The 72,089-nt window shown below is 36.1% G+C and overlaps 3 protein-coding genes across 6 annotated transcripts in view; 1 reads left to right on the top strand and 2 right to left on the bottom strand.

The window, feature by feature from the left end:
* The window catches only part of GLYATL3 (glycine-N-acyltransferase like 3), a 17,954-nt gene extending 16,326 nt beyond the window's left edge, over positions 1-1,628 (bottom strand). The window contains exon 1 of the mRNA XM_009205341.4: positions 1-1,628. This exon is cut by the window's left edge and continues 203 nt beyond it. The gene's annotated coding sequence lies outside the window, so the exon portion shown is untranslated.
* A 10,231-nt stretch (positions 1,629-11,859) lies between these two features.
* Positions 11,860-35,184, bottom strand: CENPQ (centromere protein Q). Of its 3 annotated transcripts, none has more exons than XM_009205339.4 (10): positions 35,081-35,184; positions 34,684-34,807; positions 27,887-28,026; positions 27,088-27,142; positions 25,943-26,063; positions 25,265-25,333; positions 21,246-21,375; positions 16,480-16,599; positions 16,267-16,344; positions 11,860-12,838 (listed from the first exon to the last, which is right to left on the bottom strand). In XM_009205339.4, exons 3-10 carry the CDS (start codon positions 27,986-27,988, stop codon positions 12,707-12,709), a joined length of 807 nt encoding a protein of 268 aa, XP_009203603.1. In that variant the 5' UTR covers positions 27,989-28,026; positions 34,684-34,807; positions 35,081-35,184; the 3' UTR covers positions 11,860-12,706. The 3 variants fall into 3 exon arrangements, with proteins under 3 accessions (XP_009203603.1, XP_009203602.1, XP_031522977.1); XM_009205338.4 differs by having other exon boundaries at positions 27,887-28,006; positions 35,081-35,183; XM_031667117.1 differs by having other exon boundaries at positions 27,887-28,006; positions 35,084-35,167.
* Positions 35,185-35,209: 25 nt separating this feature from the next.
* On the top strand, positions 35,210-70,392 carry MMUT (methylmalonyl-CoA mutase). Of its 2 annotated transcripts, none has more exons than XM_003897709.4 (13): positions 35,210-35,430; positions 39,293-39,716; positions 40,736-41,103; positions 42,555-42,712; positions 45,625-45,796; positions 47,738-47,986; positions 50,512-50,623; positions 51,632-51,747; positions 55,022-55,137; positions 57,941-58,072; positions 60,466-60,613; positions 65,110-65,277; positions 68,911-69,477. In XM_003897709.4, the coding sequence occupies exons 2-13, from the start codon at positions 39,332-39,334 to the stop codon at positions 69,037-69,039; spliced, it is 2,253 nt and encodes a 750-aa protein (XP_003897758.2). In that variant the 5' UTR covers positions 35,210-35,430; positions 39,293-39,331; the 3' UTR covers positions 69,040-69,477. The 2 variants fall into 2 exon arrangements, with proteins under 2 accessions (XP_003897758.2, XP_009203601.2); XM_009205337.3 differs by having other exon boundaries at positions 35,236-35,311; positions 68,911-70,392.
* Positions 70,393-72,089: the final 1,697 nt, after the last annotated feature.

The following is a 72,089-nucleotide window of genomic DNA, read 5'->3' as shown; positions in this document are numbered from 1 at the left end:
TCTGACTGCCGTTGCTCCCTCTAAAGAGGGAAAAAGGAAGATGGGGAGGCACTGGGATGAGTAAACCGGAGAATACATGGGAAGTGTTAATGACTTAATCTCGAATAGATGTGAGTATCTATCCTGGGTTAAATCTATTATATACATTGATTGTACTCTAAACTCTGTCTTCAGAGCATGTATAATAGTTGTAATTTTACATTTATTTGTGTTTTATTTGGTCTAAGTCCATCCCAAGTAACCTATAAGCTGTATGAAGGTAGGACCAATGCCTTCTTTGTGCTCCACTGTATCCACAGCACCTGCCAAAGGGACTGGCACACAGTAGGGACATTCTAAATTGTTGTTGAATGGAAACTATGAAGCTCAGGGTAAGAACCTCGAGCTAAGTTGGAAAACATCTTTTTCACAATGTGGGGCAAAGACTAGAGAAAATTTGAGTGGGTCAGGTCGTTATGAGGAACAACTGGAGAGAAATACCTAGATTGAAGATGAAGAATCAGAAGTGATCAAAGGCTGAGACTCATTTTAGCCTGATAAAATTAAAGAAAGAAGAAGGGCCTAAATATAATGTATGCAAAGTCATCAGTTCTCATGCAATTACATTTTTTTTTTTAGATTTGGGGACTTCACCTCCCCTGCTTTGTTCCCAAGAAAACTTTTTCTGGCATCATTCCAATCAGGGATGGACTGAATTAAAGAAAAAGAGTATTTCCTACGTTCAGTGTAGCAGAGCTTAGCAACTTACATGTGGCAGACAGGCACTAGGATGGCAAAAAGAACTCAGCTAGACAGGAGAACGTGGTGCCTCTGGGGTTGTGGTGGAGAGCTGGGATCATTCCTTTACAACATGTTTTCCAGGTAGAGAAAATTCTACTCAATTTCCCTATGTGGCATAACCCTGTGATTACAAGGTACCCTGAATATTCAATTGTAATCTACCTAAAAACTGCTGTAAAATTCTATCATGAAGTTTATGTGAGCCTGAACTTCTGGAAAGCATATGATCAATCCCTGTGGGCTCTAGTTCACTGACTGGTTACACTTAAGGTGTCTGTGCTCTCTGCAGGAGTCAGAAGAGATTGCAGGGGCCAGGGCAGCACCCGAACATCAAGAGGCTTTCGAATCCCAGTCTGGACCAATATTAGAAACTTTGAAAAGATCTAGTTTCCATACTTCAGGATGGCAAAGAAAGAAGTACAGCCATCATCTCTTCACTTTTTCATCTGCTTAACTTTTCATTCGTTTGTGTCATCTCTAAATACATTTTTTAACTTTGTAGTAGATACTTATTTGAAATACATTTATTTGTTCTAATTCAATATATCCTGATAGAAAATGAAACAAAATTATTTCAAAGAGCAGTGGAACATGAACCTCTTAATTAGGTTTGATGTCTAGAGATCTTTTTATGCCTGAATACTTATCAAAGTAGCTAATGAAAAGAGTAGGAATTAGAATATTTGTTGATAATTTGCTCCTTTATTACCTGATTTGTTCCCTGAAGGATCTAAAGCCATTTATGAAAATATGTAGGACGGGTGCAGTGAGTGGCTCATGCCTGTAATCCCAGCACTTTGGGAGGCGAAGGCGGGCAGATCACTTGAGGCCAGGAGTTCGAGACCAGTCTGACCAATATGGAGAAACCCTGTCTCTACTAAAAATACAAAATTAGCTGGGCATGGTGGCACTTGCCTGTAATCCCAGCTACTAGGGAGGCTGAGGCAGGATAATCGTTTGAACCTGGGAGGTGGAGGTTGCTAGGTTGTGGTGAGCCAAGATCGCGCCACTGCACTACAGCCTGGGCAACAAGAGCAAAACTCTGTAAAAAGAAAGAAGAAAGAAAGAGAGAGAGAGAGACAGTGAGAGAGAGAAGAAGGAAGATATGTAAAATATATCAAGAAAAATAATTAAATTAAAATTCGGCAAAGGAGAAGTAGAGGGACAAAGTAATATGGAGTCAAAAGTGAGGTTAATATGCAAAGTATGGAGCATGGGACATAATCCTATGTATACAATTGATCATCCTTAATCATGAATTTCATATTTGAAAATTTACCTGCTCACTAGCATTTATTTGTAATTCCCAATTCAATACTTGTGGCACTTTTACAGTCATTTGCAGTCATGCATAGAGCAACAAAAAGAACTGGGTTTCCTAACTCACATGTTTCCAGCTAAGGCTGAACAGAGTGCTCTGTCTTCTTGTTTGTTCTCATACTGTAAACAAGTGCCCTTTTCATGGTCTGTTTAGTGCTAAGTTTTTCAAGTTTTTGTGCTTTGTGTTGATTTTGCTGTTTAAAAATGGACCAAAAGCATAGCACGTTTTGGCTGTGTTGGTGTTTCAAAGTGCAAAAAGGCTGTGATGTGAATAATGGAGGAAATACATGTGTTGGGTAAGTTTCGTTTGGACATGAGTTACAATGCTTTTGAATCAACAATGTATATTAATGTGTCTTTCAACAAAAACACATATAAAACAAGGTTACTACTGATCTGCTGATGAAAATACGGTAACCAGAGGCTGACAGGAACCTAGCTGTATTTCTACTTGGAACAATGTCTCAGTATTGACTAAGTCAGTGTCTAGTATCATTTTATTGAAAATAACTACCACAATGAGAATCAACTGTACTTGCAGCAGGTGAGAGGCCACTTTTGACACTAAACTTTCTAACATAAAGTGAAACAAATATGATCAGTTTCATGATGCAGTTTGCCCAGAAAATTATCCTCCTTACACTCTTTCCTCTTAACATATACTTGTTTTTTCACTTATGCCATCTCTAAAGTCCATTACTCTAGCTTATTATTTATTATTTATTTATTCTTATTATTTCTTTTGACACAGTCTTGCTCTGTTGCCCAGGCTAGAGTGCAGTGGCATGATCTTGGCTCACTGCAACCTCCACCTCCCAGGTTCAAGTGATTCTCCTGTCTCAGCCTCCTGAGTAGCTGGGATTACAAGCACACACCTGTAGGGAGACACCATTAAACTACTGCTACGGAATAAAATATGAAATGCTTCTGATTATTGTAAATACAAACTTGCATGCAGGATTGTGTAAAGACAATGCTAGGTCGGACTGCCAGAATGAGCCAACAGCGTGTGATGTGCTTCCTCCTGCAGAGAGCCTATGAATGGACGTGCAGTCAGGGAGGTTTCACATCACCAAGATTCCTATCCCAGAAAAGCAGATGTTCATAGCCCTGGGAATGGAATGTGACCCTTGTGGAGAGCCTATAAATGGATGCTTGAGGGGCCCCTGTCCATATGGATAAGATAGGGCTATAAACACCCTCATCTGGCCACGGCTCTTCTAGGCCTCTTTAGGGTTAAAGCATACTCCCTTCGGAGGATTTCTGGTCTAAGCAGTTGTCTAGCTTCACATCATGTTTCTATGGATTGTTTGTAACCAGCTTTTGCTGCAACTGTTACTGCTGATTAATATCTTGCTAATCATAGATTATGGAAAGACTGCGTTTCTGTTTTAAGGCTCTGTTAGAAATTACTGATGCACACATTATTTTGTAAATTCTTATCTCCATATACTGTAAATTGCATACAGATGTTATGTTAAAGAATTACTTCATCCCCATGTGACCATCTCACCTCATAATCAAATGACCCTAAATCCCTCACTAACCTACCCCCGTCCTCACTAAATTTAATAATAAATGCTGGTATATTCAGTGCATTGGCGCCACCGCGGGACCAGAAGGCAGTGACCCCCACTGGACCCAGCTTTCACTATCTTGTGTTTGTCTGTTATTTCTAGACCTGCTGATCTGCCTGGGAACAAAGAGAGAGCTCCGTTGCATTGCGGGCTGCTGGCCAGATCCTGCAATACACACCACCATGCCTGGCTATTTTTAAAATATTTTTAGTAGAGATGGGGGTTTCACCATGTTGGCCAGGCTGATCTCAAACTCCTGACCTCATGTGATCCACCTGCCTTGACCTCCCAAAGTGCTGGGATTACAGGCGTGAGCCACCCCACCCGGCCTCTAATTTCTTAGTAGTAAAACTTCTCCTTAATCAGGTTTTAACCTACCCTTCTAGACTATACTCTTGCAACTCACAAATGACTCAGGGTGACAAACTAAAATCAGAGACATTCCCCCATGGATTGATGCAGAGAGGACACTATAATTAATCTACATTTGACAATATCCTTTCAGGAAACAGTGATTCCTTTCATAAGGATCTTTTATTAAATAGAATTTTTTTTAATGCCACAAAATAGAGCAGAAATTCTCATTGATGCAGAAAATATTTTCTACACATTTTTGTAACATGTTAGAGAGTCATAATGACGATTAACTCTGAAAGCTACAAGAGCAGAATGTCATATCCTTACCACTCAATTACTACTCTCCACAATCAGTATGTTCTGGAATTGGAAGGTAAAGGTTAGTGACTCCTTTAACCAAATTATAGCCAATAGACTCACTGTTTGAAAGTATTTGTCCAGAAAAAGAATTATGCTCATATAAGTTTTAGAAACTGAAGTTTCTTTGAGGGCATTTGAGTGTTTATAAGCACAGAGAAAGCATCTAAAATATTTTATTGATTAATATTTATCATAACAATGAAAGCATGAAACTCCCCTGAGAGACTTTTAAGTCTTGTAAACAATAAAACATAAGATCTCCGTTTTTATAATGTAATACACTATTTACCATAAAATGGTGGGCATTTGTTAACGAGGAAATACATTTTTTTTGTAGTTGCAATCCGATGCTAATAATTATTTTTGATATGTTAGGATTTTTGTTCAGAGAGGTTGTTCTAGTTGTACCCATATCACAATGCAGACAGATTTATACTTGGTAATACTTATTGTCCTCACATCAAAATTTAAGGGTAAAAATTTTCCTCATATCAAAATTTAAGAGTTTAAAAAACCCCAAACAAAAACACGCCGAGAAACAAAACAAAATATATCTTTCCTTGAAACCTAATTGCAATGTATTCTTTCTGTGTAAGGTTGGATTTCATCTCTTTATTTTTCCCATCCCTTTCTGCAATTATAAACTATGACTTGAAATGTATTATATTAATGAATAAATGTTTACCTGCTGGGAGTTCAGTCCAAAACTGAGGGTTTTCAGCTGTGTATCAGTCCAGTAGCTCCTTTTATATCAATGGTAAGTTTATTCTTCAAGGCTACCTCCTTAATTAGCCCTTAGTGGAAAGAGGAGGGAGAGGAAAAAAAAAGTGCCCACACCTGTAGAAGGGGAGGAGTTTATGATGTTGGTCAGGTGAAAATCATCTCACATACAGCACAGGCATTTCAACTCCATCCCTTCCTTTTTATCACATTTGGCCTTATGGTGTAAAAGGCAGTGAATACTAATCTTGATTTAGAGATAGGTATTTTCTAGACATAAAGCCTGTCTATTAATCAGTATCTCATGAATGAGAATAAAAAGGAACCCAGGTGAATAGTAGTACGATAAGAAAATAATATAAAGGTATTGACCCCTTAGTTATTTTTTATATATTCTGAAGAAAACGATTTTGCTGCCCTAAATTTACAAGGCTGAAAGGGGGTAATCTCTACAGAGGATACATAAGAACATGAGAGTAATTTAAAGAACTTTAATTACTTCAGCCTATTCTTTTAAATGAAAAGTCATTCAGAGTTTACCCACTTCTTTGAAAAGACTGAAATTTCAACAACCATGTAAGTATTTACTTGGACATCTCAGCACTCAATACCTGAATCTTAAAATAATATGCAACACAAATGTCTCAATGGCATATGCAGAGTGCTTCAGTTTGAATGCGGTCACATGGGAGGATTCTGTTTACCATCTTTATGTCTCATAAAATGGTAAATTAAGGCATTCTTCACTAGAGGGCACTGAGCTTTGTAATACAATGGGCAGCTAGTAGTTGACAACGAATGGAGAAATTGTTTTAGGTGTCAATTACTGAATGTCAAAATAAGAGCTTTTGATCTGGCTGTATATACTGATAACTTCTTTTTTAAAAGATGTGACTGAGAACAAAGTATACCTACTTTTGGCCCTAAGGAGCCTATATAAATATAGTTTTCTAAATATTAACTGAGTAAAATAGATTTTTTTAAAAGTTAAGCTAAGGCTTTTATTTGCAAAACAGAAACTCCTTTAGATAGTAAGTGCAATATCCTGGGGGGAACTTTTAAAAATTTGGGGTCTGGTTATTTATAAACTCTGAGACATGTAAAAGTCTCCCCAAATTTAGATTACATCTTGTTTCCAAGTGCATTTAAAACAGAAACTTGAGCTCTTTGTTCTTTATAAAACATCAGAACTAATTGGATCTAACTTTTGCCTGAATAAATAAATGATAAGACAAAACATTACTTTTCCAGGACAGTATGGTTGAAGGTAATTAAATTTGAGATATTTATATATATCAGGCTAAGGCAAACTTTTAATTCTGAGATTAAAGGAAAAGGGAAGAAAAAAGGAGATTCCCACTGTAAGATTAAAGAAATTGTCTTCTGAAGACCCAGGTGAACAAATCCGCAATACATATCATCACTTTACTGAGAAAAATACATCAGATTGTACTTTGCTGTAATAGGGGTTATTCATTAGATTCAGTAGCCCCTTCTACTTGTAGTTTATCAGAAGACTCCTAAGAAGAGGTTCAGTTATTTTTTCACTTCCTTGTTCTATCATTTACTATCTGTGTGATCTTAAGTGATTTAGCCTCCCGGTGCCACAGTTTCTTCACCTGCAGGATGGAGGTAATAATGAATGTTAAGAGGTTTAATTCCCATAGGGTTGTCATTTAGCTTAAACACTGGCATAAATATATGTATATATGTAATGGGATTAGACTAGTACCTGGCATGTAGCAAGCACTCAATAAACGTCAGCCATTTTTCTCATTGTTATTACTGTCTTATATCCCTGTTGTACCATTTGAAAACTTAAAGTAATTTTAAGGACCCCTCTAGGGGGTAGAAATGGGTCAAAATTGGCTAAGGCACATTTATTTCTAAAATTGGCTTAAGGCTCTGTTGTAGTTCTATTGAATTTAGAAAATGTCCCTCTTTTATATTCTTCTTTGTCCAGTTTTAACAGCTATTATGTCCAATTTTGGATACGGTTGCTAAAGCAACTTCACAGCCCTGAGAAGAACAGAGGCTACTTTAATAAGACAGCAAACCCCTAAGCCAAGAAAAATTGGTTCTATGGTGGCTTAGTTGTGAAGAAACACATTTAGTAACAACTCTAAACCAAAAATGCAAATTAGAAAACAAAAATAGCTCTTTTGACATAATAAAGCCCAACTGAGAAATTAAAATTTCTCTCTGCTTTTACGTTCCTTCTTTCCTTTCTCTCTCTCAAAGCTAAATATTTCTTAACAATGAATGAAACATGAGAGGATTTAGACTTATGTTTAGAAACTAAGCCAATCCGTATACTTCAAATACTAATTTTGACAGGTGCAACTGCATATTTTTGGTAAACACAGAATGCCAAGAAATTCTATCCAACCAAATAAACAAAAGTAAATCCCTTAATTTTTAGGTTCCAGTGCAGGTGGCTCATATTTAAACAAAGCCTGTTTGTTGAACATATGCCAACCGAGAGTTGGTGAAAATCAAAGGGCTCATATAAAGTAAGAATTTTAAGTGGCTGACATTACACTAGGGTTCTGCAACAAATCTGTAAAGTCCGCCTCTCAAAACAGTTCTACCAATTCACCTTCCTTCAGCACAAGTACTCAGTGCCCATTTTTCAGTATGTTCAGCAATTTTCTTTTAGCTTTTTCTAGTCTTCATCAATTTGATAGGTGAAAACATGTTTTAATTTGCATTTAAATGGTGAAGTTAAGGTTGAACATCTTTCAAATACTTATGGATGTCTTCCTTTGAGAACTGCCGATTTTCCTATTTGTATTTAAGCTATTTGTTAATGATATTTTAGAGCTCTTTATTAATAAATGTTTTATTTCTTTTATTTATATTGTAGATATTTTCCTGTTTGTGATGTGTTTTTGGCTTGGTTTTGTATTATTATTATTATTATTTTTTGGATAGAGTCTCACTCTGTTGCCCAGGCTGGAGTGCAGTGGCAAGATTTCAGCTCACTGCAACCTCTGCTTCCCAGGATCAAGCGATTCTCCTGCCCCAGCCTCTTGAGTAGCTGGGATTACAGGCATCCACCATCACACCCGGCTAATTTTTCTATTTTTAGTAGAGACGGGGTTTCACCTTGTTGGCCAGGCTGGTCTCGAACTCCTGACCTCAGGTGATCCACCTGCCTCAGCCTCCCAAAGTGCTGGGATTACAGGTGTGAACCACCATGCCCGGCCAGTTTTGTATTTTTAAAAATCTTATTTCAAAAAGTTCAAAATATTATGTAATACTCTTTCATGGTTCTACTTTTGCTTATATGCATAATAGGGCATTTGCTACCATGACATCCACTGTTCTTTTTAGCTTCCATTTTTATATTTAACGTTATTTACTGGGAATGTGTTTAGGCATAAAGTAGGAATATTAAACATCCTCTCACCCTCCATCATGTAATTAGCCAGTTTTATGAAGACCATTTATTGAATAATACATATTTTTCTGTATTTCATTTGAAATGCTATCTTTATCATGTGCTACATTTTAATACAATATATCCTCTATTCTGAAAGTGTATTTTTTTTAAGTTTCTGGCATTGGCATTTATCAGTCACTAAAGAAGAGATGCATCATAGTTGGCATGGGCTGTGCATGGGAGAAGTTAGATGGCTGACTGAGGAGGACTGTTATTTGAATTATTGGGACCACGTATAGTTAATTTATTTATTTTTTGAGATGGAATCTTACTCTGTCACCCAGGCTGGAGTGTAGTGGCACTATCTGGGCTCACTGCAATCTCTGCCTCCTGGGTTCAAGCGATCCTCCTGCCTCAACCTCCCGATTACAGGAGCCCGCCACTGTGCCTGGCCAATTTTGGTATTTTTAGTAGAGACGGGGTTTCACCATGTTGGCCAGGCTGGTCTCGAACTCCTGACCTCAGATGATCTGCCCGCCTCAGCCTCCCAAAGTGTTGAGATTACAGGCGTTAGCCACTGCGCCCAGTAGTTTAATTTTATTTGGATCTTGTCTTGGGTCTCTTTAGTGTGGCCATAAAGGAATACCTGAGGCTGGGTATTTTATAAAGAAAAGAGATTTATTTGGCTCATGGTTCTGTAGGCTGCACAAAAAGCATGGTGCCAGCATCTGCTTCTGGCCAGGGACTCAGGCTGCTTCTACTCATGGTGAAATGTGAAGGGGAGCTGGCATTTACAGATCATGTGGTGAGAGAGAAAACAAGACAGAAAGAGGTGCTAGGCTTTTAAAGAAGCAGTTCTCATGGGAACCAAGAGAACTTATTTACTCCTGGGAGAATGTCACCAAGCCATTCATGGGGGATCTGTCCCCAGATTTCTCCCATCTGGCCCCACCTCCAATATTGGGCATCAAATTTCAACATAAGATTTAGTGGGATGAAAAACAAATCTCATGTCTTTCTCACATTGCAAAATACAATTATTCCATCCCCCGAAGTCTTAACTTGTTCCAGCATCAACTCAAAGTCTAAAGTCTTATTTGAGACTCAAGGCAAGTTCCTTACAACTGTGAACCTGTAAAATAAAAAACAAGTTATTTACTTTCAAGATACAATGGTGGTACAGACATTCCCTTTCCAAAAGGGAGGAATAGGCCAAAAGAAAGGGGTAATAGGCCCCATGTGAATCCCAAACCTATCAGGACAGATATTAAATATTAAAGCTCAAAAATAATCTGCTTTAACTCCATGTCCCGCATCCTAAGAACACTGGTTCAAGGGGTGGGTTCCAGAGCCTCAGGCATCTCCATCCCCATGGCTTTGCTGGGTGCAGCCCATGTAGCTGCTCTCACGGGTTGGAATCCAATACCTGCAGCTCTTCCAGGCTGAGACTGTAAGCTGTTGGTGGCTCTACCATTCTGAGATCGGAGAGTGTTAGCCCTGCTCCATCTGCTCCAGTAGGTACTTCTCTAGTAGAGGCTCTCAGCCCCTGTGGTAAGCTTCTGTCTGGGTACCCAGGCTTTCTAATACATCCTCTCAAATGTAAGTGGAGGCTGCCAAGTCTCCACTACTCTTGCATTCTGCATGCTTGCAGACTTAACACCACATGGAAGTCCCCAAGGCTTACTGGGTACACCTTCCAGAGCAGCAGCCTGAGGCCTTTTGAGCTGGTGCCATTGGGGTATAGGGAGCAGTATCACCTGCCCCGTCAAAAAGCCATTCTTTCATTCTAAACTTCTTAATCTGTGATGGGAGGGGTAGCATCAAAGATTTCTGAAATAGCTTTGAGACTTTTTTTCCATAGTCTTATTAGCACCTGGCCCCTTTTAGTCATGCTCATCTCTTTAGCAAACTACTGCTCCTGCTTGGCCATATTCTCAGACTCCTCTCCTAAACACACTCTTCTTTCCTTCTCTAACACAAGGCAAGGCTGCACATTTTCCAATTTTCCTCTGGTTTCTACTGTAAGCAGTTAGAAGTAACCATGCAGCAGTCTGAGCACTTTGCTGGTTAGAAATTTCTTTTCCCAGATACCCTAGGCCGTCTCTCAAATTAAGCCTTCCATAAAGCCCTAGAGCATAGACACAATGCGGACAAGTTCTTCGGTACGGCATAACAAGTGTGACTTTTGCTTCAGTTACGTATAAGTTCATCATTTCCATCTAAGGCTTCCTCGGTATGACCTTTGCTGTCTCTTTTTCTATAAGCATTTTGGTCCACAACTACTTAACCAGTCTCTAAGAAGTTCCAAACTTTCCCTTGTCTTCCTGTCTTCTCCTGAGCCCTCCAAGCTCTTCCAACCTCTGCCTATTACCCAGTTCAGAAGCTACTCCCACGTTTTCAGGCATCTTTAGAGCAATGCCTCACTCCCAAATACCAATTTTCTTAGTATGTTTAGTGTTGCTATAAAGGAATATCGGAGGCTGGGTAATTCATTAATGAAAAGAGATTTGGCTCATGTTTCTACAGGCTGTACAAGCATGGCACCAGCATCTATGGCACCACGCCATTCATGAGGGATCCACGCCATGATCTAAACAACTCCCACCAGGCCCCACCTCCAACATTGGGGATCAAAAAATTTCAACATGAGGTTGGTGGGGCCAAAAAACCATAAGCAAATCATAACGGATCTGTAATTAATTCTTAAATTCTTTCCAAAGAGTATACCAAGATGCAGTCTTATTTAAAGAAAATATTGTGTATGTTTTGGATTGGATGCTACCTACCAGATGACACTGTAGATCTCTTAAAGTTAGATTAGAAACCCTTCAAAGCAACAAGAGTAGTATGGCCAGTTCACACAGGGTGAAGAACTATATCACTCAGCAACAATGGTAAGTTAAAATTCCAGTTAACTATCAGTTATCTGTTAAACACATGCCCTGAGAGAAACAGCATATGTAATTCCTCCCTCCCCACCAAAAGCTACTATAACATTAGTGTTAAAAATCACTGAGTTAGGGCTCTCCTACTCATTCTAAAAACATGAAGCTTTAAGTTTCCACGTGAAGGGTTTTTAAGACATTTTGTAATAACCTTTACTTTTAGTCACTTTGCCAGGTTTTTCTTTGAGATTTTATTTTCCTCCAAAATCTATTAATAGGTCTTCTTTACCATTATTCCTATGAGGATATTGCTTGTGACCCCTCTCGGGCTGCCCCAGGGTCCTCATGTGTGATCTCCTCAGTACAGTAAAAACCTAACTTGTTTAACTACAGGTGTGTTCCTGGTGGTCTCTGCCTGAAGGGTATTAACATAATTATGGCATCTCCCAAATTAACTGATATTATAGGTTACACAAAAAAGTAATTGTAGTCATTTTATTTTACAGATAAAAAAACAAAAAACAAAAAAACCCAAGACAGTATACTGTAGTTAGAAATAATTTTTGATACATTAGGTTATAATTTATTCCCATATATAAGCTTACTGTCATGATGAGAAAAGGTTTATAAAGTTTTTTGGGGTTTTTTTGTTTTAATGAAATAAATGTGCTAAGGTTCCTTTTTAATACTTTTTGGGAGTATGTTTTGATGACAGTAGAAAATAAATATTCAACATTAATTCACTAAACCACCAAAGAAGTAAAATTTTGATACTACCTCCAAAGTTAAAGATACCAGGCATATCTTAACTACTTCCCAAAAAAGACTAGGGAATTAGGTAAAAGAGTGAAGGCATTTGAGGATTTTTCAAGTTCCAGATGACCAGACAGAAACTTAATGTAAGCCATTGGCTACAGAATGAATGACAGCAAACGCTTAGGTTTTTATGCACTAGACACTATATGTAAACACTTACTTATCACAGTTCCTGATATGAGCTGTTAATCAATAAATGATCTCCATTCAGGCATTATAAACTATTCGATCCTTAAGGCAATTTCTATTTTGTGGTTCTAGGCAAATACTTATTGATAGAGCAATATAAATGTTAGCTTCCTAGAAATGGCAACTGCTAAACACAGTTTTCAGAACTACATTAGATGCTAATGATAGACCTACAAAGACTAATTTTAAAGTGCATATCAGGAGATAATAAATCCTGCAGAAGCCTTAGCCTCTGTACATATAATCATATGTTAACAGTTTTACAAATTCATGAACATTAAATTAATATGGAACAATCTAAAAAATCAAAAAGCTCTTTAAGAGGCATTCAGTTTCTTATAGGCTTCTTCAATGAAGGTTGACATGCTCTTCATATGTGATGAATTATGAAGAATATCCAAGTCCTTTAGAAGAGCATTCTGGTTTGGAATTAGTGCCAAAATTTCTTTCTGTGGGAAAGATAGTATTAAATATAGTTGTTAACATTTTACTATGAGAAATCTCAAATGTATGTTAGAGAGAACAGTTTAAAATAAACCTTAAGTATCTATCACCCAACTTCAATAATTGTCAACTAATGGCCATTCTTCTTTCAAATCTCTCTCCCTCTCCCCATCCTGCTCCTTTCGCCACTGGTAAATGATTGAGAGGATTTTTTTTTTTTTTTTTTTTGAGGTAGAGTTTTACTCTTGTTGCCCAGGCTGGAGAACAATGGCGCAATCTTGGTTCACTGCAACCTCCATCTTCCAGGTTCAAGCAATTCTCCTGCCTCAGCCTCCTGAATAGCTGGGATTACAGGCATGTGCCACCACGCCTGGCTAATTCTCTATTTTTAGTAGAGATGATCAGGCTGTTCTTGAACTCTCGACTTCAGGTGATCCGCCCGCCTCAGCCTCCCAAACTGCTGGGATTACAGGCATGAGCCAACTGTGCCCAGCCAATAGGAAAATTTTAAATTACTTTTTAAGAAAACATGAAGACTTTCCAATGCTACAAACATTTACACTACAATATCTACTGGAGTCTTTGAAGAAAGATAAATTACCGGTTTAGAGTTTACTACAAATAAGACAGCACTGTTTTATAAGGAGTTATATGCTGTTGTTAAAAGCATAAAAAAACCAAACTGTCAATTATTTACTTCTAGAAATGTAGCCTACAATTATGACTACACAAATCAGTAAAGATATATGTACAAGGGTGTACCCAGTCTTACCTGCAACAAAAAAATTATGTATTTCCATCAGTAATTTACAAATTATATGACCTCCATGCAACAGAATGTTACACAGCTGTCAACAAAAATGAGCGATCTACATGACTGACAAGATGTTCAAACTATACAGTCAAATGAGCAAAGTAATTTGCCAAACCGTTTATATCAGGTTCCATTTGTTTAAAGAACGAAATAGGACATAATGTTTTCATATATATGTGATGTAAAACTGGTCTATTATATATAGGGATGCCTTATTTTACTGTGTTCCCAGATACTGCGTTGTTTTATAAACTGAAGGTTTGTGGCAACTCTGTGTGAAGGAGGTCTATCAGCACCATTTTTCCAAAAGCACATGCTCACTCTGTGTCTCTGCGTCACATTTTGGTAACTGTTGTAATATTTCAAACTTTAAAAATCATTACGGTATCCGTTATGGTGATCTATGCCTAGTGTTCTTTGATGGAACTGCTGTAATTGTTCTGGGTGCCACAACTGCAACCATATCAAACAGCAAACTGAATTGGTAATTGTTATGTGTTCTGACTGCTCCACCAACCGGCCATTTCCCAGTTTCTCTCCCTCTCCTTGGGCCTCCCTATTCCCTGTGACACAACGATATTGAAATTAAGCCAGTTAATAATGCTACAATGGCCTCTAAGTGTTCAGGTGAAAAGAAGAATCATGTCTCTTACTTTCAATCAAAAGCTAGAGATTACTAAGTTTAGTGAGGAAGGCATATCAGAAGCCACGCAAACCAAAAGTTAGGTCTCTTGTGCCAAACGCCCAAGTTGTGAATGCAAAGGAAAAGTACTTGAAGGAAATTTAAAGTGCTACTTCAGTGAATACATGAATGATGAGAAAGCAAAACAGCCTTACTGTCGATATGGGAAATGTCTGAGTGGTCCGGATGGAAGATCAAACCAGCCACGACATTCCCTTTTAAACCGAATCCTAATCCACAGCAAGGCCCTAACTGTTTTCAAGTCTATGAAGGCTGACAGAAGTGAGGAAGTTGCAGAAGAAAAGCTTGAAGCTAGCAGAAGTTAGTTCATAAGGTTTAAGGAAAGAAGCTGTGTTTGTAACATAAAAAGTACAAGGTGAAGAAGCAAGTGCTGACAGAAAAGCTACAGCTAGTTACCCAGAAGACCTAGCTAGCTAAGATCACTGGTGAAGGTGGCTATAGTAAACAACACATTTTCAATGTAAACAAAACAGCATTCTATTGGAAGAAGATGCTATCTCTAGGACTTTCATAGTTGGAAAGGAGAAGGCAATGGTTTTGTTAGGCTCTTATTAGGGGCTAATGTAGCTGGTGACATGAAGTTGAAGCCAATGCTCACTGATCATTCTGAAAATCCTAGGGTCCTTAATTCTACTAAATCGACTACATCTGTGTTGTCTGTGCTCTGTAAATGGAACAACAAAGCCTGGGTGACAGTACATCTGTTTAGAGCATGGCTTACTGAATATTTTAAGCCCACTGTTAAGAGCTACTGCTCAGAAAAGAAGATTCCTTTGAAAATATTACTGCTCATTGAAAATGTTCAGTTACCCAAGAGTTCTGATGAAGATGTACAAGGAGATTGTTGTTTTCACATCTGCTAACACAACATCTACTCTGCAGTCCATGAATCAAAGAGTAATGTCAACTTTCAAGTCTTATTATTTAAGAAACACATTTCATAAGGCTATAGCTGCCCTAGGTAGTGATTTCTCTGATGGATCTGGGCAAAATAAATTGTAAACATCTTGAAAGAAATTTATCATTCTGTCAGTAAGAACATTGATGATTCACAAGAGGAAGTCAAAATACCAATAACAGGAGTTTAGAAAAAATGGATTCAATTTTCAATCCTCATGGATGACTTTGAGGGGTTCAAGACGTTAGTGGAGGAAGTGACTGAAGATGTGGTGGAAATAGCAAGAGAACTAGAATTAGAAGTGGAGCCTGAAGATGTACCTGAATTGCTGCAATCTCATGATAAAATGTGAATGGATGAGGAGTTGCTTCTTATGGATGAGCAAAGAAAGTGGTTTCTTGAGATGGAATCTATTCATGATGAAGATGTTGTGAACACAGTTGAAATAACAGGGAAGGATATAGAATATGACAAAAACTTAGTTGGCAAAGCCAGGACAAGGAATGAGAACTGACTCCAATTGTGAAGGAAGTTCTACTGTGGGTAAAATGCTATGAAACAGCATCACATGCTCCAGGGAAATCTTTCGTGAAAGGAAGAATCAACTGATGTGGCAAATTTCATTGTTTTCTTATTTTAAGAAATTGCCACATGCATCCCAGCCTTCAGTAATCACCATGCTATCAGTCAGCAGCTATCAACACTGAGGCAAACCCTCCACCGGCAAAAAGATTACGACCTGCTGAAGGTGCAGATGATGAACATTTTTTAGCAATAAAGCATTTTCTAAATTAAGGTATGTCCTTTTTTTTTTCTTTTATTTTTTAAAGAAATAATGCTTTTTTTTGCACTTACTGGACTACAGTATAGTGTAAACATAATGTTTATATGCAGTGGGAAACCAAAACATTTGTGTGACTTGTGTTACTGCAGTATTTGCTTTTTTGCTGTGGTTTGAATCCAAACTTGCAATATCTCTAAAGTATGCCTGTAATCAATATGGTAAATAGGTACTTACCTGAAGTGTGGGTGCTTTGAGAGTTTTCTGAGAAAGTTCTGGAAGAGAGAGTACTCCACTAGTATTTATTTGATGCATCTAAAGTAGAAGAAAGCTACAGATTATTTCAAAAAGCTGGTTTCTCTCATCATATTATACTCGAAAGCTGTCTTGGCATAATTTAACCATTAAAAATTACATCCAAATTCCAGTAATACAGTTTAAAATAATTACCTGTTTTACCCTCTCCTCCTCTTCTTCCACCTCACTTGCCAGAATCTGAATTTTGTTCTTTAGGCTCTGAATATTCCCAGTCATTAACTCTGTGGTCTCTACCATTTTATCTATTTCTTCCTGAATCAGAAAGAGAAAAAAAAAACATTTTAACTTAAACACATTGTTATATTAAATCCTAATAGATATTGTTATACATATACATTTTTAAAAACACTATATACATTTAAAACATTTTTAGAAGCAAATGGTGAATTTACTTTTGTTTCTTTCAAAAAACAGACTTCATGGAAAGCTGGTATGTCAAGGTATTAATGTGTTATAAGGATATCTAATTTCCCTGGAATAAGGAGATGCACATGAACACTTCCTCAAAACTTACCAATGCTGGTAGGGTCAGAGATTCTGGAAGATCCAAGTGTAAATCTAGCAGAGCCCAGAACCAATGACAGCAAATATGGTAACCTTCCTTAAGCAGCATAAAACTTCATGTAGTGGAGAAATTCTGAATTGTTTTCATTGATTTAGGAACATTTGAGAGTCTGCTATTTTAATTTGTCAAAAGGAAGTAATGTTGGGCATTAGAGCAGGGAGAATAATAAAAAAAATGAGTAACAGTTTCCCACATTAAAGGAATAGATAATTTAGTGGGAAAGATGAAAAGAAAATAAGAAATGAATAAAACAAGTATGGGGACAAGACATTAAGGATGTGTTGTGTGCAGGCTGAGGAAAAAATTAAAATTAGCAAGTCTCCAGGTTTCTAAAGGGTATTAAATATGGCACTGCTTTCAAATATAGTCCTAGCAACAGTCAATGATAACATTGCCTGCTGGCTTTGGGGAACAAGTAAATAAGCCACACAGAAAATATACAGAAGTCGTAACTCTTACATCTTGTTCAGCAATAAGGTTGATGCTATATCTATGTCATTCTCCAAATACTGGATGCAGAACTGTTGCTGGCAACTAGAGTAGTCTTCCTCAAGAAATATATTTTGGCTTCTAAATGACCATTTTTTTTTTTTAAAGAGTAGCTGCAGGGGTCAACAATTGCCCATGGCATGTTTTTGTACAGTTCAAGAACTGTGAGTTGTTTTTACATTTTAAAAGACTGGTCAAAACCTCAACAAAACAAAAGGATATGCAACAAAACAGTCAACCATATGTGGTCCAAAAAGGCTAAAATGTTTATTGTCCAGCCCCTTACTGGGAATGTGCTGTTCCCTGAATGCCTAAGATTTTGGGACTGTGAGCTCTATTCACTTGAATCTAAACTCCATGGAGGAACAGACTCTGTTTTTATTTTTTATTATAGTAAATTTCAAACACATACAGTAAGAGAGAATGTTATCATGAACACCCATATACGTATCAGCCAGTTTCCATTATCAACTCATGATCATCTTTTTTTTTTTTTTTTTTTTTTTTTGAGATGGAGTTTCGCTCTTGTTGCGCAGGCTGGAGTGCAGTGGCGCTATCTTGGCTCACTGCAACCTCTGCCTCCTGGGTTCAAGTGATTTTCCTGCCTCAGCCTCCTGAGTAGCTGGGACTATAGGCGCCTGCCACCATGCCCAGATAATTTTTTTTTTCTGTATTATTAGTAGAGACAGGGTTTCACCATGTTGGCCAGTCTGGTCTTGAACTCCTGACCTCTGGTTATCCACATGCCTCGGCCTCTCAAAGTGCTGTGATTACAGGCGTGAGCCACCGTGCCTGGCCCGTGGCCATCCTGTCACACCTTTAACTCCATCCACTTCTGCTTCCCCTGCGCTATTTCAAATACTAGATATCCCATCATTTTATCTATAAATATTTCAGTATATAGCTCTAAAGGATTTAAAGATATATGAGTACAACATCATTACTACACTTTAAAGAATCTCAATAAATTCCTTAATATCAAGCATATGGTTAGTATTCACATTTTCAATTTTCTCATAAATTGGAGGTTTTTTTTACATTTTGTTTTAATCAGGTTCCAAACTGTTTGTGACTGGTTGATATGTCTTAAGTCTCTTTTCATCTATAGGAGGCTTCCATTTCAATTCATTTGTGGAGATTAGTTCGCTCTGTGGAATTTCCCATGGGCTAAATTTTGTGAACTGCATTCCCTGGTGAAGTTTAAACTGGTTCCTCAGCCCTGTATTTTCTGTGAATTGGTTGCTGGATCTAACAGAGTGCTGTCCAATATAAATATAAAGCAAACCACATATATTAGTTTCCTGTGGCTGCTGTACCACCTACTTGGCTTAAAATAACAGAAATTCATTCTGTCATGGTTCTGGAGGACAGAGTCCAAAATCGAGCTGTTGGCAGGGACACAATCCCTCTGAAGACAAGAGAGAATGGTTTCTTGTCTTTTTCAGCTTTTGGTAGCTGTACGCATTCTTTGTAGCTGCATTGCTCTAGTTTCTGCCTTTGCCTTCACGTGACTTTTTCTTTGTACCTTCTCTTGTCTTTTATAAGAACACTTGTCGTTGGATTTGGGACCTACCTATGACAATACAGGATGATTTCATCTTGAGATCCTTAATTATATCTGACAAGACCCTTTTCCTAGATTCAACCCACTACAAAGGGAATGTATAACAGCACTGAATGAATAAAAGGGTTAAATATAACAAGGATTAAAATTTCTCATTATGAAATTTATTTTGTTCCATTGCTTTGGTTATCTTTGGGTATTACTACCATACTCATATGGTATCTTCTTTGAGGATTTTTTTCTCAATTCCTTTTAAAAACGTTTTTATGATTCTGAAAATTTTCTCCTTATGTTATTTTCTATTTACCATAAGCATTATCTGTTGTGTTTATTTGCTTTAGTGTTTCTTCTAATTTAGTCTACATATCTGAAAGGCTTTTTCTTTTATGTCTCATTCATTCCTGAATTCTCTTCTTTCATTTATAGTATTTCTAATTCTGATTTATAATTTTTTCCCTATACTTCCTATCATTTTTTCTGAATTTATTTCAGTTCACTTGATAAATTAGGTTAATGTTCATCTGTTCTAGGCACATGTCTTTTTGGCATGCTTTCGGTGTATCAGGAATGTTATTTTTGGTCTTTATTGTCATATTTTCTTATGCTAACTCTGATTCTGAAATCCTATGGCTCCATTTTTATGACAACATCAAGGGAGTCTAAAAAATTATGCTTCAGCTGTTCTAATGCTGTCTCCCCAGAATCTCCGAGATGTTGTTCACCATTGTTGTTTCCCCAGCACCATTACTGAGTGAGAGCACAACGAAAATGTTAAATAAATAAAATTTCTGTTACTATTACAGGTTTTAGAAGATCATCACCAGCAATAGCTCTAGGCTGCAGTGAGAAAAAGCAATGGGTCTAAGGCACAGAGGAGAAAACTAACGGTTACAGATCGAGTTTACAAGCTGCTAGTCCAAAAATCCTCTTATGCCAATGAAGAACTCTCCTGCCCCAGGTGCCAGTGGTGCTTCTTCTGAATGACTAACAAGCACACCATAGACTGTAATTATGCTGATGTCCCATGGAGGTCAAATTTCAGCCGAAGACCAGAAATGCTTACGAGTAGCATAAAAATCATACTATCATTTATGACTTCAGAACACCCTTAACTGATGTGCATAAATACTAAATGTTAAAATTCTCCACGATCATACTCTCGAACCTTTTAAAATAACCTAAATAAACGTCATCTAAGTGTTTAGGTGATGAAGCTAGTGCCAATACTGAAAAGATGCCCTAAAAAAGTAGGAACCTTGGGATGGAAATAAAATATAATGTTACACTTTGAATAAAGTGAGGTAGCCACCAGAAAATGCCACCCTATTAACTAAAAATATATATAGATTTGTGCTCAGAAATTGTTCCTTCAACTTTATTCTCAATCTTATGGAAAAATGGGAATGAATTGTTACCTTTGAATTATTATACATTTTGGGAATATATTCCTTGCAGAAACTACTACTACCTTGTACTTACTAAATTGCAACTAAAATCTATGCACATGACATCTACGAACTACTTCAAAATGTCTAAAGGATATACGGTCTGATGTGTGTTAGTTTATATAATTATCTAATAAGCTCCTTAAGGTTGCTTTGTCTTTGTTGTTTGGATATCCATTAATTAAAAGCTTGAAGTTAACCATGATAGATAAGGTTATCTCCTATTATCTTCCAAAGGATGCCATACAACATAGTGACCAAGAATCGTGCTAATGTCAGAATGACAAAGTTAGCATCTCAACTTTAAGCAATCTGTCTATGGTTCAGTTAGAAATAGCATTATGTCTTTTTATCACATTTGTAAAAAGAGAATAATTTAGGTCATACTCTAAGTTATGTGAGGATTAAGGGATATAAGTATAAAGTGCTTAGAACAGTGTCTGAAGTGTAGGAAGTCCCCAGTACATTTTAACTCTAATGATACTTGTGTTTTCTTGCCATATACAGGTCAGAAAAACTTACACATTTTAAAATTCCACAGTATTGAGTGATAAACTCCTATAAAGTGATAATTAAAAATACTAAGATAGTTCAGTTAAAGTTAGATGAAAAAAACAGGACTGCTACTTAATCACAAATATATTAGAAATACTTCAACTTTAGAGGCGCCAAGTTCAGACAAATTTTTGCTTTAATGAAAAAAAAAAAATTTAATAAAAAAACCTGGTTCAAGATCTAGTATTCACTACTGCAGGAACATCATAATTTAAAAAACTTTAGTCTTTTCCCCTTTTCCTAACTCTCTAATTATGGATTTCCTATTCAAATTTCATACCTGCAGTAATGCCAGACCTTCTTCATTAGCTTTGCCTCGTGCCCTTTCCATATTCAGTAGCCTTGACACATTAGTTAAATCTTCCATCTTTTTGGGAGGGACTTTCAGAGTTTCACACAGTTGTAGCAATCTTAAGGATAAAATAAAAACATAATTATTTTATTTTTTAAGTCTTATTATTATTTTAAAACAGTCCTCATTTTTTCTTGTCCTCATATTCTTAAAAGGTACAATATTCTTTTATTACCACTGGGTAACACTGCCAGTAAGTCTCCCCCTCAAAAAGCCCTGACAAATCATCATTTAGCCTTTCAATTTATTAAGATTTACCTCAAATTAAGGGACACTGGGGCTACTTTACTAAAAGAAAATTTTCTATTTTACACATTTGACGATGTATATACATTTTAAAACCAAAATTTCCTTGTACCATCCAGATGTTTTCTAGACTATTACAGGACATGAGTCTATTATATATTGTGAATTGTTGGTTAAGAGACAGAACACTAGTCTAGAAGTCTTAACTATGACCCTGGACCCCAAATCTCCATTATTTTAGAGAATGTGATAAAAAACAGAGAAGATTTACCTTAGTTATTTTAAATGATTTCAAAGAAAACTAAGTTCTATAGAGTTTAAGGTAAATAAAACACTAAGATTAAAGTGCACTGCTCGAAAATACTATAAACATGAATGGTATTTAATATTAAAGTTAAAAAATTCCTTTATAAATTCGAGTTGATTTGATCACCAGTAGAAACATCTATTTCTATCGTCACATCTGGCAGACCGCAAAATAGCTTTCCCAGATTTGATTCTTGAATTTCATGAGGAAGAAAAGCTAAATTTGATTCCTTTTATAACAGCAGCATCTTTGTGTTCTAAAAAGTTCTACTACTTAAGATTTGAAGAAATCTGAACAATAGTGGAACCCACTGTCCCACTTTTGGGATCTTGTTAAAAATCTTAATTAAAAAAAAAAGAATCTTTTATTTTAGATTCAGGAGTACATATGCAGGTTATGTAGGCAAATGTTGTGGGGCTTTGGTGTACAGATTATTTTTTCACCCAGGTAATAAGCATAGTACCTGACAGATAGTTTCTCAACCCTCACTCTCCTCCCTCAAGTAGGCCCTGGTATCTGTTGTTCCCGTCTTTGTGTCCATATGTACTCAATGTTTAGCTCCCACTTGTGAGAACATGCATTATGTGGTTTTCTGTTCCTGTGTTAGTTTGCTTAGGATAATGACCTCTAGCTCCAACCATGTTGCTGCAAAGGACATGATCTCATTCTTTTATGGCTGCATAGCATTCCAAGTTCTATATGTCCCACAATTTTCTTTATTTAATCTACCGCTGATGGGCATTTAGGTTGATTCCATGTCTTTGCAACTGTGAATAGTTCTGTGGTGAACGTAAGTGTGCATGTATCTTTATGGTAGAGCAATTTATATTCCTTCACGTATATACCCAGTAATGGGATTGCTGGGTTGGAGGGTAGTCTGTTTTAACTTGAGAATCTGCCAAACTGCTTTCCATAATGGTTGAACTAATTTACATTCCTACTAGCAGTTTAAAAGCATTCCCTTTTCTCGGCAACCTCCCAGCATCTGTTACTTTTTGACTTTTTAAGAACAGCCATTCTGACTGGTGTAAGATGGTATCTCATTGTGGCTTTCATTTGCATTTCTCTAGTAATTAGTGATGTTGAGAGCATTTTTTTTCACGTTTGTTGGCCGCATGTATGTTTTCTTTTGAAAAGTGTCTGCTCATGTCCTTTGCCCACTTTTTAATAGGATTATTGGTTTTTTGCTTGCTAATTTGTTTAAGTTCCTTATAGAGTCTTGATATAGACCTTTGTTCGATGCATAGTTTGCAAATAAAATTTTAATTTTTGTAAAGAAGAAAGTAGGCAGCAAAAACTCCACAAATCGTAATTCTCATTAAACTGTTAAGACAAAACTCCAGTTATTTAGAAAAATCGTCATTAGGCTATCACATTTAAACACAAACTATCTGCCTAAGCCTTCCTAAGAGGGATGTTTTTTATTTTCTTGACAAAAATATTTTATTTATGAAGTTTCTTCTATATGTTTATTAAATCAATTATGTAGAAGAGTCATTCACTGCTCCAAATGTTCTAAATAGCAGTTAGACTTCCAGGAGTCTCACTAACTCTTAGAAACTAAAACCATGGCTTGAATATATCCTACTATATCAGCAACATTTAATCACCACTTATAACATTGTTTCTATAGGGCAGACTTTCTAGAAGTATGTTCCTTTAGAATTGTAATGGTGAACAGTTTTGTTTGCCTAGCAAACTTGTCAGTGTAATCATGGGGCTAGGTATATAATCCAGTCTATATCAATGATATCCATGGTAGCTCTTGGCACAAAATCACACCAAGAATAGATAAATATCACCTAAGCTCAACCAATTAGAAACCATCTCCTAGAATTTTCTAACTGAAGCTAAGGGGTAAGAATTGTCTTTTTCCTCTTTCTTTACAAGGCTAAAATGATATATATGGTAGCTGCCTATCACTATAGTTGTAATCTAGTAAGAACTGAAAACTAAAAAAATGAAAATAATGAAGCTAACATTTAGTCAAAAGCAGAGATGAGCCTAATATATGAAAATGAGTTCCCAGAAATATCAATTTGGGAGTTGCTAGGTTAAAGAAAATGAAATAGATTTATTTACTGCAGGATTTCTTATATGCTAAGGTACCCAAATATAATTCACCATAGGTTATCTTTATCCATAGACTAACTGTAAGAACAAGTGTTTCAAATATACTTTTGAGAAACACTGCTACAGAAGAATGTATTTAGAGTTCCAATTATCAGTTTGCTAATGCTATACTTTGTTGTATTGGTATAAGTAACTGTATCTTGGGTATGGTTACTTCGGAACGAAAGAAAGCAAGCTGTGAATGTAAAAATCAGGAAGAAATAGTCAGGCCTTGAAATGTATATCTCCATAGCTGCTACATGATGAAGAGACTGCCTATCTGTTGAATATAATCTTTTCCAGTGAACCAAGGTGATCACTATGAACAGCAACTATTATTTAATGTAATATTCTCATTCATACACTAAACATTAGTATTTGTCCTATATTAAAAAGATCCTAAACAGCTACATTTTCATTATGCTTGTATTAGCTTATTTATTATCTTTTTAATATCTTCCTCCTTCTTTAATAATAGGCTGCTATACCTTTAAGCAATTTACAAGCCTGCTTCTAGCAGTCTTTAATTTGTTCAACCTTTCTCAACAAACTCCCACCCCCACCAAAACCGTCCCATTCACTCTTTCTACTTGGCTACTATGGGTTGAAAATTATATTTAAAGGAAAAGTAAATAGAATTTGTGCTCAAAGGAATTCCTTAAAATAGGTCACAAACATTTCTAGGCAAACTTGAAACTGAGAAGCAGAACATTTTCTTATAAAAAGAAAAAGTCATGTAAATACTAGAGAAAAGTAATTACTGAAAATCACAGGCAGTGTTGTGCCTTTTAAGAACTCTTGAAAAGAAATCTCCATTGGTGATTTACCATAACATGAAGAGCAATAATATCTTAGAAAATTAGACTTGTTGCTCGTGCAAATAATTTAAGACAATATGAAGTGGAAAAACACAGCAATAGGGTAAATATCAGATAGATAAGACTGGTGAACTATTAACTTTAAATTATTAAAAATGAAGTTGAAGGGAGTTCAAGTTGACAAAACTGTTTTCAAATTCTGATACGGAGGAGTGAACTGTGGAAACAGAATTTTGTGATTTTCAGGGTTTTTTTTTTTTTTTTTTGTAAGTGCCCCTGAAACCTATTTGAGAAATACGTGCAGCAGCAGTTTAGAAAAAAAAGAAAACATATTTCCAAGTTGTTCACCTTCTTTACAAAAAAAGAAAAACTTACATTCCACCAAGTGTCTGTTTGGCAACACAGGAAGAAGTCAGGTTTTCAAAAATTTTGTTTTAATCATTTTAATTATGCAACAGTATTACCTGTTCTTCAGGAAGTTGAGATGGTATTGTATTTCTTCTTTATCTTTAATTCTGTTACTCAAAATTGTACTAGAGAAGAAAAAAGATGGAATAAATAGTAGTCTGAAACACAAATAATAATATACTCTGTGTATTTTTTCTCTCTGATTTCTCTCAAGTGTCCCTCCCTACTAGCCAGGCAAAATCAATCACTTTTCCTTTCATATTAAAGACACTTTAAACAGAGGTACAATGAAAATTTCTACTTATATATATATATATTGCCACACTGTATTGTAATAATTTATATGCCTGGCTCTTCTGATAGAATTCAGCTCCACATAGCAGAATTCTGTCTTATTTTCTCTGTATCCCCTCTAGTGTGGTAGCTTCTATGTAAAGTGTCACTCTGAACTCAACTTCTTCCTAAACCATCTCTATTGACATAAATTAAAATTTTATTGATAGCAAGTCAGGCCACAAACACTTGCTTTTATTTCATTGATAGAATTTCAAGTTTAAAAAATTAACAAAGACTTTTCTGCTGAAGGCAAATACCACCACATTAATTATATCCTTTTCCGAAATAGAAATATACTCTATTACCTTAAGATAGATAGCAATATTTAAAAGAACAGTATCCACAGGAAACGCCTAAGTGGGAACCAAAAGAATGAAATGGAAAAATTTTATACTCACCTTATTACTGATTCCATCATAGTTTGCAAATAGTCTCTGGTACTCTTTGACAGAGGTTGCCATGTTTTTCTCTTGTTGGGTGCTATCTTTATCTGTTTTAGGTTAGTGTGCTTTGTTTGTCCTGTCGTAATAGAAGAGGCTCTGATCAATCTAGGTGTTTTACATATTGTTGCTTAAAAACTGAATGTCTGCATCTAAAAAAGCTTATGAAATTATCAGAACAAAATATTATAAAGCTGTATAAACTGTTTAATTTACTTTTTATCACACAGCTATAACATCCCAGGTGTTGAATATGAATATGCTTTCTATTGATAAATTAACGGAAATACTACCAAGTGATAATAGAAATAATTTTAAATGAAGAATCAAACTTTAATTACGAAAAGTTTCATTCTCAGAAATGGCCTAAATTCTTTAAACATTTCATTGAGAGGATCAGAAAACTATTTTCCAAATGTTGGATGGCAACTGGAACAAAACAGACTAATCAAACCACAAATAGATAATGTCAACTATGTTGCTGGTACTGTTCTACTTATTAGGTATTAAAAAAAGAAATAGTACTGGATCTCATGAAAATCAGTGCTGGAGAGAAGGAATATTGAACAAATTATAGGCGTGCAAAGCATACAAAAGGAAAAAAAAAAGTATTGTATGCTATGGGAGTATAAAACCAGAGAACCTAACCTAGTGTTGGCTGAGGAGACGTAGAGAATCCTTCCACGAAACAGTGATGTTTAAGCAAAGGCAACTATTCCAAACTAGTTTACTCTAAACCAACTTATAATAGTGGTTCCAAACTAATCTATAGAGAACAGAAAGCATATTTGTCTTGAAGAAAAATCAGGTTTGCTTTTTATTACAGATCACTAATAATTCAGGCTGTGGGCCACTTTGATTTTCTCTATTTCCTATCAACTCAGTGGCACTGAAGTCTCTACAGTATTTTGCCAGAGGTGCTAAATAAAATTTCAGTTGACCAAAATAACTAACCACTACTACATAGTCTTACAAAAATGCAAATGTAGTTGTTTATTACTATCTTTTCCAGAACTCATAAATAAGATGCTGAACATTTTTTCATGAATGTAGATATAGCTTGGCATAGAAGCAGGTTAAACAAGGTAATAGAAAAGAAATACCTTCAGAAGACAGATCTTTTAGATGATTTTTATTTCTTTTCACTGTGTTTCTAACCTAGAGGGGAAAACACATGCATAAACATAAACAGAATTAAACATCAGATAAAAGGATACTTTTACAATAGATTTTGATATATGTCAAAGAGTATTCATATAATTTCTAGTAGATAGAAAAAATGTATGTTGCTACTTCTACAGAAAAATGGTATATATTTATCACAGGCAGAAGATATACTAAAGCAATTCTTGACAATGGTGATAATAACAAAATTTTATACAGTGTCAAAGAATGTTTTAAATGAATCATTACTTACTTTGCCTATAAAATAGTGTTACATACTTTGCCTCCAAAACAAATATAGGCATTGCCTAATGAGTAGGGTAAAACCTGAAACTTTTTTTTTTTTTTTCAGATGGAGTCTCATTCTTTTCACCCAGGCTGGAGTGCAGGGGCACAAACTCGGCTCACTGCAACCTCTACCTCCTGGGTTCAAGAGATTCTGCGGCCTCAACCTCCCGGGTAGCTGAGATTACAGGTGCACACCACAACGCCTGGCTAATTTTGTGTGTGTGTGTGTATGTGTGTGTGTGTGTGTGTGTGTGTGTATATATATATATATATATATTTTTTTTTTTTAAGTAGAGACAGGATTTCACCATGTTAACCAGGATGGTTTCAATCTCCTGACCTCGTGATCCACCCACCTTGGCCTCTCAAAGTGCTGGGATTACAGGCATGAGCCACAGTGCCCGGCCCTAGTCGAAGATTTCTAAATGAGAAACTTGATATTTTCATTACCTTTTTCTCTGACAACACAACTTCCTCATTATCCTTTTTTCTCTTTGGATTTCTTTTTAACTGTTCAAAGTTTTTCTTGGAAGCATTTGCTTTACCAGACATCTTGATCTAAACACAGTGCTTCAAAAAAAAAAAAAAATCTGTAAAGATGAAAATACAAAAAAAGCTAAAGCCTTGCACAATGTTTTGTTTAAAAAACTTACCTATAAATGTTCCACATTCTCTTTTTTTTTTTTTTTTAAAGAAAAATCATAATAAAAGTTTGGGGATAGTGTTATATGCTTTTAAACAAACACATTTTAAAACAAATAATTTTCACTCTTATCAGAATAAGGATATCTAATTCAATTTCATTCCTAGAAATTAACTTCCATTTGTACGGATTTTAGAAAATCATTTAAAAATGCTTTTGTATCTCTTATTTTATACTCTATCGTATGATAACATCCTCTCAATGTTTAAGTCCATGGAAATAGAAATATAAAGTGGTCACAGATAACGTCAGTTCAAGGAGTAAAACCTAGGTCTTGTTATTTTAAGTAATAAATTTAACATTACTCAATTTTTGCCAAAAATGGAAGGAGACACTTTTTAGGATTATGCCATCAATCTGTGTGGAAATTCATGTGTTAGTCTGACACTACTAAGAATTTAAACTGCAATCCTATCTGGGCTATGTGCATTTTAACAAGAGTACAGAAATGTACTGATTACCCTGCCCTCCCGCAAATTACAAAACAGACATGGGATTGGAAATGGGGATTTGATAAAATTTAGAGTAATTTTCCCTCTTTTATTACCAAACTCATTTCTGATAAAAGGAACAGAAGAATGAGATACTTATTCTTGCATTACACCATAAGAAGTGGATAGAAGTTAGGTGCCGTATACAAGGAAATATGTATATGCACATATTAGCTATATATGCCTAGAAAATATATATATACACACATACAAATACATACACATATTAGCCATAGCTAGATATATAGATAAATTATTCATCATTCCTTTTCTAAACATTCAGAATTATCATACTGATACAGTTTAAATATACCTATAGATTTAGAAAGAGACAATAAAGTAGGTACTCTGGATAAATCTATTCTTTCAAATGTTAAAAGCTTCAAGCTCCCTTCCACCAAAGACTGGAAATAAAAAGTGGGAAAGAATTAACAGAAACGTCACAAACTACATTTAGCAACCACATATCAGACCAGTTACAAAAAGCAGTAGAAGTCAAAATATCACTTTACCGTGCTCTTGAACAATGTGACACCTTACCAAACCCTCATTCTCTATCTTGTGTTCAATTTCTAAAATGCCTACTTTCCTCAACTTTACATCTACACCCTTATACCTCCCCTACTTAAAAACCCATCCACATGACAGAATTTCACTTGTAGATCTCTCCTGGAAGGGCTGACATGTACAGCAGTTCAAGTTGTTCACTGAATAAAAGCATCCAGTGAAAGGGCAAGTGACAGCTGAGATTTTAGATTAAAAATGGTACCCATGGCCGGGCGCGGTGGCTCACGCCTGTAATCCCAGCACTTTGGGAGGCCGAGGCGGGTGGATCACAAGGTCAGGAGATCGAGACCACGGTGAAACCCCGTCTCTACTAAAAATACAAAAAATTAGCCGGGCGCGGTGGCGGGCGCCTGTAGTCCCAGCTACTCAGGAGGCTGAGGCAGGAGAATGGCGTGAACCCGGGAGGCGGAGCTTGCAGTGAGCCGAGATCGCGCCACTGCACTCCAGCCTGGGCGACAGAGCGAGACTCCGTCTCAAAAAAAAAAAATAAAAATAAAAATAAATAAATAAATAAATAAATAAATAAATGGTACCCATTCCTTCTTACGATTGTTAATGAGAAGGTGTTATGTCCCCATGTCTTAAATCTCGGCAGACTCTGAAGCTGTTTGAGCAGCAAAATATAGTAGAAGTGATTCTGTTCTAGCTTACTGGCTTAGACATGAAGAGACTGGCAACTTTGACTTCCTCTTGCTTAGAAACACTTGCTTTTTTTTTTTTTTTTTTTTTTTTTTGAGACAGTCTTACACTGTTGCTTGGGCTGGATCTCAGCTCACTGCTGCAACCTCTGCCTCCCAGGTTCAAGCGATTCTCCTGCCGCAGCCTTCCAAGTAGCTGGGATTACAGGCACCCGCCAGTACGCCCAGCTAATTTTTTGTATTTTTAGTAGAGATGGGGTTTCACCATGTTGGTCAGGCCGGTGTCGAACTCCCGACCTCAAGTAATTCTCCTGCCTCGGCCTCCCAAAGTGCTGAGATTACAGGCGTGAGCCACCGAGCCCAGACAACACTTGCTTTTGTAACCAAGCCATAACCATATGAGGGATGCCAACACTGAGAGGAATCGAAACCCCAGGAAGGTCTTAGCTGAGCTCCCAGCCAACAGCCAGCACCAACTTGCCAGTCTGGTACATGTACCTAAGTCAATATGTTGCAGCCCACACTGTGTGGACAAGACATGAGCAAGCTCTGCCTAATCCCTCCCAATCCCAAATTTTGGAACAAATTAAGTGAGTAAAAAATTTACCCCTATATGTTCTGTGTAACAGTCAAACTCTTTACCATGCCATTTTTAGTTCTTAACAACCTAACTCTGCCTACCTTTTCATACTTCTCTCCTACTACTCCTTAATCAAATCTCCCTCTCTAGCTAGATTTGATGATTTCCTGAACACACTTTGAGTAATTCTGCCTCCCAAACATATACTGTACCTTCTACCTGAGCAGCTCTCTCCCATCTCTGCCCCCCCTCTCAGATCATGAGCCACCTCCTTCTCAAAATCTTCCTAACTATTCTACTTCATTTCTCTCCAAGTCTGTGGCTCTTATGCTCTCTCTCATTTGGCACTTATTTATAGTTTAGTTCCATTAATCATTTTCTTCTTGATATTCTTTATTAAAATAACATGTAATTTAGTGCTACTCCAAATCTCATTCAAACTGTTTGCCATAATCCTTTCAAGTGTGGAAACTGAAGGTAATCACTTAGAAATTTTTACAGCAATTTGATAGAGTAATTTTATGCACATTGAACCTAATCATAAAATAATTAGCCTTGTCTTTGCCATATCATTTTCTAGTAATTACTATTTCTTTAAAAATAGACTTTTTTCAGAACAGTTTTAGATATACAGAAAATTGAGCCAAACATACAGAAACTTCTTATATAATCCCTGCCCTCCCCCATATCCCCTGCAAGCTCTAGTATTAACATCACACACCAAAGTGGTACATTTGTTGTAATTGTTGACACATCATATTACCCAAAATTTATTGTTTACATCAGAGTTCACTCCTGGTATTATACCACAAGGCAGTTTGACTATAATTGATTTTTAATTGCATTTTACAAAATTATCAGTTATGACTGATTAGAAATAAAAAACAAAACCGGTCTAACAGAGTTTGAGAAATACTGTTAACAGTGAAACCTACTTGAGGCACTAGACTATAGCACAAAGTTTCTCAACCTCAGCACTATTAACATTTTAGATGGATCATTCTTTATTGTGGAGTCTGTGGTGTGTATTGTAGGATGTTAAGCAGCATGCTTGGGTCTACGTAGACCGTCACATGCTAGAATACCTCCAACCGCTGAGTAGAGTCAACCAAAATTGTTTCCAGACATTGCCAAATGTCTCCTGGGTCAAAATCAACCCAGGTTGAGAACACTACCATAATGGTTAAGAGCAGTCCTACGACAAGGGTAAATTGTTCAAGTTCCAAATCTAGCCCTGCCACTTAGTTAACTGTATATCTTTGGGCAAGTAAATTAACTCATTTTCCCCATTAGTCAAATGATTAATAAAAGTACTAACATTAAAGGCTTTTGTAAAGCAAAAATGATTTAACAAAGAATATATAAACCACCTAGAACAGTATTTGAGACATAGTAAGAATCCAATAAACAAAATACATAGTTTCTCTTAATTCTGGGCTACTTGCAGTGCATATAAAAATGAATAGATATTTCGTCCCATTCTTAGATCCAAGGGAAACCACAGCTAAGTGATAGTGCACAGGTAGAGACAGATATGAAAATAATTACTATATATATTTATAAATGTTATAAAGAGGCAAGTGAGGGAATGACTGTCTTAAACTGGTTTGTGCATATGGGTAAGAATGTACAGGCATAACTCTTTTTATCGTGTTTCACTTTATTGAGCTTCGCAGACACCGTATTTTGTTGTTGTTGTTGTTGTCATCTTACAAACTAAAGGTTTGTGGCAAGCCTGCATTGAGCAACTATATTGATGCCATTTTTCCAACAGATTGTCCTCACTCTTCATGTTTCTGTGTCATATTTTGATAACTCTCACAATATTTCAAAACTTTTCATTATTATATCTATTATGGTGATTGATGTTACTTCTGTAATTGTTCTGGGGCACTATGAACCATGCCAATATCAGACAGAGAACTTAATAGGTAAACGTTGTGTGTGTTCTGACTGCTCCACCAACTGGCTGTTCCCTGCCTCTCTCCCTCTCCTTAGGCCTCCCTGTTCCCAAAGACACAATGATATTGAAATTAGGCCAATTGATAACCCTACAATGGTCTCCAAGTGTTCAAATGAAAGGAAAAATCACACCTCTCTCACTTTAAATTAAAAGCTAGAAATGATTAAGCAAGGTGAGGTAGGCATGTCAGAAGCCAAGATAGGCTGGAAACCACACCAGTTAGCCAAGCTGTGGATGCAAAGGGAAAGTTCTTGAAGGAAATTTAAAGTGCTATTCCAGTGAAGACATGAATGATAAGAAAGCAAAAACAGCCTTATTACTGATAGGGAGAAAGTTCAAGTGGTCTGGCATTGAAAATCAAACTAGCCACAACACTCCCTTAAACCAAAGATGAATTCATGGCAAGGTCTTAACTCACTTCAATTCTGTGAAGGCTGAGGGAGGTGAGACAGTTGCAGCCAAAGAGCTTGAAGCTAGCAGAGCTTGGTTCCTGAGGTTTAAGGAAATAAGCCATCTCCATAACACGAAAGTACAAAGTGAAGCAGCAAGTGCTGATGCACAAGCTGCAGCAAGTTATCTAGTTCTAGGTAAGATAACTGATGAAGGTGGCTACACTAGACAACAGATTTTCCATGAAGACAAAACAGCCTTCTCTTAGAAGATGCTGTCTAGAAGTTTCATGTCTAGAAAGTCACTGCCTGGCTTCAAAGCTTCAAAAGACAGCCTGACTCTCTTGTTAGGGGCTAATGTGGCTGGTGACTAGAAGCCAATGCTCATTGACCATTCTGAAATATCCTAGGGCTCTTATTCTTTTAAATCTACTCTGTCTGTGCTCTGGAAATGGAAGAACAAAGCCCGGGTGACAGCACATCTGTTTACAGCATGATTTACTGAGTATTTTAAGCCCATCTTTGAGACCTACAGCTCACAAAAAAAGATTCCTTTCAAAATAACACTGCTCAAAGACCATGTACTTGGTCACCCAAGAGCTCTGATAGAGATGTACAATGTGTCTGCTAACACATTCATTCTGCAGCCCATGAATCAAAGAATAATTCTGACTTTCAAGTTATATTAAGAAATACATTTTGTAAAGCTATAGCTGCCCTAGACAGTGATTCCCCTGATGGATCTGGGCAAAATAAATGGAAAACTTCTGGAAATGATTCACCATCCCAAATGCTAGTAAGAACATTCATGAGTCATGGGAGGAGGTCAAAATAGCAACATTAACAGGAGTTTGGAAAAAGTTGATTCCAACCCTCATGGATGACTTTGAGGGGTTCAAGACTTCAGTGGAGGAAGTGACGAAAGATCTGGTGGCAATAGCAAGAGAAATAGTGGAGCCTGAAGATGTACCTGAATTGCTGCAATATCACGATAAAACTAGTGGATAAGAAGTTGCTTTTTATGAATGAGCAAAGTTCTTGAGATGGAATCTACTCCTGGTGAGGATGTTGTGAATATTGTTGAAACACCAACAAAGAATTCAGAATATCACAAAAACTTAGTTGCTAAAGCAATGGTAGGGGTTAAGAGGATTTACTCTAATTTTGAAAGAAGTTCTACAGTGGGTAAAATGCTTTCAAACAGCATCGCCGTTTACTAAGAGATTAGTAAAAGATTCACTAAGAGAAATCTTTAGTGAACGGAAGAGTCAACTGCTGTAGAAACTTCATTATTTTGTTATTTTAAGAAACTGCCACAGCAACTCCAATCTTCAGCAACCATCACCCTGACTGGTCAACAGCCATCAACATCAAGCAAGACCCTCCACCAGCAAAAAGATTAGGACTTGCTGAAAGCTGAGATGATTGCTAGCATTTTTAGCAATAAAATATTTTAAAATTAAAGTATGCACAGTTTTTTTTAATACATAATGCTATTGCACACTTAATAGGTTACAATACAGTGTAAATACAACTGTTATATGCACTGGGAAACCAAAAAAATCATGTGACAGGCTTTACTAACTTTATTGTGGTGGTCTGGAACCGACCCCGCAATATCTCGGAGGTATGCTTGTACATTATTCATGGAAAAAGTATTATTTTAATGACGTTTTGAAATAGTGAAAAAGTAGAAAAATGAAGCATCCAAGGGAAAACAGTAAAACTCGGACGGCAGGAAAGCTCGGGAAAAACAAAACAAAACAAAACTGGCGTGTTCAGGGACAGGAAAAGTTCAGCGAGTCTTTTAATGTGTATAGGAGGAGTGAAAGAAACAAGGCTGGGAGAGTAGTTTGCCGCCAGACTATATGCTTTAGGAGAGAAGGAGGCATTCTAGGTTGTCTTGTTTTCCTTACCAGCTTGTTGATACTCATGGGACTCAATTATCTCAATTTAGACCTCTATGTGGGCACAATAGTGAGTAGGACGCCTGGAAAAACAGACACTAATGTTCCAGGCTGCACTTGACTTCACTCGTGCCTGCGGAAGAAATCCAGAAATGAGGATGAGCATAAGGATGATTCGGGGGAAATAGGGAGGAAGTATTCATGGCTTTGCTCCCTCCTCCCTTATCAAATATCTCAATCCCAGGATCCTAACGGCAGACCTTTTAGGACATCGGCATTTCCCGGTGAGCAATCCCCCCTAGCCCTCCTCAAATACAAACCGCGAAGTCTACCACAAACGCGTTGGCTTTAAAACTCATCCCTCAACTTTGGATCCACCCTGCCGGTTAAGGATATCACGACTCACCACTGATTCTTCTTGCACCCCTCTGGGAGCCGCGCTTAGAGTAATTCGCGCCCAAACATTCGTAAAAGAGGAGACCCGGAAGTGGGCGGGAAGAAAGCGGAAACGGGCCTCTAACCCTACCCCTAAACGTCATCAGGAACGCGCCCGTGAGAGCGCGATTAGATTGGCTGGAGGGAAGGCGGTGTCGGCCTACGCCCCCAGAGTCATCCGGCTGTCGCTGGCGGTTGCGAGGTTTGTGTGGGCTAGGTGAGGGCGGGGAGGCCTGGCTGTCTGGATCTCTGACAGGTGAGGCGGGGGACGCAGAAGTCCAGCCGCCCTCTCATGCAGCGGAGTCCGAAACAGGCCTACCAGTGAGTAGGACGTACACCTTTCAGATCGCTCCATTCTTCTGGCTCCTGTCCTTCCTCTACCCCTTTATTTTGAACTTTTGTCCTTTCTCTCCCCGTCTGTCCTTTACTTCTGTCTTCTTTACCTTCCTACTGTGACGGGATCCCACTCTCTGCCTTCTCCTTAGGTTTAGATTTTCACTTCGACCAATCTCTCTTTTTGGGCGAGGTCCTTGGCAATTCGGAGGTACTTCTGGAAAGAAGGTGCTTTTAATACTTTAGGGGCCATGTCGTTATCTTCTCTGGCCACCTAAACACCCTGACTGTTCCCGTTGGCGGAGGTCAGTTTTTGTATGGTTCCAAAGGGATGAGCTTGCTCCATGGCTGCCTCCCTTCTAGGTTGTGGGTTATGTTATTGTCAGGGTTTTTCTAAGAGTTTTCGGGACTAAAAGTGATTTTCTGTGTGTAAACAGGATTAAGAGTGTAAACAGGGTTAAGAGTGAGAGGTAGAATAGAAAAGACAGGTCTAGAGTGACATAAAAGTTTAAATTACTAACTCGTTCTCAGTTTTGTCTAGAAAGAAGGTGGTTTTAGGGAAGCTTGAAGCCCTGGATAACGTACGTGTGTAAAGTTTTAAACCACTTGATGATTTTCTCCCAATATAATTTTGTGTTTAATGATGTACTTATGCTATTATCAAATATAATTTTCATGTCCTATGTTTCCATCTCCAAACCCAACTGGTTGAACATCAGAGTATCTTCTTGAACTATTAATGTACAACCACACGTCAGCAGCTAAAGCTTGAAGTTAGTGGTTCAGAATTTTTTTCTCACTGATTTGTTTTTGAGGTGTGGGGGTGGGATTAATCATTCCTCTTTAACTCACGTTAGTTGTCAGTAACATACTTGCTTTGCGTGTTGCTTCTTTGAATGCTCGAGGCCTCTCTTGATGGTCTTCTGAGAAAATTCAGAGTTCGTATTGCCATCCGCAGTAGTTGTGTTTTTATCTAAAAGTGGTATCTGTTTCCAGCGTCCACCAATTCACATGTGATTTTCAAGCAAGACCCTCCACCAGCAAAAAGATTAGGACTTGCTGAAGGCTGAGATGATTGTTAGCATTTTTTAGCAATAAAATATTTTAAAATTAAAGTATGTACAGTATTTTTTTACACATAATGCTATTGCACACTTAATAGGTTACAATACAGTGTAAATACAACTGTTATATACACTTTGAAACCAAAAAATTTGTGTGACAGGCTTTATTAACTTTATTGTGGTGGTCTGGAACCGACCCTGCAATATCTTGGAGGTTATTGTCCCTTATACGGGGCTCTTTCCTATTAGTTGTTCAGATTTGGGAAAGTCCACGTGAAATGAGTGTGATATTTCCTGCCAACAGTTTAGACTCAGGTGGGTTTCAAATTACCTTTTATAGGATTACTATTGAAACGGTTTAGTTGTAGCTTCATTATTTTTCTCACCCACCTTTTAAGCTAGTAAATATAGTGGATGGCTTGCAAAAAGATGGATGACAAGGACCCCATAGATTTAAAGAATAAAAATTGTGCTAGTATTAAAAAATTGAAGGGTTTTTTGTTTGTTTGTTTCTTTTTTCTTCTTCTTTTTTTTTTTTTTTTTTTTTTTTTTTTGAGACAGAGTCTCTCTGTTGCCCAGGTTGGAGTGCAGTGGCACAATCTGTGCTCATTGCAACCTTTGCTTCCCGGGTTCAAGTGATTCTCATGCCTCAGCCTCCTGAGTAGCTGGGAATTACAGGCGTGTGCCACCACGCCTGGCTAATTTTTGTATTTTTAGTAGAGACTGTGTTTCACCATGTTGGCCAGGCTGGTCTTGAACCCCTGACTTCAAGTGATCCACCCGCCTCGGCCTCCTGGAGTGCTGGGATTACAGGCGTGAGCCACCATGCCAGGCCTCTTTTTTGTTGTTTCCATTTAGACTTTGTTCTATGTACTTTTTACATAGTTGAACCTATTGCATTTAAAATTATGTGTCTTGAGTCTTTTACTTACTACTTTTTGAGTTTCTCTTTTTTTGGGAAAATACGCATAACACATTTTTAACTTTGTACTTATACATGTATTTACAGAAACTGCATAAAACATAACTGTATAATTTGATGAATTTCCACAAACAGAATATATCTATGTAAGTGGCAATCAGATCAAGAGCATTACTCCCAAAAGCCCCTCTCTTGCTCCTGTTGTATTCTAGCAACCATAAGTAATCATTCTTCTGACTTCCGACATCAAAGATTAGTTTTGCTAGCTTTCTAAACATATTTTAATAGCTACATGAAATGCTATCATTTTTATATGCTGTAATTAACTTATTCATATGTTATTAGACACGATTTTCCTAAATTTTCTCTATTACAATAAAACTATAGGGAACATCTATGTATTATTACAGAAGCTTTCCCAGGAGTAATGTTCCTCAGTGGAACGGCATAAACATTTCTGAAACATTTCATATATATTGACAATTTACTTTCCAAAGTAGTTAAAATAGTTCATACTCTCACCAGTGGTTTATGGCTCTTGTTTAACGACCCCATAATAAGTGTTGAGTATTTCATTTAAACTTTACTAAACTGATAGGTAAGAAGTGGTATGGAAAATAAAATTTGAAACTCCCTTTATTTGTTGCCGTATGCAGTATAATACACATAGTATAGTGAATATATTAATGTTTGTATCTCAGTATCTTTTTAAATAATAGGCTCTATATGTTTAGGCTGTATGACTCTGACAAGTTTTAGTAATTCAGGTGAACAGTTTACTGCTTTGTGAGGTGGGATTTTGATCAGGCGACTTTATTTCTCTAAGCCTCAGTTTCTACATCTAGAAAATGATGACACTGAACCCAGCAACCTAGTATAAAAGTCTTTGCTAGTTATCAGGAATGTACAGCTCTAATGTTGGAGCAGTTTATAAATTAGCACAGAAGTAGATTACTGAAGAGGCCATTTGGCTCACCTTATGGGTTCTGGGATGAGTTGTGAGCGTATTAGTTAAATGCAAGGACTTTGAAACCAGCTGCATAGGTTCCAGTCAATGCTGGCTCTTCTGTGCCTCAGTTTCTTAATCTGTAAAATGGGGCTAATAATAGTACCTACCTATCAAGGGTATTGCAGAGATTAAAATTGCTACTTTGTGATGTCATTATAGACTTCTGTGTTACTAGCACATAGAAACGCTGCAAGTTGGAGATAATGCCTTAGCTGAATTAGCAAGAGAAGAATATTTTAGGCAGAAGGAAGAGCAAGAGCAAATTCACAAAACTTTGACATATGCGCAGCCAACTGTAGGTAATCCAGTATTTCTAGTGCACAAAATGCATAAAGAGGACAAAGACAGAGGTGGGTCTGAGGGGGAAACAGAGACTGGTTCATGAAGGCCTTGAATACCTGTTTGTCTTATTCACCACTTTTTTCCTCCTTTACCCAACATAATGTCAGTCATAAACTGATATTTAATAAAAGCATTTTGATGTTAATTAGGAGGCTGTAGTATATCTTCCGCATGATACAGAGTCTTTGAAAAATTTCATGGGGAGTGTGACATAGTCATATTTACAATGATGTCATTGTATGGAAGGGATTCATATAGAATGGAATAGAAGGGGGCTAAGACTGGTCAGTAAGACCAGCTAAGAGGCTACTGAGGAAAAAGACTGGAACTAGAAGACTGATAGTAATTGTGGAGAAGAGGGGCCAAAGTTATAAAATATCAGGTGCAGGAAGCAGAAAAGGGGAAGAAATGAAATCAGACTAATACATCTTTCCTTTTTATTCCTTTCTAATCAGTAGCTCCTATTTCCCACCCCTTGTTCTAAATGTTTATACACTATGTTTCTTTTTCTAGGTCAGTTCTTATTTCTGTTGGGTGTTTCCATGCTCCACCATGTTAAGAGCTAAGAATCAGCTTTTTTTACTTTCACCTCATTACCTGAAGCAGGTAAAAGAATCATCAGGCTCCAGGCTCATATGGCAACGACTTCTACACCAGCAACAGCCCCTTCACCCAGAATGGGCTGCCCTGGCTAAAAAGCAGCTGAAAGGCAAAAACCCAGAAGACCTAATATGGCACACCCCGGAAGGGATCTCTATAAAACCCTTGTATTCCAAGAGAGATACTACGGACTTACCTGAAGAACTTCCAGGAGTGAAGCCATTCACACGTGGACCATATCCTACCATGTATACCTTTAGGCCCTGGACCATCCGCCAGTATGCTGGTTTTAGTACTGTGGAAGAGAGCAATAAGTTCTATAAGGACAATATTAAGGGTGAGATTTTAATTGGACATAGTATTTGTGATAAGACATATACCTCCTATATTTTTATTTTTTTGAGGTTAATCTCTGTAAAGATGATATTCACTCCATAATTTTGTAGTTAAAGACTACACTCTGAAAAAAGTAGATTTTTTTAAACTTCTGTGGTCAAAAAGATAAGTGAGTTAGAATAAGGTGCTAAATTTTTGAAAGAAAACAACACTTACATGCACATTATTTAAAAGGAATTAGGTGAGGTGAAATTGCATGAAGAAAAGAAGACATTAGCTTTGCCTTTGAAAAATGTTTAACATTGTTGGGATAGGGATTGGAGAGGAAGATAGTTAAATGATGCCCAAAGAAAGTGTAAATGTGATAACGTGGTACAAACATTCAGTGCAATCTGGCATTCATTCACTGAAAATTATCTTAATTATTATTAATTCTTTCTGAGCTGTAATAAAATCATACTGTTTGAATACTAAACTGGTAGATTTATAAGATTGTACTGCCCATGGAAGGTTGAACTTGTATTTAGTATAGATTATTTTAGTTATTTAAAAATTTTGTACGATTGTCATAATTCTGTTTTCCAGAATATTTTGAATAGCCAAGAATCCTCTTGTGGCAGTATTAGATAAAAGAACAAAAAAGTAAGCAAGCATACAAATGTTAAGTTATTTTTACCATATATGAACAGCCAGATCTTTTCATGAATTTTAGAAATATTTGTATCAAGTACCATATCTTCAGACAGACATGAGATGATTGAGATTTGTTGTTTCTTCCATTCTTTCCTTTAGTGAGGTCCGGAACTAAATTTGTGCATTTTGGCACAAGGGAAACAACTGACTCTCTTAAGAAGTGAAGTATCTTTATTTAAATTGGTTTTGACATGTATGAGCATAAAAATAGTTGTTATAAAAGTATACTGTTATGAGATGAATCAACATTTTTAGTGGTGTTAAAGTAAATCATTTACCTTGATTCCAGACTCTTGAATCTTACATTATTTTTCTATATGTATTTAGCTGGTCAGCAGGGATTATCAGTTGCCTTTGATCTGGCGACACATCGTGGCTATGATTCAGACAACCCTCGAGTTCGTGGTGATGTTGGAATGGCTGGAGTTGCTATTGACACTGTGGAAGATACCAAAATTCTTTTTGATGGAATTCCTTTAGAAAAAATGTCAGTTTCCATGACTATGAATGGAGCAGTTATTCCAGTTCTTGCAAATTTTATAGTAACTGGAGAAGAACAAGGTGTACCTAAAGAGAAACTTACTGGTACCATCCAAAATGATATTCTAAAGGAATTTATGGTTCGAAACACATATATTTTTCCTCCAGAACCATCCATGAAAATTATTGCTGACATCTTTCAATATACGTCAAAGGTATACTTTGTGGTTATTATAGGTTTTTCTATAGTTCCTTGAATGTAGGAATTTTTACACCATGCTAACACCTAATTTTAAAACTGAGTATTATAAATTTGGAATGTTTTATTATTGTTACTTTTTGTTTTTAATGTACTAATTTTATGTTCTGTCATTACTTGTAGGAATCTGGGCAATAGATCTTTACTGTGTTTTCTTTATTCCTAAAATTTAACTCTGATAATTGTTAGATTCAGGGAGGTCTTCTACTTACATTTTTAAATTTTTCTCCGAAATTCAGATGCAGTTGTGAAGTAGACACTGGTATCAGACAAATGGGGATTGGAATATCAGCTTTATTTCTGCTAAAAGCTGAATTGGAAGATATCACTTATCACTCATATCTGCAATCTCAAGGAGGTCCCTAATATTCACCCCTGAATTAGACTCATCTTTCCCAATGAGAATGATGGGAAAAGTCCCTCCATAGGGACACATTTTCCTCCTTCATTTTCCTGTGAACAATTTGTTTATATTTCCACCCATTATTCACACTTTGCTTCTTACTAGCAATGCGCTCCTTCTCTTTACCTATGTTAAAGTCAGACCATTATTTCATGGCACAGGGAAAATCGTCATCAACCCTTTTTATCTCTATCAATCCTTGTAATTACTATTATCTCCAAACTCTAGCAAGCATTGCCTAGCAAGCATTTTATGTTTGGTTAACTCTTGGTAAAGATAGTTTTTCTTGACTCTGCAGGATATGTGTGATATACTCTACCTAACGTGAAATTTTAGGGGAATGGTGGAAATACAGTTTTTGTAGTGACTGTGGTGGAAAGAACCTCTCTGGGATATGCTTAGTATTAAATGTCACAGTAAATCAAACTGGAATCTTTGATTTTTAAAGCCATGCATTTTATCCCATTTTGTTTCAACATATAGTACTAAGAATTAAATCATTTTCTTTTTTTTCCTGCCATGTACTTATTCATGTTTGATGCCTTCATTCAAATTAGAAAATTAATAACTAGTAAATAATAATAAATTTATACATCTTCAGCAGATTAACCCAAAGTTTGGGTCTACAACCTCTTATGAGGTCCAAGTCATTGGTTTGGAATTAAAAATGCCTCATTTAGTTCTCAGACCAAAGGTTACATTCCTAACCTCAGCTAGCTAATTCCACAATTTAAACTTTTAGAAGAATGGTTAGTACAAATTCTTGTCCACCAGAAAAATAAAGTAGGTAGAGTCCTGATGATGGTTCATGGACGAACCATTTCAATTGGAAAGCAAATTAAATGTAACAAATAAGTATTAAATATTTTGTTAACATTATAAACTACCAAGTGTATTTGAGTTTAACGTAATTTTAAAATAATATTTACCCTTAGAAAGTGGATTTAATAGAACCTTTTAATATTTTACTTATTCATTGTTACAATTTTTTTTTTTTTATGTAGCACATGCCAAAATTTAATTCAATTTCAATTAGTGGATACCATATGCAGGAAGCAGGGGCTGATGCCATTCTGGAGCTGGCCTATACTTTAGCAGATGGATTGGAGTACTCTAGAACTGGACTCCAGGCTGGCCTGACAATTGATGAATTTGCACCAAGGTGAGTAAATTAAACCTAGATATTGTTTCAACATTAAGAAATGCATAGGACCATTTTATATATTGATAAAATGGATTTATAAATATAAATATCAGGCTAGATTTAGATTTTCTTATATTTGAGTGATAATGAGAGAAAAAGCCAATATTTCTAATAAAAAATAGAATTAAATTTGGCTGTACTTCTTTGTAAATTCCAGGAATATCTTGTTTCCAACTATTTAGAGAACACAAGTTTCACGTTTTAACAAACATATTAAAATGTAGACATCATGTTTAGGCAGTTTTATTTTTCTCATTTTTCCATTTTAGAATACGGAATTAATCTATTATTTATTTTTTATTTTTTATTTTCCTGTTGCACTAATGTAATGTTTTGGGATCCACTGTGCTGTTGAAACATTTGTTTCACAACAGTTTCTTAATAATGTTGTATGACAAATATGGGAAAACTTAAATGAAGTTTATGAAATATTTAAATTTGGAAGTCGAAAGTCATTCAGTGGTTCAGTCAGTACAGCAATCACTTGCTAAGCTTTGCTGTGCCAAACACTAGCCTATATGCTGACAATACAACATGTAGAAAACATAGCTTCTGCCTTCAGTGTTTATAGACTACTGAAATGCTCCTTTATACCAGGGATTTGTGTACTTATTGTGACAGCAGTTCCCAAAGTGTGGTCTAAGAACAGTTGGGCATTGCTAAGACTCTTTCTGGGGTATTTGAGATAAAAATGGTTTTTATGCTTATATTAGAGCTTTATTTGCCTTTTTCACTTTCATTTTCTCAAGAATTTATAGTGGTGTTTTTCAGAAGCTACACGATAAGTGATATTGCAACAGATTGCAGAAACAGATATGAGACTCCAGCTGTCTTCTCTTAAGCCATACATTGAAGAGATTTGCAAAAATGTAAAACAATGATGCTTTTATTATACATATATTTTAGGAAGCATACTTATTTTTCATAAGAAATGTTACTAATGTTAACATGTTGTGGGTTTATTTTGATTTGATTTGATGATTATTGAGATAGGATCTTGCTCTGTTGCACATGCTGGAGTGCAATGGCATGATCACTGCTCATTGCAGCCTCAGCCTGCCAGGCTCAAGCGTTCCTCCCGCCTCAGGCTCCCAAGTAGCTGTGACTACAGGTGTGTGCCACCATACCTGGCTAATTTTTAAATTTTCTTGTAGAGATGGGGTTTCCCTGTGTTGCCCAGCTGGTCTCAAACTCCTGGGCTCAAGCTATCCTCCTGCCTTGGCCTCCTAAAGTGCTGGGATTCTAGGCAGTAGCCACTGTGCCCTTCCTTATTGTTACTTTTAAGTGAACTAGTAAAGAAAATATTGATAAATATTATACAAATAAAGAAATAAATTCTTTGGAATCTTCAGTAAGTTGTTTTTTTTTTTTTGTTTTGTTCTTTTTTTTGAGACAGAGGCTTGCTCTGTCGCCCAGGCTGGAGTGCAGTGGTGCGATCTCCACTCATTGCAAGCTCTGCCTCCCAGGTTCACGCCATTCTCCTGCCTCAGCCTCCCGTGTAGCTGGGACTACAGGCGCCCGCCACCGCGCCCGGCTAGTTTTTGTATTTTTTTTAGTAGAGACGGGGTTTCACACCATGTTAGCCAAGCTGGTCTCGATCTCCTGACCTCGTGATCCGCCCGTCTCGGCCTCCCAAAGTGCTGGGATTACAGGCGTGAGCCACCGCGCCCAGCTGGAATTGTCAGTAAGTTTTAAGAGTAAAAAGGGAACCTGAGATAAAAATATTTGAAAATTGCTGTGTTAAGAACTTCTTTCAAGGCTGGGTGTGGTGGCTCATGCCTGCAATCCCAGTGCTTCGGATGACCGAGGTGGGCAGATCACATGAAGCCAGGAATTCAAGACCAGTCTAGCCAACATGGCAAAACCTGGTCTCTATTAAAAATACAAAAGTTAGCTGGGCATGGTGGTGCTTGTCTGTAATTCCAGCTACTTGGGAGGGTGAGGCACAAGAATCGCTTGAACCTGGGAAGTGGAGGTTGCAGTGACCTGACAGTGCTTCATTGCACTCCAGCCTGGGCAATAGAACAAGACTCTGTCTCAAAAAATCAACTTCTTCCAAAAATGTATCAGGAGTGGATTTGCCAGCTTTGTGCCTTTAGAGACAGGCAAGTAACCTAAATGTTTAAATCAGCACAGAATATGAGATAAAAGGGAGAGATTAAGGAGAAGTATATGCCTAGACCAAATGCACAATCATTCTTTTAGAAAACACTTTCTGACTATTTAAACAAAGCAGATTTGCTGTTTTATTTCATTCATAAGTGACTCCTATCTTACATATTGAGTATTCCTAAAATACATTTTTTTAAAGAAATTGAATCTTTCTTTAATGAAGGACACAAGAAGAGACGCCCATAAAGAAAACAATCATAGTGGATTAATTCTAATTTGAATTGTACTTTTCCCATATGCATAAATCACTTTGAGAAGAGCTTAGTTACATAATATACATGTATTGATCTTAGGATCTAAATTGTTGTTTGAATGTAAACATGAATCTTGATACCTTTTTTCTTTAGACGAGTTCTAGTTCGTCCCCCTCCAGCTGGAGCGGCAGTAAGCCATCATCCTGCCCACAATGCCCTCCTGCCATTCTCCTGCCTCAGCCTCCCAAGTAGCTGGGACTACAGGCACCTGCCACCGCGCCCGGCTAATTTTTTGTATTTTTAGTAGAGACGGGGTTTCACCATGGTCTCGATCTCCTGACCTTGTGATCCGCCCGCCTCGGCCTCCCAAAGTGCTGGGATTACAGGCGTGAGCCACCGCGCCCGGCCTAGACCTTGATTTTCTAGTGTGTGATGCAATTAGTTTTTTTTCTGTTCTATATTGTTAAGTTTAATTAAATTCTGGACCTAGCATTACTATTTTAGGTTGTCTTTCTTCTGGGGAATTGGAATGAATTTCTATATGGAAATAGCAAAGATGAGAGCTGGTAGAAGACTCTGGGCTCACTTAATAGAGAAAATGTTTCAGCCTAAAAGTTCAAAATCTCTTCTTCTAAGAGCACATTGTCAGACATCCGGATGGTCACTTACTGAGCAGGTGTGTATATAATTCAAAATGTAGAATTTTAATAAAGTCTTTTATATATATATTTTCTGAGCAATATGGCACAAGCAGGAAATAGATTTAAGAAGCTATCTGTTAATATTTGAAATCATAAATATTCTGAAGCATAATGTATACTTAGATTTGTAATTATACATAGTATAATAAATAAATAAATAAAAATTGTCTCCCTCTAGTGGTTAACAATATAAAATCACTTACATCCTAGCTTCCATGTAGTGCTGAAACACTTTTGTAAAAGTAAACAAGGCTGGGTGAGGTGGCTCACACCTGTAATTCCAACAGTTTGGGAGGCCGAGGCAGGTGGATCATCTGAGGTCAGGGGTTCGAAACCAGCCTGGCCAACATGGCAAAACCCCGCCTCTACTAAACATACAAAACTAGCTGGGCATGGTGGTGCATGCCTATAATCCCAGCTACTTGGGAAGCTGAGGCAGGAGAATCACTTGAACCTGGGAGGTGGAGACTGCAGTGAGCCGAGATCACACCACTGCACTTCAGCCTGGGCAACAAGAGCAAAACTACGTGTCACCAAAAAAAAAAAAAAAAGTAAATGGAATTTAATGATGAGGAAGAAGCAAAAGTCATAAGTTAATACTCCCATATATTTGTAAGAGTTATAATTCTTAACATAAAACTGCCTATTTAAAATTGATTGTATATACATACATATTTTATATGTTAAAGTTATATGTTTAAACAAGCATGCAAGCAAACAGACTGTTTAAAGACTATTTTTACTTGGGTAATTTTATTTATTCTCTTAAAAATTGTATAGTTATGGCCTTGTTTTTATACATGTTCTCTTTACATATGAAATTATTTTGATACATTTAAAAATAATTTATATGTACAAAGTTACATTGCTTTTATACATTTAAATGTTGAATAATAACTATTGTGCTCCATATGAAATATAACTTCAGGTTCTTATAAATGGAAAAATAGACCGGGTGCAGTGGCTCACGCCTGTAATCCCAGCACTTTGGGAGGCCAAGGCGGGCGGATCACGAGGTCAGGAGATCAAGACCATCCTGGCTAACATGGTGAAACCCCGTCTCTACTAAAAATACAAAAAAATTAGCCGGGTATGTGGCGGGCGCCTATAGTCCCAGCTGCTTGGGACTGAGGCAGGAGAATGGCATGAACCTGGGAGGTGGAGCTTGCAGTGAGCCGAGATTGTGCCACTTCACTCCAGCCTGGGCGACAGAGCAAGACTCCATCTCAAAAAAAAAATAATAATAAAATAAAATAAAATAAAGTAAATATAAATGAATAAATGGAGAAATAGAGACTTTTAGGGTTGGAAGGAACCTTAATAATCATTTTTATTTTATCTTGCTTATTTTTTCAGCTAAGGAAACTGAAGTTCAGAGAGATCCAATGACTTGCCCAAATCACAATTAGGCATACAATAAACTAGAACTCAAATTTCAGATATCTCAGTTCATTGTTTTATCTGTTTAGTTAACATTTATTCAGTGCCTGTTTTGTACATATCATTGTGGTAGATACTGTGAGGTAGACAAAGTAATTAGGGGAGAGTGAATTATGAAATGAAGGACTATATAGTCTTAAGTAGAAAAAGAATGTGTTCTTGATATACTTATAGAAAAGTATTTAGGCAATATATAAGTAAGCACAACAAACGTTTGATATTTCAGAGGATTATAAGAGGTAATGTTTTAGTGCTTAAGAGAAGATTAAGCACTAAACAGTGACTCTGACTCTTCTAATTCTCTTCTGATTCTGGCTTCTAAACTAATTTGTCTAAATTTATTTGCTATTCTGAAGCCTAATATGGAAATTGACATAGAAAGTATGCAGCAGTTGCTGTTTAATCATTTTGCTGTTTATAGTGACAATATCTATCACTTGTTTCTTTGGGTTTTTGTTTTTTATCAAATATTTTAGGATCCTTACAATAATATTGTCCGTACTGCAATAGAAGCAATGGCAGCAGTATTTGGAGGGACTCAGTCTTTGCACACAAATTCTTTTGATGAAGCTTTGGGTTTGCCAACTGTGAAAAGTGCTCGAATTGCCAGGAACACACAAATTATCATTCAAGAAGAATCTGGAATTCCCAAAGTGGCTGATCCTTGGGGAGGTTCCTACATGATGGAATCTCTCACAAATGATGTTTACGATGCTGCTTTAAAGGTGAGTTTTTCCACTTTGCAACTTTGTTTTCAGAATTTGCAGATTTGTAAAGATTTATAGATTTTAAAACTTATAAGTCAAGATTTATAGATTTTAAATTTATAAATCAAATCACTTACAAATTTATATAATAATTTAAACAATGTTTGCAAAAAAAGAAATTCAGATTTAATTTTATAGTTTTCAAAACTGAATCCATTTAAAAATACATTTGTATTAAAGTATTTTATTAAAAGAATTGAAAAGATAGCTAGTATTAAAAAGCTCATAGAAAGAACAGCAATTTTTGATCTTCCTCTTTTTTTTTCCTGCTTCCTGGAGTAAGATACATACTTCTTTGCTTGTTTTTGTTTTTATCTGCATAGTTTATAATCACATGTATACTGTTTCTTCTAATTTTATCAACTGTAGACATTACACGTGAGACCTTAGACACTATTGCTTTCCTAGTAGAGTAGTTTAGATTTTGGCTGATTCATACCCCTACTTTGCCTCCTCCCTTAGTACCGATATAATTATATCTCAATATAATCTTTTCTGAAATCTTCTAATGTTCTCATTTGATTTAAATTGTCTTTTCTCTATTTCTGCTCACTATTGCTGTTGTTTCACTCCTCTTTGCCATTATAGTAGGAATATATTTTCATTTCTCCTCTGTTGAATTCTGAATCTTGAATCCCATGTCTATCTCTTGGTTATTTGGAAGTACATCTCATAGAAACCTGCTAAAAATGGTGCATGGGAGATAAATTATTTGAAACTTTGCCTGTTTGAGAATGTCTTTATTCTGTTTTTATACTTGATTGATAATCTGACTAAGCTTGACATTATTTCCATTCAGGAAATTCATAAGCAAGTTTATAAGCATTGATCTGTTTTTTATTCTATATTTTTATTCTGGCTTTCAATATTTCTGATCAGAAATTTGATGCCATTCTTATTCAGGATCTTTCTTTTTCAAAGTATTGGGACCTCGTCTTTACTTTTTGTGTTGATGTATAACTTGGTGTATTTTTTCCTACATGGTACTGAACCTTTATTGGGTCTTTTTCATCTCACTTTTTTAAAAAAAATATTTTTATAGCTCTAGGAAATTTTCCTGTATTATTTCTTTGACAGTTTTTTTCTTGCCATTTTCATATGGTTTCTCTTTCTAGAACTCCTAGTCATAAGCTATGGACCTCCTTAAATAATATCCTGATGTTCTTATCTTTTTTTTTTTTTTCTTTTTTGAGACAGAGTCTTGCTCTGTCACCAGGCTAGAGTGCAGTGGCGCGATCTCGGCTTACTGCAACTTCTGACTCCCTAGTTCAAGCGTTTCTCCTGCCTCAGCCTCCCGAGTAGCTGGGATTACAGGTACACCCACCACACCCAGCTAATTTTTGTATTTTTAATAGAGACGGGGGAGTTCACCATGTTGGTCAGGCTGGTCTCAAACTCCTGACCTTGTGATCTGCCCACCTCGGCCTCCCAAAGAGCTGGGATTACAGGCGTGAGCCACTGCTCCCTGCCTGTTCTTATCTTTTCTATAGTATATCTGTTTGCCTTTTTGTTCTGTGTTCTTAAAGATTTGTCAACTTTATGTTTCTACTTATTTTTACATTCATGTATTTTTAATTCGTAGAGCTCATTTTTGTTTTCTAATTTCCCCCTTATAATTAATGTCATCTTCATTTGTTGCATTAGTGCAGAATCCCTTTTTATTCTGAATTCATGATATTTTCTGAAGTTTTCTTTTGCGTCCTGTATTGTCTCTGCTTTCTCTCTGTGCTTTTTGTTATTAGCCTTTAGTTAGGGTACAGGCTTTTATTTTGGTAAGACATCTTACCCTTACTTCTCTCTGTATTTGGTGTTTGATAGTTCATTGCATCTTGAGTTCATTTGCTGTAGACAGTAAACATTGGTTCTCCTGACAGAATGAGAGAGGGGTGGTTGCAGACTCTGAAATTGTCTTCTTCTTTTTAGCTTCTCATTTTACACTTACGTAGAATCCAATTACGTAGAATCTTGAATTCATCACGGAAAAGCGGGTTGAACTTGATCCTTTCTGCTAAGCCATATATCATTCCACTGTCTGCTTTCTGCTTTCATATAGAAGCTATGATTGAAGGTTTAAATATTTCCTGATTTCATTAAAGATGAGGTTACATTGTTTCTCTGCAGCTCAAATAAAAAGTAAATTACATTTTAAAATATATTTTTCTTAGAGACTTTATGTAATTATGAAAACTTTAGGTACCTAAAAATAAAGATTAGAGAATTGATGTGGCTTTAATTTTCTCCCAAGACTGAAGAGGTTTTGTGTTTTTTGGAATATACTTGTTAGTTGTCTTTTCAAGTAACTATAAACACACAAATTCTAATTAATGTCTTTGGTGTTCATTTAATTATGTTCTTATGAAACATTAAAATTTAGTTTATAATTTTATTAATATTAGTAATTATATAACACTCATAACAAATTTGTATAGTTTATACACATTTTTAATATTCTCTTTTAGTTTTGTTAATGTTTTTCTTTTTAGCTCATTAATGAAATTGAAGAAATGGGTGGAATGGCCAAAGCTGTAGCTGAGGGAATACCTAAACTTCGAATTGAAGAATGTGCTGCCCGAAGACAAGCTAGAATAGATTCTGGTAAGATAAAGTGAGAAAGTTCATATATGAAATCCAGCATTTGAAAAGAAATTCATTTCTATTTGAAGATAACATGTATGGTTACTAAAACAAAAATAATGAAAAATGGAACTTCAGTAAATTTTTTCTCATATACTTTATCTATATTTGTATTTTCGCATACATGGATGCACACAGGCAAACATATGTACGTGTGTGTGGATGTCTACCCATTGTATGTATGTACTTGTTTGTGAGTAGATGTCATTAACATTTTGAAGATGACACTGTTGATGATCAGTGTTCTCTGCATTGGAGTATTCATTCATGCAATGAATACTTTTTTAGTTTATTTTGTTTGAGGCACTTGCTATGTCTGGGCATACAACTGTGAACAGGACAGACATGACCTCTATGCACACAAATCTTACATTCTAGTAAAAGAGAGGGAAATGATCAAGCAAATAAAGAATTATAGATCATGATAAGTGCTATGAAGGAAATATGAAGGAGTATAACCAGTGGTAGGGGTTGCGGGAAGTTTTATATAAGAGTAATAATCTGGTAGTTTGAGGTAAAATATATTCTTTATCATGTAAGGAAGTATCTTTGTCATTTTGATTTACTACTTATAGAAGGGTTCTTTTTTGTTTAAAAGTGATTGGCTGAATTCAAAAAAATATTAGAAAAGCTACTGGGTATTCATTCTCTACCTTATAAATCTTAGATGGCAACTTCTCTGATTGTTATTTTGAAGTGATAGAAGATTTATTAGAAACTGTGGGAAAGTATGTATTAATAGTTTGGTAGAATAATGCAAGTCCTTCCTTACAGAGATTCTGACATATACCTCTACTTTCCTCCCACACCCCCTTCTCAGATTGGGATTTGCTGATCTATGTCGAAGGTTCATTAAGACTTAAGAATACTACTTAAAGATATTAAATTTATAAGAAAAATACGTCATACCCAGAGCATTACAATTAGGTAATTATTTGGGAATAAAATTTTTCTTTGGGAAATTACCAGGTTCTGAAGTCATCGTTGGAGTAAATAAGTACCAGTTGGAAAAAGAAGACGCCGTAGAAGTTCTGGCAATTGATAATACTTCAGTGCGAAACAGGCAGATTGAGAAACTGCAGAAGGTATTAATAGCTTTTTTTTTTTTTTTTTTTTTTTTTTTTAGTATTTTCTGTGTTCTGGGCACTGGCTAGGCTCTGAAATTGTTGTGCTTAAATTAATCCTTAAAACAGCATGAGGTGGGTATTAATTTCCATCATTTCAAATGTAAGGGAACTAAAGATAAGGCTTTGAGAAACTTGCTCAGGATAAATAATTAGACAACCCGGACTCAGTCTTAGTCTGTTGACACCAAAAACTTGTTTTAAACCATGATATCTACCTCTGTGAAACTTCTAAGTTGTTATTAAAAGCCACACTACAATAATACCTTCCATAATGTATAGATTAAAACCAAGGCTTAGATAATTATATAACTTACTCAAAGTTAAAAACAGAATAAAGTTTAGAGTTAGTATATGAATTCAGGGCTTCTTATTATGATTTCTTTCACCAGAATGGTAGCATCTGATACTACTGTTAAATAATTACTTGCTTTTTGATTTTTAAAATTCAACTATATTTGGTAATGCTTTAGTAAGGTACAGTATATAATAACCTTTATTTATTTTGATTGAAACTAGAGTACTGTATTCCCTTCTTATTTTGTCACTGAGTTGATCCAAAGCATATGAAATACTAAAAGAGGTAAATCAAATTCATTGTCACTGTTGTAACCTATATATTTTTGTTGTGTGAAGCTACTTTGGCCTCTTAATCTTTGGCATTTGTAATTACTACTGTTTCCAAGGTAGGAGGCTTAAAAATTTAATGGCTTTTCTTTGTTCACTTTTCCTGAGATTGTTTAATGTATGACTTTTTTTTAGTTCAATCTATAAAAATCTAATAGTATTTATTGTATTTGGAAAACCCCTTTCTTCTCTCTTATACTTTAGGTTCTTATTTATTAACTTTATATCTTCATAGCCTGCGGGATTTCATTTATCGTAAATAATGATAAACCTTATTTTGGGCAACAAAGAGGAATTCATTAATGACAATATAGGAATAATAGTTTTCCTATATTATATATAAATAACATTTATTGAGCACTTACTATGTACCACATACTGTACTAAATGCTTTTCTGGAATTGTTGTTTTTGTGTATTATTTTATTTAACAGGTAATTACTATTTTTATTTCCATTTACAGATGAGGGAACTAATGATTGGAGAGTCTCCTTTAGTTGCTCAAGTTTATAGTATAAGTGAGAAAGCTGGGATTTGAATGCAGGCTTTTTGACTCTAGTGTCAGTTTAGGATAAATGGATATTCTGATGTAACTTTTTCCTAGTTTTGAACCTTCTTAGGACCATGACCAAATCAAAGTTCTTCTGTTATAAAAATTGACTTTCATAGCTAAAATCAGATATTTGTATAGAAAAATATATTTCTGCTTCAATACTCTGAGCTCTCTTCAGTAATGAACTCAAGTTTATATTGTCTTATGCTTTCCTTTTACCCATGGGTTTTAACAGTATTTTACCTGTGGTGGTAATTTTTTAAAAAACGTGAACTACCTCAACTGTAATTTTGTATTAAATTATTTTTTTAATCTTCAGTCCCAGTTAATTGTAGCATGTGTTTTCACTCCCTGAATTTTAGTAATCTGTTGTTGAGATAATTATAGCAAACTACCTAATCTAAGGATGACTGGTTTTCTAGTAAACCAGAAAAGGTAGACTTCTCAGGTCTTTGCTCAAATGTCACCTTATCTAAGAAGCTTACAGTGATCCAATATCTACAATAGCACCCTACTACCCTGTGCCAAATCACTTGGTTGTTTTCTCGATTTACTTTATTTTTCTCTTAAATTGTATGTGTTTATTGTTTCTGTCTCCAATGAAAGATAAAGAAAAATGGGCTTTTTTTTTTTTTTTTTTTGAGATGGAGTCTCGCTCTGTTGCCCAGGCTGGAGTGCAGTGGCCTGATCTTGGCTCACCACAACCTTCACCTCCCCAGTTCAAGCAATTCTCCTGCCTTAGCTTCCCAAGTAACTGGGACTACAAGCATGAGCCATCATGCCCAGCTAATTTTTGTATTTTTAGTAGAGACGGGGTTTTACTCCTTTGGCTGGGCTGGTCTCGAACTCCTGACCTCATGATCCACCCACCTCGGCCTCCCAGAGTGCTGGGATTACAGGCATGAGTCACCACGCCCGGCCAAAAATGAGCATTTTTATGGAGAATTTGGAGTTAATTTTTTTCTTGCCCTAAATATAGTTGGACCTCCATATCTATAGGTTCCACATCTATGGATTTAACCAATAATGAATTGAAGATATTTGAGAAAAAAAAAAATGGATGCATCTGTACTGAATGTGTACAGACTTTTTTTCTTGTTGTTATTTCCTAAACCATACAGTATAACAACTATTTATATAGTACTTACATTGTATGAGGAATTATAAGTAATCTAGAGATGATTTAAAGTATACAAGAAAATGTACATAGGTTATATGCAAATACTACATCATTTTGTAAGGGCCTTGAACATCCCTGAATTTTGGTGTCTGTGGATAGGGTGGGCAGTGGGTCATGAAACCAATTGCCGAAAGATATTGAGGGATGACTGTATAAATTTTCTATACCACCTCTGCTTATATATACTATATAATATTCGTGGCAGCTTCAGCAGTATCATATTTTAGACTCTCTTACAGGTGGTACAATTTGTAAAAAAAAATGGATTTATGCAACTTTATTTTGACAAATTGTTGGCAGAGCAGAGTTAGGACCCAGGGAAAACATTTTTTACTATGTTTTTCATTGCATATCTTTCTCTTAGTCTCTGTTTCTCTCTTGAGATTATTTTTAAATAAAATTACAGCAATATACATACATTATTATTTATATATTGTTATTTATCTAAAGGAAACTTAAAATATAACTAAAATATTCTCCAAGTTCATATTTCTTTTCTCTTGTCACAACTAATCTTTAGTATTCCTTCAAAATACTTTATATGAAATACTACTTGTTTTCAATGTCTTGCTACTTTAGAAAAGCCTAAGTAACATGTGCTGCTTGGGAAGGTCAGCACTATTATTGCCCTGCATGTTTCTGATTTGTTGGGGTTATACCAAATATAATATTATTTTAGGAAATCCTGAGTGAATGAATGAATTGAATGAATAAAATTCCTAGGTTATATATTATTCTGTTCATTTTTTTCCTCTTATATTTGGAGTTAGGATTATGGAAAAAAATGCCACGTGGTATGCATCAGGGTCTAATCTCTTGATCTCTGTTTTATTCTCTCTTCATGTAAATTGTCCCTTTCCTTGACTTTTTCCATAGATCAAATCCAGCAGAGATCAAGCTTTGGCTGAACGTTGTCTTGCTGCACTAACCGAATGTGCTGCTAGCGGAGATGGAAATATCCTGGCTCTTGCAGTGGATGCATCTCGTGCAAGGTAGAGATATATAAGTTGGAGGTTTCCAAAGACTAAAAGTTGGCCGGTTTAGCTTTCCAGAGTATACTTAAATGAAAGGTTGACCCTATAAACCATGCGAGCCCAAAAGAAAATAATGGCATCCATAATAAATTTAATTCTTATCATTTTAAAATCCTCTGTATTTAAAACATTCACATATTTTGAGTGAAATGTATTAATAAATGTATATTTTACTGTGGCTGAGGAATTTTGAAACTACTGAAATGAATCCATTTCACTGATTCACAGGTTGAAATGTGTTGGACTCTCAAGTATATCACTAGGTTTATGCCTATTACCTTGATATTTTACCAGTTAAAATGGCTCTGGGGTGGGGAGGGGAACATTAATCAGAGAATTAATAGGAAAAACTTGTCATCCCATTGCTTTTGAATTAGTTTTAACCATGAAGCAACCAGAAGAGTAACCAACTTCCCCACACTCTCATCCCAGTCCTTCTTCCCTTGTTATTAGAACCACATGTTCTTTTAGGAGTAGAATACTTGTTAATTGTTACTAGTCTTCTATCTCCTGTTGACATTTTGGTCTACTGCATTTGATTTTCTACTGTAATATAATTGCTCTTACTAAGTTCACTAGCGAACGCTCTTTGTCTGATATTGTGGATAATTTTTAGTCCATATCTTGAATTCTCTACAGTATTTAACATTATTGACCACTTGTTCCTTCTTGAAACTTTTGCCATTTGTAACCCTTAATATGCTCCTTTGTCTGCTAACTTTTGTCATCCTGCATTTAAAAAAGGCTGAGTAAAAAACAGAATCTAATCTCATGTTGTATCTGCTTCTGTGTTACCATAGACGTGATATTTGGCAAAGTGAAGTTTTTTGTATTTACTACCCAATAGAATTGTTGTGAAGACATTAAAGCATTAAAAATAGTTCCTGAAACAGAATATGGCATTTAATGTGTTAATTGTTATTATTTTTCTATTTGTTGTTATTTAAAAATTATCTCATTATATATATCAATATATAAATAAATTCATTATATTAAGAACCAGAAGGGGCCTGAAATATTATCCTTCTTGTAAGCTAGCAAGTTATCCTGTTTAGTGAGGTGCTGGTTGATGATATGAGATCCCTGGATCAGAACCTAATGACAGTTTGTTACTACAGTATTAATAGCCATAACATCAGCAGGTTTGGGCTAGTTCCTTTGATGCCCAATTGATGTGAGTGATGTGAAAAGGGCTGCTAGGTGATACCTCTTGTACAGTGTATTGGGTTACTTTCAAGGAGAGGAACCCTGAGCTTAGGGATTCTGAATCTTTTGTAATGGGTAATAAGCATGGCCCCCATTGTTCTAGAGGGAGACATTATTATATTGGACAGAAAGCAAACCTACCCTTTGCTCTGGGGGTAGCTAATATTCCTGTCTTCTAAGGCAATTCACTATACAGACATCTTTGAAAACATAGTCCAGAATAAAGAGCCATCAGTGCTTTGCTCCACAGGATATGAAGAAATGCAAGTGACCCACGGAAAATTTTTCTCCCAATATATGGCAACATCATTAAATGGATTACTTTTGCTTTTAAGTGTTTATTTCTTAATATAATGAACTTTTAAAAAAATATGTTGCTTTAACTGGTTAAGGTATAGTATAAATAGTATGTGTTGTTTTTTTCTACTACTGATTTCGTAAGAGAAATTACATGACTTTTTTTATTATTATACTTTAAGTTCTAGGGTACATGTGCACAACGTGCAGGTTTGTTACATATGTATACATGTGCCATGTTGGTATGCTGCACCCATTAACTCGTCATTTACATTAGATGACTTTTATTAAAGGCCTTTGACGGTTGCCCATTCCTTTTAGATTAAAACCTAATCTTTCGATAGTCTGCAAGATATGCTAGATGTGACTCTTGCCCATTTCTCTGTCCTCATCTTATACCACTTTCCTCAATATGCTGTGTTCCTAATGCCCTTCTTTCTATTTTTAGAACATAAAACATATTTTCCTACATCTCAGAGCCTTTGCTTTTAGTGCTTCCTTTTTCAAACACTCTTACTCTCTTATGTTCCCTTGGGATCCCTTTTTTTATAATTTATATCTTAGTTCAAAAGTCATATCTTCACATCTTCAATAACTTTAAAATAGTTCTTCCAGACATCCCATTCCATCTTTGCCTGGTTTAGTGTCTTTATAGTACTTATTACCTTATGAAATTATCTTACTAATTTATTAATTTAGTTGTTTATCATGTGCATCCTCTGACTAGATGTTACAGATGTTAATGTCTATAAGAACAAGCACTTTTTCTTTGGTCTCGTTTATTACTGTATTGCTCTAGTAGATATATAGTAATATCTGGCACATATTAGGCACACAGCTAATGTTGGATGAGTTAGTGAACAAATGGATGAAATATGCTAAAAGATTTACTTCTTATCAAAAAATATTTATGGGAGTGTTTCTCTTTATCCATTTGTGTTTAGTGGTGAATTATTCAGCAACCTTCAGGTACTTGTCTATATATATAATTTTTAGGTCCTTCAGTCATTTCTTGATTGACAAATGTTGAAAAGATAATTGGATGCATAAAGGCATCCAGAATAAATTTTTCACAAGTATTTTCAGAAGAGACGCTTTCATAATACATTAAAAACATTCTTATTTTACATTTTTACAGTCTATTGTTAATAAACAGTCTTAGGTAATAAAATATGTTTAATTATATTGAATATTATGGTAAATAGATATCTTTATCACGAAATAATGAAGTTAATGGAACCACCATTTCATGTTTCAGATGTACAGTGGGAGAAATCACAGATGCTCTGAAAAAGGTATTTGGTGAACATAAAGCGAATGATCGAATGGTGAGTGGAGCATATCGCCAGGAATTTGGAGAAAGTAAAGAGATAACATCTGCTATCAAGAGGTAATATGTAAGGTTTCTTAGGCCAGAATTTCATCTTTTCTGTTAACAGAATCCCCTTGAATCTACTGGGAGCTTAATTTCCTTACATACAACTGAGAAAATTTTTGAATTTTAAAATAATAAATAGCAAATTAAATGTTAATTATATTATCTATATTATATAGACTATATAACATATAATTAATAGAGTATATAATTTATTCATTACATATATATAATTAGAAATATACATGATATATATTATATCTGTACTATCATTATTTTAATATGTAGATGATAATGTTTATTTTATTTTATTTTTTATTTTTTTATTTTTTTTATTATTATTATACTTTAAGTTCTAGGGTGCATGTGCACACCGTGCAGGTTTGTAACATATGTATACATGTGCCATGTTGGTGTGCTGCACCCATTTACATTAGGTATATCTCCTAATGCTATTCTTCCCCCCTCCCTCCTTCCCCCTCCCCACAACAGGCCCTGGTGTGTGATGTTCCCCTTCCTGTGTCCAAGTAATCTCATTGTTCAATTCCCACCTATGAGAACATGTGGTGTTTGGTTTTCTGTTCTTGCGATAGTTTGCTGAGAATGATGGTTTCCAGCTGTGTCCATGTCCCTACAAAGGACACGAACTCATCCTTTTTTATAGCTGCATAGTATTCCACGGTGTATATGTGCCACATTTTCTTAATCCAGTCTGTCACTGATGGACATTTGGGTTGATTCCAAGTCTTTGCTATTGTGAATAGTGCTGCAATAAACATACGTGTGCATGTGTCTTTATAGCAGCATGATTTATAATCCTTTGTGTATATACCCAGTAATGGGATGGCTGGGTCAAATGGTATTTCTAGTTCTAGGTCCTTGAGGAATCGCCACACTGCTTTCCACAATGGTTGAACTAGTTTACAGCCCCACCAACAGAGTAAAAGTGTTCCTATTTCTCTACATCCTCTCCAGCACGTGTTGTTTCCTGATTTTTTAATGATCGCCATTCTAACTGGTGTGAGATGGTATCATATTGTGGTTTTGATTTGCATTTCTCTGATGGCGAGTGATGATGAGCATTTTTTCATGTGTCTGTTGGCTGCATGAATGTCTTCTTTTGAGAAGTGTCTGTTCATATCATTTGCCCACTTTTTGATGGGGTTGCTTGTTTTTATTTAATAATAAATATTAAATATTGAAACTAATAATATTAGTTTTCATATAATTAATACTATTTTGAACTTTCACTATGGTCCCCTTCAGGAGTTTCTCATGTCAAACAGATGTTTAACTAACAATGATACTGCTTCATATCCTCCAGGTATTTATATTTCAATCTGCTTACTCTGGTAGAGTTTCATATTTTTTGAATTTGTTTACATTATTTACTGCTTGAATAATTATAAAATCTTAATTTTCATAATTGAAAGTAAACATTTAGTTGGCATCTATGCATACATTACAATCAGTATGTATTGAACTGATAATAACTTACACTTCCACAGCATGACTTGGAAATATATATTAATGTGATATATCTCTCAAATGTAAAAACTAGCTTTTTGATGATTGGTCTTTCCAACCTCTGTAACAAGCTTCCCATTAAAAACTGAATTTCAATACTTGTACACTAGGTAAATATCAAAACAGCCAAGGTAAAAGTCATCAAAGTGGAACTTTTTTTCTTTTAACAAAGATAAGTGCTCTTTTGTGTTGTAAGTAAATTTGTTGGTGGAGCAAGCAAGCATTTTGATTATTTAGCATTTTAAGAAGCCATATTGCTCTTAGCTTGGGAGAGTTCACACTTATGAAGGGTAGATGAGATATGGACAATTCAAAGCAGCTAGTCTGTCACATATATGTATAAATGACTATGAAGTCACTTTTTCGCTTATATCTAAATCTTTCTGCATGTTGTACTCTGTACACTGGCTCATGAAGGTGGGAGGTTGTCATTTTTTGTCTTACTTCACCGTGATGTTCTCAGTGCTATGTGCTTACAGTCTGTGCCATCTTTCAGATTTTCCTCTAAGGGGGAGATGGCTTTAATGGAGCTTTCAGTGTAAATAGATACATTAACAAAATATGGATGGGAGCAGGGAGAGCATCAGGAAGAATAGCTAATGGATGCTGACCTTAATACCTAGGTGATGGGGTGATCTATGCAGCTGTTCACCATGGCACATGTTTAACTGTGTAACAAACCTGCACATGTACCCCTGAATGTAAAATAAAAATTGGAAATCAAACAAATAGAACAACAACAAAAAAACCCTAAAATACAAATAAACAAATTAAGTGTTTTAAAATAAACTTGAAAGATTTGCTGTGAATAAATTAGTTTTTATATCTTACCTTTGGAAGATTAATATCTAACTACTGATATATTTTTAAATGGTTTTTAGGGTTCATAAATTCATGGAACGTGAAGGTCGCAGACCTCGTCTTCTTGTAGCAAAAATGGGACAAGATGGCCATGACAGAGGAGCAAAAGTTATAGCTACAGGATTTGCTGATCTTGGTTTTGATGTGGACATAGGCCCTCTTTTCCAGGTACTAAAAACTGTTGGGGGGAATTTCAAAATATGTACTAGTCACTTACATTTAGAAATAGTAGTAAAATGATGACAGACCAAGACATTGAGCAAATTAACACACCTCCTGGTAACTGGTATGCAGCCACTGACTTGGCAAATGCCTTTCTCTCCATTCCTGCCTATACAGCCCACCAGAAGCAATTTGCCTTCAGCTGGCAAGGCCAGCAATATACGTTTACTGTCCTACTGCAGGGGTTTATTAACTCTCCGGCTTTGTCATAATCTTATTCGGAGAGATCTTGATCACTTTTCACTTCTGCAAGATATCACACTGGTCCATTAATTGATGACATTATGCTGATTAAATCCAGTGAGCAAGAAGTAGCAAACACACCGGACTTATTGGTGAGACATTTGCTTGCCAGAAGATGGGAAATAAATCTGACTAAAATTCAGGGAACTTCTACCTCAGTAAGATTTCTAGGGGTCCAGTGGTGTGGGGCCTGTTGAGATATTCCTTCTAAGGTGAAGGATGAATTGCTGAATTTGTCCCCTACTAAAACCAAGAAAGAGGAACAACGCCTAGTGAGCCTATTTGGATTTTTGGAGGCAACACATTCCTCATTTGGGTGTGTTACTCTGGCCTATTTATCGAGTGACCCGAAAGGCTGCCACTTTTGAGTGGGGTCCAGAACAGGAGAAGGCTCTGCAACAGGTCCAGGCTGCTGTGCAAGCTGCTCTGCCACTTGGGCCATATGACCCAGCAGATCCAAGGGTGCTTGAGGTGTCAGTGGCAGATAGCAATGATGTTTGGAGCCTTTGGCAGGCCTCCATAGGTGAATCACAGCAGAGTCCTCTAGGATTTTGGAGCAAGGCCCTGCCATCTTCTGCAGATACCTACTCTCCTTTTGAGAGACAGTTCTTGGCCTGTTACTGGGCTTTGGTGGAAACTGAACGTTTGGCTATGGGTCATCAAGTCACCATACAACCAGAACTGCCTATCATGAACTGGGTGCTTTCTGACCCATCTAACCATGAAGTGGGTCGTGCACAGCAGTATTCCATCATCAAATGGAAGTGGTATATATGTGATCGGGCTTGAGCAGATCCTGAAGGCGCAAGTAAATTACATGAGAAAGTGGCTCAAATACCCATGGTCTCCACTCCTGCCACCCTGCTTTCTCTCCCCCAGCCTTTATATATATATATGTAAGGGGGAGTTTATTAAGTGTTAACTCACATGATCACAAGGTCCCACAATAGGTCTTTTGCAGGCTGAGGAGCAAGGAGAGCCAGTCCGAGTTCCCGAACTGAAGTACTTGGAAGTCCGATGTTCGAGGGCAAGAAGCATCCACCACGTTGTCTTCTCGATGTAGGCTTGGAAGCTAGGCCAGTCTCTCTTTTCACATTTTTTTGCCAGCTTATATTCTAGCCGTGCTGGCAGCTCATTAGATGGTGGCCACCCAGATTAAGGGTGGGTCTAGCCCTTTCCTAGCCCACTGACTCAAATGTTAATCTCCCTTGACATCACCCTCACAGACACACTCAGGGTCAATACTTTGTGTCCTTCAACCAAGTTGACACCCAGTATTAACCATAACACATGTAGTCCAATTAATTATGATAGAAATAAAAATAAAATATAATTATCAGACTTTTAAAAGTGTCAATTCAGAACTAAAACTGATTATGCCTGGAACTATGAAGATTACTTTCAAAGATCTTATTGTACTCTTTATTGAGATTTGACTAATATTTTGTGGGAAAGATAGCCCACATGGGATTGGTGAAAAGTGTTTTGAAAAGGAAATCAAATAGCAATATAAGCTCAATTCATAAGTAAGGTTATTTTTGTTTATTTTTGTTTTTGTTTTTTAGCTCTCTACTAATATGTTACTTAGTCACAGAATATTAGACTTAGACAGGAAAATAATTTGCTGGAGATAAATTACACTGATATTTTCCATAGAATGATAATACAAAAAAAATTTGTCTAAAAAGTACATTGTAATAATTTTATATGAAAAGCCTTATCTACTACATATTTATTAATCATCTACCAGATGCTAGGCTCTGAGTTGAGTAGGATACAATTTTGTCCTCTAGGAGGTTACAATCTCCTAACAAAGAGAGATTTACTTACTTGTAATTACATCAAAGCATGAAAATTACTGTAACTAAAATATGGACAAGGAGGGCACCTCACTTGTTACAAGAAACCCAGAAACTTCTGTTTGTTGATCCTTGAAACTTTTGTTTGATTCAGAAGCACAGTGCCATTCGCTTTCTAGTAAAAATCACTCTCTGAAGTGGATGGAAAAGAGCTGCAACTAGATGCAAGGAGTCCGGTGAAGAAAAAAAATGAGAAACAGTGAGGACCTTAACTAGGGCAATGTCAGGATCTCAAGAGAAACCAAATCTCAGCTAGGATTTTGAAGAAAATTTAATGGAGGGACTACTTACAGATATATAGGCAAGATTGATAGAACCACTAAGGAATAGCAAGGCCTCCAGGAATTAAATTTTTAAGAATTTCAAAAGACACTTGTTTTTCATGGTGTGAAATGGTGTCTTATTTGTTTAAGTTCCTTATAGATTCTAGAGATTAGACCTTTTACTATTGCTTGAAACCAAAGGTAATAAGTACTAAAAACTCATCACTCCCTATACTTACTATGTTTTATTATTATCTGCTCTTTAGGTTATTTCCATCTGTTTTATCTATATGGTAGAGATACTATATAATTGTGTGACTATTGTGCATCTTTTCTGCTTTGCATTTAGTAATGTCATGTTAATAGGGTGAAATTGGCTGTGGTTGGAATATTCACAACATAAAAATCAGCAAACACTAAAAATTAGGGATTGAGTTATTGCTTTCAGAAAATTTGATGAAAAATGTAGATAATCAGAACAAAGTTCTCTGAGGGAAATAATAATATAATGATGAATATTAAATTTAAAAGTTTCTGATACCTGTAGGCATTACATTAGGAAGACCCCCCCCAACATTTGAGGAAACATTCGTTTAGTATTCAAAAAAAATTATTATTATTATTTTTAACTTTTATTTTAAGTTCAGGGGTACATGTTTAGGTTTGTTATATAGGTAAACTTGTGTCATTAAGCCTAGTACCCATTAGTTATTTTTCCTGCTCCTCTCCCTCCTCCTGCTCCTCTAACCTCTGATAGGCTCCAGTGTGTGTTGTTTCTGTCTTTGCCTTCTTTGTGTCCATGTGTCCTCATCATTTAGCTCCCACTTATAAGCAAGAACATGTGGTATTTGGTTTTTCTGTCCCTGTGTTAGTTTGCTGAGGATAACGGCTTCCAGCTGTATCCATGTTCCTGCAAAGGACACAATCTCATTCTGTTTTTCTGGCTGCATAGTATTCTTTAGTGTGTATATATCACATTTTCTTTATCCAGTCTATCATTGATGGGCATTTAGCTTGATTCCATGTCTTTGCTGTGGTGAATAGTGCTACAATGAACATACGTGTGAATGTGTATTTTTTTTTTTTTTTTTGAGAGTCTCACTCTTTCGTCCATGCTGGGGTGTAGTGGTATGATCTTGGCTCACTGAAACCTCCACCTCCTGGGTTCAAGCAAGTCTTCTGCCTCAGTCATATGAGTAGCTTGGACTACAGGCACGTGCCACTATACCTGGCTAATTTTTGTATTTTTAGTAGAGATAGGTTTCACCATGTTGGCCAGGCTGGTCTCGAACTCTTGACCTCAAGTGATCCACCCGCCTCTACCTCCCAAAGTGCTGGAATTACAGGCCTGAGCCACCGTGCCCGGCTGCATGCATGTGTTTTTATAATGAAAAGATTTCTATTCGTTTGGGTATATGTACGGTAATGGGATTGCTGGGTTGGGAGGTATTTCTGTTTTTAGGTCTGTGCGGAATCACCACACTGTCATCTACAATGGTTGAACTAATTTACACTCTCATCAACAGTGTATAAACGTTCCTTTTTCTCCACAACCTTGCTAGCATCTGTTATTTTTCGACTTTTTAATAATAGCCATTCTGACTGGTGTGAAATGGTGTCTCATTGGGGTTTTTATTTGCAGTTCTCTAACAATCAGTGATTCTGAGCTTTTTTTTAAATATGATTGTTGGCCACATGTATGTCTTTTTTGAAAAGTGTCTGTTCATGTCTTTTGCTCACTTTTTAATGTTTCTTTTTTTTTGTAAATTTGTTTAAATTTTTTATAGATGCAGATATTAGACCTTTGTCAGATTCACAGTTTGCAAAAATTTTCTCCCGTTCTGTAGGTTTTCTGTTTACTCTGTTGACAGTATCCTTTTTAGTGCAGATGCTTTTTAGGTTAATTAGATCTCATTTGTCAATTTTTGCTTTTGTTGTAATTGCTTTTAGCATCTTCATCATGAAGTCTTTGCCTATTAGTATGTTCCGAATGGTATTGCCTAGATAGTCTTCCAGGGTTTTTATAGTCATTATCTAGTAATAAACAATGATTTATCTTTACTTTCTGACTGTTTAGACTCCTCGTGAAGTGGCCCAGCAGGCCGTGGATGCAGATGTGCATGCTGTGGGCGTAAGCACCCTTGCTGCTGGTCATAAAACCCTAGTTCCTGAACTCATCAAAGAACTTAACTCCCTTGGACGGCCAGATATTCTTGTCATGTGTGGAGGGGTGATACCGCCTCAGGTATTTTTCATCTCTATTTTTCTAGTACTGTGATGGGAATCCTGAGTAACGACAGTTTATATGTGGTTCTAAAGATAATATGTTCCTAAATCTACAACAAATTTATTTCCTGTTGATTTCACTAAATAAATTCTAGAAGGTCTAAAAGTGGACAGTGTTGTTTTATATTCACATTATATTGCAATTCATTATGTATAATTTAACTTAACACTTTACAAAGCTTCAGTGAGAGAACTACCTCCTTGCAAACCAGTAACCTATGCCAGATGTTTACCTTCATTCTCAATAAACAGTTATGGAGACAGAAAAGGATAAAAGTAATAAAAATTCTAAGTGGAGTAGAGAACAGTGGTAGTAAATACACAGTGAATATATCAAACCCTAGCCAGAGATATAGTGAGTATTCCTTGTCCTGGGGGTTGGGATGAATCCTTTAGTTTGCTTGCTTCCATTTAGAAGGAGCTACCTTGTCCTTTTCCTCCAGGATGGTCCCATCCCTAAATGTTATCTTACCTCAGAGCTATATCATTTACATGGTCCTATAAAACCCTTTATTATTTAAGCTAATTTGATTAGGGTATGGTATTTCAGGAGCCAAAAATATCCTATTGCAGACATAAATAGAATCAGCTTGTCTTGAAAATTATAGGCTGAGTGGGGAGGAGGTGACTACATGAACAAAACTGTGAGTCCTCTTAGGAAAGGAGAAATAGATGTTACCTACAATGATATCAGTTAATTTATTAGTGAGGTAGGGAGACACCTTCCACATGTGACATTCCTGGCCAGTTAAAATAGTTATTTAAGTTACAAATAGGTTCTATTTCCAATCCAGTTCTCAATTATATCAAGATTTTCTTTTTTATTGAGTGGAAAAAATGTCAAGTTAGAAGAACTGTATATGAGGCCACTGTAAGTAAATGATTCATAGATGCTACAAAGGCCCCATTGCTATAGCAGGAATCCATCAGTGAAGTGTGACCTTGTTTCCAGCTCTATGGCTTTTTTTTTCTCCATTAAAACTCAGAATATAGAATAGTACATTAATATACTACTCGTGAAAGGAGAAAATTCATATGAATAAGGTTGTGAGATTCATAATAAAGTGGGGCTAGTGAACAAACTACATATTTATTTTCTTTCCAACAGCACATTATTTAATGTGATGTAATCAACACAAAATTCTTTTTGTTAATATACTTGCCCATTATATTCATAAAATAGGTCATTATTTGAGAAAATAAAGGGTAGTTATTCTTTATTGCAGTCTGTCTGCAGGACACTTCTATCAGTGTTGCAGTTTTAGAGTCTGTGATACCTAGGCATGATATTAAAATGTAAGGACCAAAATAATTAGCCAGTAGAAAACATTTGAATTGGAATTCATGTTGAGAAAAAAAATGTAGGCCTATTATATAAGTGAGCTGACATTTTCAAGAATTGTATTTCAAATAAGTTGTATTAATTCTCTGGATATTTAAATTACTTAGAACATCTTTAGGTGTTTTCCATGTGATTTTTCCCATGAATTTAACAACTGAGGATAAGGACCATTTTCTGTATTATACTTTTGTGTGAATATGGGTATCCCATATTATATAATTATAGCAGTTAACAGCCTTATTTTCTCACTATTTGGTTGAAGTGAATATGTAAAATGTTGCTATTATTCAATTAAAGGTCACTTAGTTTTAAATTAGAAGGCACTAATATCTAGTGGCTAATCAAACAGATACAGCCTTTGCCATGTAGAGCTTACTGTTTCTGAAGTCTGATTAAATGAATAAATGTGGTCTGTCGTCACCAGTATGTTACTACAATCAGGATTTTCTAACTCTCTTAGCAGCAGTTTCCTCCAAGTTTTTTTCAGCAGCTTGAGCAGACTGACGATGCCTGCTTCCATCCTGAAGCAGGTACTATGCTATCCCTGGCCCAGCTAAGTGGAGGACATTCAAACATATATTTTTATTTGGAAATAATTTCAAACTAACAGATAAGTTGCAAAAATAAAAATAGTACAAAAAATGTCTGTATACCCTTTACCCAGATTCACTTACTGTGAACATTTTACCCTCTCACAAAGGTATATTTTACAAGGCTTATGTAAGAAAGAGTTAGGTAAGTCATATACCCTTTTTGCAGTTGCAACATCTTGCAGTTCTCTTCCAGTTGAATCCTCCATTCTAAATCCATAACTCAGATGTCAGGACAAATGTACATGGGATTTTTAGGAAGGAGAGAAGTATATGACCTATTAATCTGACCATCTCCAATTTAAAGATGATTATTATTACACATTTCATTCAGTTCCCTTATGAGCTCTTAAACTCTGTAGCATCTGCTCAAGAACAATGACATGTTTTGAGCACTTTTATGTGTCACGTACTGGGGAAAGAGACTGGACATGATCTCGGCTCTCAGAATTTCACAGACTAGAAGGAGACAAGTTCAATGAGATGTGTTAAGTTCTATTGCAACATTATAGTATTATAAGAATACAGTTACATAATAGAGACAGAAAAGTAGTAGTTGAGGAGTAATTAGCATGACCATATAATTTATCATCCAAATATGATCACTTGAGAGTAGAAATGGGTGCTCTTAAAAAGGGCGCTGCAACAATAAACTGTCCTGTCATATATGATCACTCATCAGACTGTCCTGTCAAATATGATCACTCTACTGGATAAGGATCAGGTTCTTATAGCACATCCTAACCGCAATCGATATTGTAGCTACAAATGTTCAGATGTTAAAACAGCCTAAATCCTGCAGGGTTATTTGTGCCCTTGCTATCTTTTCACTCATACTTTGACTGTTACAATAAACTAAAAATGGTGGGCGCGGTGGCTCACGCCTGTAATCCCAGCACTTTGGGAGGCCGAGGCGGGCGGATCATGAGGTCAGGTGATCGAGACCATCCTGGCTAACGTGGTGAAACCCCGTCTCTACTAAAAATACAAAAAATTAGCCGGGTGTGGTGGTGGGTGCCTGTAGTCCCAACTACTCAGGAGGCTGAGGCAGGAGAATGGCGTGAACCCGGGAGGCGGAGCTTGCAGTGAGCCGAGATCGTGCCATTGCACTCCAGCCTGGGCGACAGAGTGAGAGTCCATCTCAAAAAATAAAAAAATAGAAAAATAAAATAAAATAAATAAAATAAAAAACAACAGCAACAGAGAATGAAAAAAAAAGGGCTTATTTTCATTTGTAGGAAATCTATCAGGTGTCCAAATTCAAAGTGCCACCATTCACTAACTGCAGACAGAATATCTAGGAGAAAATAGTTTTTTAGGCTCAAACTTATCGTATGATACTAAATTTAACACAAATAATGACAAGTAGTGAAAATTTAGGTGAGAGAAAATTATGACTTAAGGCTCGGAAGTTCTCAGGATATCCAGCTTCCCACCACAAACAACACATAGAGGTATTTAGAAAATGGGTGTTTTGTTTTTTAAATAATGTGGACTGGGAGACTGGTGCTGAGGGCTATTAGTAGCACTCCCAATCAAGGAAGAATTTTTTAGACCCACATGCCAATAGTATACTAGTTGAGAAGGTTTTGGGTATTTGAGGGACAAAGAAGAAAATGGAAATAGTGTCTCTTATTAATTAAACAAATTCTTTCGACAGGATTATGAATTTCTGTTTGAAGTTGGTGTTTCCAATGTATTTGGTCCTGGGACTCGAATTCCAAAGGCTGCCGTTCAAGTGCTTGATGATATTGAGAAGTGTTTGGAAAAGAAGCAGCAATCTGTATAATTTCCTCTTTTTGTTTTAGCTTTTTTCTAAAATATTATTTTAGTTATGATCAAAGAAGAGAGTAAAGGTATGTCTTCAATTTAATTTTAATACCTGATTTGTACTTTCCTTGAAAGCTTTACTTTAAAATACTTTACTTATAAGCCTGGCGTCATGCTATACGTATGTACATACAGTTTCACTTCAAAAATTAAAAAATAAAATCTCTAAAACCTCTTTATAACAATACTTTATCAAGAACTCTAGACAAAGATATTTTAAAAAATCATGGTGATGTATTTATTAGAATGTTTCTTATAAATCTGTTTACTTTTTATATTGAGAATTAAACTATACCTAAAAAACTCTGACTAGTCCCATTTGTCAGTTTAGCATTACATGTCTTGAGCACCAGAAAATAAAATCCATATATTAATAAACACCTATCTTGAAAAACTAGTGGAGTGTGTTTACATGGAAAAAGAGATTTTGGGTAGAGTCCTCAGCCAAATTCTACCAGAATCACCTTGATAAAAGAAGTATTGAAATCAAGCACAGCAGGTTGGAATATGGGGAATTTGACATCATATTTCTTCAAGTCTGATTTTACTATCTTCCTAAGCATGACCATTTGACCTTGTTATTTCTGGGCTTTGCTCAAGACCCAGGAGAGTAGATGTTTATGAACATTCCTTTAAATGAAAGTGCTTAGGTTGTAGTTATGGCTTTGTCTGGAGTGGTGATGTCAACTGTGAGTGTAGGTCTGATATAGAAAGAATTCAACTTTCCAGATCTAGAAAGATGCTACCTTGCATAGATGTGCTCATTAAACATAAATTGCAAAAATAAAAATATCACAGAGAACACCTGTACTTTGCTTATTGAAAGATTTGCTCACTAAAGAAGGAAAGTTGTCATTTACCTGTGTAACAAATCTGTGCATCCTGCACATGTTCCCCAGAATGTAAAATAAAAATAAAAATTTTAAAAATAAAAAAGGAAAGTTGTCCTTTATTGTTAACATGATCCATTATATGAATATAAAATAAACAATTATCTTTTGTAATAAATTTCTGTTGTGTTAGATCAGAGAGCAATCTTTTGGAAAGTACAGATATATTACTGTAGAAGTTACAAACTCATTGTAATACAATGTATTTAATTTTTAGAATAAGATTATCTGAATGGTATTGTCATGATTATTGTTCCCATTTTACAGGTGAACACTCTGACTTCAAGTCCAATGATATATTCACTATGCCATTTTATTGACTTTTCCTTGTAAAGCAATGCATACTAATTTAATAAGTATTTGATTTCTGTGATGTGTTCAGTTGTCTGCTGGGTGACGTGAAATAAACTCATCTTTGAGGAGTTTAGAGTTCTTGACATTCAGTATCTTTTGAGTAGACTACTTTGGAAGGAAGAATAGCAGCCACCTGCTACCAAATTTCACATCCATTGTGTGTGTATATGTGTGTGTGTGTGTGTTTACCTGAAGTCAGAAGTACTGGGCTCCAATAACCTTGATATTTGAAAACCTATTTTCTGAAATATCCAGTGGCTTAACTCACAGAAATTAAATCTGGCCTGACTCTAGGATTAAATTTTCTCATTAAATTGAGAAAATGTTAAAACTTAAACACTTTAGTGTTGTTTAGATTCCAAAAGAAATTTCATCTGACTTTTATTACTATCCTTATTTTTCGATGAAAACTTCTATGGCCAACAATGAGCAGACTTTTGGAAATGGTCGGGAAAATAACCAAGTATATTTAAAAAGTGGATAGATGTTTTATACAGATAAGCTATCCCATATTCACCAAATAGTATAAGAAAATAATTAATGGATCAGGAAGATAACTTCTTTCCTCATTTCCTTTCATCAAAAACATCCAATTCAAGATAGAAGATTCCAGTAACAATTATAAAACACAACCAAAAGATACGGTACAAAGCAATTTAACTTACTGAGATACGTGTTGTTTCACAGGTCAGCACTTCATCAATCTAATAGTGCCCAATCTCAGTTACAGCTATTTCATCTTTGATAAGATTATATTTATGATGCATGATGCCAGTGAGGTAACTGACAGAGATAGGAAGAAGAGGTTGCATTCATAGGCAGTGTGATCTAGATACCTTTGCTTTGTTTACAGGCTAATGAAGAATCAAAAGTTCATCTGTGAGAAACACACCACATCCACACATCCACACCTGAACTGAAGAAATAGGGAACTCGGGCATTAACTAACTTAAACTCATATAATCAGGATTCAATCAGAGAAGAATCAGTAGGAGAAATGTGTGTGTGAATGTGTATGAGTTTGTGTGTGTGTGTGTGTGTGTGTGTGTGTGTGTGTTTATGAGTTGGCTGAAACCCCACAGGCATAAGCTGAAGCTTGTTTTCTTCAAGGAACCAGTCAGGAAGGAAGATAATAGACTGAAGGGAGAGCAATTGTTGATTCAGTGACTGGAGTCTCTGAGCTCAGGAAAGGTTCAAACCCTTTTTATTGTTTATTAATTATTATTTATTTTGTAATTATACTTTAAGTTCTGGGATACATGTGCAGAACATTCAGGTTTGTTACATAGGTATACATGTGGCATGGTGGTTTGCTGCGCCCATCAACCCATCATCTAGGTTTTTTAAACCCCACATGCATTAGATATTTGTCCTGATGTTCTCCCATCCCTTGCCCCCCAACCCCCCAACAGGCCCCTGTGTATGATGTTCCCCTCCCTGTGTCCACGTGTTCTCATTGTTCAACTCCCACTTATGAATGAAACATGCGGTGTTTGGTTTGCTGTTCCTGTGTTAAACTGCTGAGAATGATGGTTTCCAGCTTCACCCATATCCCAGCAAAGGACATGAAACTCATTATTTTTTATGGCTACATAGTATTCCATGGTGTAGCTGTGCCACATCATTTTCTTTATCTAGTGGGCTTTTATCAGATTAAGTCAGATGACTTGCTCAGGATAATCTCTCTTTTGATTAAAACCAACTGTTTAGGGGCTTTAATTATATCTACCACATTTCTTTCCAGCATTATTCAGAGATTCGTGTT

Source organism: Papio anubis, chromosome 6 (assembly GCF_008728515.1).
Source record: "Papio anubis isolate 15944 chromosome 6, Panubis1.0, whole genome shotgun sequence".
Lineage (NCBI taxonomy): Eukaryota > Metazoa > Chordata > Mammalia > Primates > Cercopithecidae > Papio > Papio anubis.
Note: the sequence above shows the minus strand (reverse complement) of the source record. Positions and strands in the feature narration are given on the sequence as shown.

What these genes read in the sequence shown, in the direction of transcription:
- CENPQ (XM_009205339.4), bottom strand. Translation starts at nt 27,988, where the DNA reads ATGTCTGGTAAAGCAAATGCTTCCAAGAAAAACTTTGAACAGTTAAAA. An exon ending in ATGATGGAATCAGTAATAAG is followed by an intron (nt 25,334 to 25,942) that starts GTGAGTATAAAA and finishes TTTCTTCTCTAG; the next exon opens with TACAATTTTGAGTAACAGAA. An exon ending in AAGGTCTGGCATTACTGCAG is followed by an intron (nt 16,600 to 21,245) that starts GTATGAAATTTG and finishes TTTCTGATTCAG; the next exon opens with GAAGAAATAGATAAAATGGT.
- MMUT (XM_009205337.3), top strand. Translation starts at nt 39,332, where the DNA reads ATGTTAAGAGCTAAGAATCAGCTTTTTTTACTTTCACCTCATTACCTG. An exon ending in GATGGTCACTTACTGAGCAG is followed by an intron (nt 45,797 to 47,737) that starts GTGTGTATATAA and finishes CAAATATTTTAG; the next exon opens with GATCCTTACAATAATATTGT. An exon ending in ACATAGGCCCTCTTTTCCAG is followed by an intron (nt 60,614 to 65,109) that starts GTACTAAAAACT and finishes CTGACTGTTTAG; the next exon opens with ACTCCTCGTGAAGTGGCCCA.